At 37.4% G+C, this 65,581-nt stretch overlaps 8 protein-coding genes across 16 annotated transcripts; 3 read left to right on the forward strand and 5 right to left on the reverse strand.

Moving 5' to 3' along the window:
- The first annotated feature begins 1,742 nt into the window (after positions 1 to 1,742).
- LOC115764944 (mothers against decapentaplegic homolog 7) lies at positions 1,743 to 24,806 on the forward strand. 6 transcript variants are annotated; one of them, XM_030708260.1, is made up of 8 exons: positions 1,748 to 2,442; positions 3,412 to 3,626; positions 9,004 to 10,399; positions 17,056 to 17,109; positions 17,167 to 17,301; positions 22,434 to 22,646; positions 22,709 to 22,859; positions 22,921 to 24,806. In XM_030708260.1, exons 3-8 carry the CDS (start codon positions 9,337 to 9,339, stop codon positions 23,087 to 23,089), a joined length of 1,785 nt encoding a protein of 594 aa, XP_030564120.1. In that variant the 5' UTR covers positions 1,748 to 2,442; positions 3,412 to 3,626; positions 9,004 to 9,336; the 3' UTR covers positions 23,090 to 24,806. The 6 variants fall into 6 exon arrangements, with proteins under 6 accessions (XP_030564125.1, XP_030564120.1, XP_030564123.1 ...); XM_030708263.1 differs by having other exon boundaries at positions 1,748 to 2,435; XM_030708262.1 differs by having other exon boundaries at positions 1,748 to 2,291; positions 3,295 to 3,626.
- Positions 24,807 to 26,042: 1,236 nt separating this feature from the next.
- LOC115764872 (guanine nucleotide-binding protein-like 3 homolog) lies at positions 26,043 to 28,777 on the reverse strand. Its single transcript, XM_030708151.1, has 5 exons — positions 28,679 to 28,777; positions 27,734 to 28,619; positions 26,784 to 27,046; positions 26,327 to 26,725; positions 26,043 to 26,268 (listed from the first exon to the last, which is right to left on the reverse strand). Exons 1-5 carry the CDS (start codon positions 28,698 to 28,700, stop codon positions 26,093 to 26,095), a joined length of 1,746 nt encoding a protein of 581 aa, XP_030564011.1. The 5' UTR covers positions 28,701 to 28,777; the 3' UTR covers positions 26,043 to 26,092.
- A 64-nt stretch (positions 28,778 to 28,841) lies between these two features.
- Positions 28,842 to 29,831, forward strand: LOC115764873 (28S ribosomal protein S11, mitochondrial). The gene is made up of 5 exons (XM_030708152.1): positions 28,842 to 29,116; positions 29,181 to 29,311; positions 29,377 to 29,477; positions 29,537 to 29,602; positions 29,672 to 29,831. The coding sequence occupies exons 1-5, from the start codon at positions 28,911 to 28,913 to the stop codon at positions 29,777 to 29,779; spliced, it is 612 nt and encodes a 203-aa protein (XP_030564012.1). The 5' UTR covers positions 28,842 to 28,910; the 3' UTR covers positions 29,780 to 29,831.
- An 874-nt stretch (positions 29,832 to 30,705) lies between these two features.
- On the reverse strand, positions 30,706 to 37,541 carry LOC115764871 (kelch-like ECH-associated protein 1). Of its 2 annotated transcripts, none has more exons than XM_030708149.1 (6): positions 37,517 to 37,541; positions 34,035 to 34,351; positions 33,706 to 33,963; positions 32,958 to 33,640; positions 32,697 to 32,902; positions 30,706 to 32,029 (listed from the first exon to the last, which is right to left on the reverse strand). In XM_030708149.1, the coding sequence occupies exons 2-6, from the start codon at positions 34,341 to 34,343 to the stop codon at positions 31,239 to 31,241; spliced, it is 2,247 nt and encodes a 748-aa protein (XP_030564009.1). In that variant the 5' UTR covers positions 34,344 to 34,351; positions 37,517 to 37,541; the 3' UTR covers positions 30,706 to 31,238. The 2 variants fall into 2 exon arrangements, with proteins under 2 accessions (XP_030564009.1, XP_030564010.1); XM_030708150.1 differs by lacking the exon at positions 37,517 to 37,541 and adding an exon at positions 35,484 to 35,498.
- Positions 37,542 to 37,879: 338 nt separating this feature from the next.
- LOC115764994 (lysophospholipase-like protein 1) lies at positions 37,880 to 38,634 on the forward strand. The gene has a single exon (XM_030708332.1). The coding sequence runs from the start codon at positions 37,924 to 37,926 to the stop codon at positions 38,620 to 38,622; it is 699 nt and encodes a 232-aa protein (XP_030564192.1). The 5' UTR covers positions 37,880 to 37,923; the 3' UTR covers positions 38,623 to 38,634.
- Positions 38,635 to 38,670: 36 nt separating this feature from the next.
- On the reverse strand, positions 38,671 to 39,630 carry LOC115764993 (probable histone-lysine N-methyltransferase set-23). Of its 3 annotated transcripts, none has more exons than XM_030708330.1 (3): positions 39,168 to 39,630; positions 38,907 to 39,008; positions 38,671 to 38,843 (listed from the first exon to the last, which is right to left on the reverse strand). In XM_030708330.1, exons 1-3 carry the CDS (start codon positions 39,589 to 39,591, stop codon positions 38,695 to 38,697), a joined length of 675 nt encoding a protein of 224 aa, XP_030564190.1. In that variant the 5' UTR covers positions 39,592 to 39,630; the 3' UTR covers positions 38,671 to 38,694. The 3 variants fall into 3 exon arrangements, with proteins under 3 accessions (XP_030564190.1, XP_030564191.1, XP_030564189.1); XM_030708331.1 differs by having other exon boundaries at positions 39,441 to 39,629; XM_030708329.1 differs by having other exon boundaries at positions 38,907 to 39,629.
- A 1,304-nt stretch (positions 39,631 to 40,934) lies between these two features.
- On the reverse strand, positions 40,935 to 43,832 carry LOC115764918 (protein midgut expression 1). The gene is made up of 3 exons (XM_030708222.1): positions 43,759 to 43,832; positions 41,230 to 41,430; positions 40,935 to 41,163 (listed from the first exon to the last, which is right to left on the reverse strand). Exons 1-2 carry the CDS (start codon positions 43,791 to 43,793, stop codon positions 41,238 to 41,240), a joined length of 228 nt encoding a protein of 75 aa, XP_030564082.1. The 5' UTR covers positions 43,794 to 43,832; the 3' UTR covers positions 40,935 to 41,163; positions 41,230 to 41,237.
- A 2,419-nt stretch (positions 43,833 to 46,251) lies between these two features.
- On the reverse strand, positions 46,252 to 57,058 carry LOC115765076 (cadherin-86C). Its single transcript, XM_030708452.1, has 11 exons — positions 56,393 to 57,058; positions 55,388 to 55,471; positions 55,211 to 55,336; positions 54,998 to 55,147; positions 54,756 to 54,870; positions 52,435 to 52,627; positions 50,500 to 51,826; positions 50,285 to 50,415; positions 49,565 to 49,655; positions 49,012 to 49,214; positions 46,252 to 48,951 (listed from the first exon to the last, which is right to left on the reverse strand). The coding sequence occupies exons 1-11, from the start codon at positions 57,056 to 57,058 to the stop codon at positions 46,308 to 46,310; spliced, it is 5,730 nt and encodes a 1,909-aa protein (XP_030564312.1). The 3' UTR covers positions 46,252 to 46,307.
- Positions 57,059 to 65,581: the final 8,523 nt, after the last annotated feature.

Genomic DNA, 65,581 nt, shown 5'->3' on the forward strand with positions numbered 1-65,581 from the left:
CTTCAGGACAAATAGTTTTTTATATATAGAGATTTGTTAAATAAATAATTGATAGGGATTCCCGGGAGGCTGGAGTGAGGGAACCTGTGAAATTGCCGGCCTAACCGGCGGCAAAGTCGAGTCGTGGAAAAGCTAATACTATATATAAGTGTTTTTCCTGACTTACTGAACTGTGACCACGCAGTGTCCAAACTGTGAGAGCCCTTTGGGTCAAATGTGAACATTAAGACGAGCCGCTGGAACGGACCTTTGGATTTCTAAAGTTGCATTTTTAAGATCATTTAATTGACAGGATTCTTCAAGCACAACACCAATAAAAATAATTCCCATTTCATGCATAATACTACCTAGTCATGACATGGTCGGTAAATTTTAGTCGTGTTAGATCCACCGTTTTTGTGTCACAAAAGGCAATTTGGCTCTCGCACATCTCTACACCTAACCCCACGGGTGAAATGCATTCTCAATCGTGAAGTCGAAGAGACAGACACGCAACGATTGCGCTGAAGTATATACAGGAATAAGTTGACGATTACGATGCGGTGATGGTCAAACAGGTTCCTGACTGTGGGGCTACTTCTCTGTTGCTCTGCTCTTTAATGGTTTTTTAACAAGTTTGCTTTAGCAGAACTTGTGCGCTGATGATATCTTATTTGTTTTAGGCTCCTAATTGCGCTCATCTCATAAAATACATACGGAATTTAGCAGGAATGCGTCATCGACCACCCAAGTTATTCTACTAACTGCTGGGCCCATGATTGTCAGTGCCAAACAGCAGCAGCATTCACTCGTGAGAGGTTTATTAAGGCTCAGAAGGACATAGATGGAACTGTGATTCTGAGCTTCACCCAATTACACGTTTTTCTAAGCAAGGATAAGCTAATTTGTACCCAAGTCTCAAAATTGATGAAACGGGCGACCTTAGGTAAATTCAATAATTCATCTCAGTACAGAAAGATTTAGTCCTTCAAATCGTAACAGCTGGGAAACTGACGTTTTTACTGTAGTTTTGGGAAATTCCACTTTCGAGCATGGACAAATCCTGGAGAGTATTTGTTGGCAATCGTTTTTTATACACTGGCTGAATCTCATATATTCCGTGGGCGCAGTAGCAGTACATCAAAATAAGGTCTAGTATTTAAGCTGTGGATCCGAAACCTTGACATAACGTTAGCTTCCTGTTTCATAAAGCAGAAAAATATTGTTTGAAACTTCATCTGAAATATTCTGTGGTGAAGTGAGTCAGTATTCTGCCAACATCCTACAGTCGTCTCGCCATCGTCGTCGCAAAACCCTGCGTTCACGACCTGTTATTATCGTAATGACAGCAGCCTATTTGCTTTTATGTTTTCAAGTCGTCCAAACCCAAGACAATTATCTCTGCTGGAGCTGGCCATCAGGCTGTCCGATGTTTCTTTGATCTCTTTTGGCCACTAAGCGTCTGTGTGTGTATGCATGTGTGTATGTATGTGTGCGTCCTTAAAGGGGCGCCACTGGTCCGGCAGACCGGAACGCAGAGACTGCAACTGATATGGCTATTTATCAGTTTTTGTTGAATTCTTTGCTCAGCCCTCCTGAGTACGCAATTCTTAAAACTAAATTATATTATCGGCAAATTTGTTTGATTTTCTGATTTTATTAATAAGGATCTGTTTTATTGAAAATCCATACAAAACGTATTCTTTTATTAGATATAATACATACTAGTTTTAAATCATTAAAGTTAGCTTACAGATACATATGCACATCTGCTTACATGTGTATATAATTTAAATGTTGTGTTCAACTTATTGAATTACCCAGTAAAATTCCAACTACACGAGACTTAAAATTGCGCACAGCCAACTTAACGTGAGTCACAAATTGCGTGCGGCCAACTTCAAGTGGCTTAAATGTGCGGAACATTGTGCTTCTGTATTAGTGCAACGGCTGTAGCTGTGTGCGAGAGTGAGCAGTGGCAAATTCACCACACATCCGACAGATACAAAAACACACATATGCATACTCTCTCAAAACGCAAGAAACTTTCGTAGTGAACGGACGTGGTTTTTCGGTTTCTACACGAACATTTTTTGTTGTGAACGCGGGCGTTACCAACAAATAAATGCAATAAACGTAGACAAACGACAATTGCTTTCACGGCGTCCGCGTTTCCATGCTGTTTTGACATTTCGTTTTATAAATATTTCTTAGTTTTCATAATCGAGTATTGTACAAGTAAAAAGTGAAGTGAAATGTAAAGCGTTTAGTGACAAACAAACGCAATTTCGACGCCGTCAACGTTCATAAATGTAAGCCGTAGCGAGAATTAAATGATGTGGAGGAATAACGGCACCCGAAAAGTGCGATGTAAAAAAATTAACGATAAACAACAATTTAGCTGTACGCAACGTGAATGCAGCATTGAATAACGGTTATAACGCAACTAACCGAATGTAAAACGTAAAGAAGATTGATCAATGCAAACCATAATACGTGTATATAAGCAGACATATGTCTGTATGTATGCATGCATATATATATATATATATATATATATATTGCATGCAAAAACATATAAGAAATATCATATCCTATTTTACGACTTCTGTAAATTTCCAATAAAATATTTTGATTTTATCGTAATTTGGGAGCTTATCAACACTTGAAACTTTAGTTCCTTTATGTTATGTTTAATCTATTTTCTTTTAGTTTCTATGCTTGATTTTCTTTGCATTCTCAACATTCAGTGATTATGCCATTGGGTGTATTTTTTTCTTTTACTTTTGTTTATGCGTATCTATTTGCGTTAAATAATAGTAGCATATGTTTCGTGAGTTCTTTCCAAAAAGGAGTCTGGAAATGATTTAAATACAATTGTAATTTGTGCAAAAATGATATATGGGCAAAACAAAATACAGAGTATTGCGCAGTCGCCTTCAAGTTCTCACAAGGTTTTGCGACCAAACATAAGATTTTCCAATTTATTAAAATTTAAACAAATAAATAAGATCGGATTCAAGCATAAATAAATGCGTTAGGAAAACATTTAAAATATGCGCAAATATTGCTAAAAGCGCATTTTTTGCACGTGGCTAAAAAATAAAGCTGCTTAAATATATGAACAGCAGACATTTGACACCCAAACTTAAATAAGCCTCTCGCAATAACGATTGGCTCTATTATTATTTATTTGTTTAGCAACGACAATTAACTTGGGGCTAAATTTACCACGTACGAATTACATTTCTTCGGAAACGCACACAATTATTTTAGTGTTTATTTATGGATATGAATATGTTTTTGTATGTAAAGTTGTTGTAGGCTGAAAAATACAGCTGACTTGTGAAGAAAGATTGACGGTCGGTCAGTGCTAAACCAAACTAAAAATAATCAATTACCCTTTGTACCTCGTATGTTGACGCGCAACAGTTTCTGTGGATGTGAATCAAGCAAACCCGATATGTTTGCCAATGAGTACGATATATAATATTGCTTATCAATTCCAACATGAATCTTTAAATAGTTGTGATTGAACCCCGCATACATATCAAAAATTGCAATACATCAACATATCACAACATAAGATTGATATATTTTACACAAAAAGGATAATGAGGATGTCATGGATGAACCCTACCAATAAAGTAAGTATGTTCAATATATTTGTTGCTATCTTATTTGTATTGTTACGTATAGTTTGTGTACAATTATATTTTCCGACCGGAATATCACCTCAGATACTTTTGCCTCCGGGTATACAAATTAAAGTGTTAAAAGGAATTATATAAATTGCAAATATTGTGAATACGCATGTCTCTTCGTATAAAATCGTAATTACTAAAGGTATTTAAAGTCATTAATATGAATAGAAAAGGTAACAAAGAAAACAGAAGGGATCTAGGCGGAAGGGATCTTACACTGCGGTTGTAACTTAGCTTCATTCCTTAAAAAGCATCGGTGCTTATAGTCCGATCTACATATGATTTTCAAGGCATAACATGGGCAATGCATAAACGGGGCTCGACCTTTAAGCTTGGGGGAATTGGGGGTGGTATCCAAAAAGCGAATTATTTCAAATCTGTATACAATGCGACAAAAAATTAAGAAAAAATATATAATATTTAAAAACAATACTCGTGATGCACACGAAAAAAAAAACTGATGAAGCCAGGTGTGTTGATGCGTATTATTTTCGATGCACATTTCGTTACTTCCGAAACAAATATTAGTTAAAATTGATTTAAAAGATTAGAAATATAGTTTAGATGGCGACTGGCTAGAACATATGTATGTTCCATGGTTAGTGCTAGAACCCATGATCCCTCGTGCCAGGCTGACACGATCAAACGACAGCTTATCCACGCAGTCTCTTGATGTCACGTTTTTTCATACAAGGTTCTACAACCGTTATCCTATATGTAGGGCAACTGACAAACGAAGAATTTGTGTTGAAATCCACACAGACCCAGCACCCACACATAGAATATATATGCATATATGTGTGTATATCGTCTTGCCTCAATTGCAAAAAAAACTTCTGTTTTTAATTAAAAACTAAAATAACGACTGACAAGGACTACATATTACATTATTTGAGTTGTAAAAATAATGAAAGGAAAATTATAATTATTTGAATTGTAATTTTTTGCTGCTCTTATTTGCCCCAACCTGCAGCTATGTACAGTAAAAACGATATTATCAGGTAAAACTTTCGATGAAGCCCAATCGATGTTTCGTAAGAACTTGAGATAGACAAATATTATGCAATGAATGCAGCTCCCGCTATTAAGTTTGTTAAATAATGTATGTATGTACATACATACATGTATCTCTTTTCTTGACCGTGTTGGGCTACACTTGGCCATGCTCTGGTAAGTCCGTGCGTGTTTAAGAAACGCCCATCTCTAGTAATTTTGCACATAAATATTTGGGGTATTTTACCGGCGTCACTAAACATAAATAGTAGTGGCGCCAAAAGTGTCACATGCATATACATTGTATGTATGTAGGTACATTTGAAAGTATGGTGACATACATATGTATGTACATGTTAGCTGACGACGATAATGTTATGTACATATGTAGGTATTCGTGCACGTACGTCTTGCGTACGCATTACCATGAGTGCATTCATCCGTATGTATTTATGTGCTTATTTATTTTAGACGCAATCTTTTTGGCAATATAAGCGAATATCCTTGTTCCAAATTGTATATGCGGCTGTTATCATAGTTGCATTTATGTATGTACATATGTACTTGTTGAATTTTCAAAAGAATTCGGAAATGTGTTGTTTTTCAGCCACTGACACACACTCGCATGCGCGCTTATACACACACACGTGCGCCCGCACACAACACACACGAAAGACAACACACACTGACACGATGCTCTCTTGTGCACTTGCTTTTGCGCTCTCGCTCTTTTTAATTCACCTCAAATTGTTGATTCTTCAACTTGTCAAACCGGCTGACAAACCGACTGAACGAGCGACCAACCGACCGTCGGTCTATCGTATCGTTGTTGTATTGTTGTTGCTGGCGCTGTCGTTGTTCGTGTCTGTCTGATATAAGTTTATATTGGTGGCGCCATTGCGACGACGCCGCCGCCGACATCGTTACTATTATTTCTTTTATTACGTTTACGTCAGTGGCGCCCACTGTGGCGCCTGTGCCTCATTGCGTCTCGTCTCATCGCGTTGTTGCCCTGACTTTGCCTCTAGCTGGCACGCAAGCAAGTATATTCAATACGCGCGTGTGTGTGTGTGTGTGTATGTATACAACGTTCATTTGTACATGCATGCATACGTATGTATATATACATTTGTATGTTCGTCTGAGCGTGTAGTCGTGCCGTCATGTTGGCGGCGCCACTGTTGCCGTCGCGATAAGGAGCGCAAGAAATGCCAGCGAGCAGCCAGCAACAAAATGGTCGTAGGGGCCACAGTTTTGTATTTGGGTTGTTAACTGCAGCGGCCTTTGTCAGCGTTAGCGGTAGTCGGTGATGCTGCGCTGTCGGAGTCCGCTGTTCTGATGGGCGCATTACTCATGCGCCTTGATTCTCTACTTGTGCGTTGTGTTTGAGCTTTTTAAAGCTTTGATAAGAACTACACACATATTGCATAAGTTTAATATATATACATGTACATTTGTCTGTCCATAGGCATGTGTGTGTATTATAAAATATGTTCGGTGCATCTGCCCATGGAGCATACATGCAAATGTATCTACGTATGCACATACATATGTATATGTACAAACATGTAAACTGCAGTTTTATTTTAATTATATGTATTTTTTTAATACTAAATTTGTTTTTCATTCTATTATTTCGTTTTGTTCATCTCTATATCTATATGGATATAAAACGGTTTTTCCTGATTGACTGACTGACTGATTGGTGATCAACGCACAGCCCAAACCGTAAAAGCTAGGAAGCTGAAATTTTCACTGTAGTTACCTTATGTGATGAGGGTACACGCTCAGACGGGGTTTCGGGAAAATCCACCCGCATGTGTGAAAATGGTTGTATGAAACCTTTTTTTTACCATCCAATCGGCCTCAAACTCATTTTCAAAGAAATTTGTCCAAATTCATTTTGAGGGGTGCTGCACACTTTTCGAAAAATCAATTCCTCCTTGTTTGAAACGCTCAAATTCATTTCCAAAGATCTACATAAAAAGTCATTTGAGACATGTTTCACATTTTTCGCAAAATCTAAACAACTTCCTTGGAAAGTGAATTTCAAAGATTTGTTTGGTGAAGTTTTAGGTTTTGTCCGATTTGCTTCAAACTTATTTGCAAATTTCTAATTGGCGGAAAACGTTAGTATGAAAGTTCTTTGTTTACCGTCCGCTCAGTTTCAATATCATTTTCCAAGCTTTTTGAAAACATTGATTTTATTACATACGTACCACGGGCAGTAAAATAGTAAAAATAGTTGCGTTTTAATGAATATACATACATACATTTATACATATGCCAGCGGGTCTTCCCGGCTTTGTCTTGGACGTATTTAAATCCCATACTAACGATGGGAGCGGGCCTCATTTAATGATTTTGTGCAAATGCACATATGTGACAGGTGAAAGCATTTTCAACCATCAAATGTATATATTCTTGGTCAGTATCAATATCCGTCTCTATCCGTTTCTCTGTCGAACTTTCTCTACCCTTAATAAAAACGTTGCGTTTGGGATAACTTCGGGAACTCATTGACCATTCCCAGCTATGAGCAAGGGCATAGCGTGCCGGACAGGCTATACAATCCACATCGGGTCTGGTATTTCCTATCACTATCTCTTTATCCTATCGGCTTAACCATAAATTTCCTTTCTTTATTAATAACTTCTTTCGTGTTTCCCATTTATTGTTTTTTCCTCAATGATACAGAAAACTAAGATTATTTTTCATTTTTACTTAAGAAAACTATTTTCTCTACGAACACCTTCCTTCTTAGCTGTAGGCTAAATAAAACACCTCCATCGGTCGGTCATGCTATTAGAAAATGGTGTGTTTTAATTATTCTTTTAGCATTTAATTTTCATAATTTGATGTATTAAATAGATAGGAAGATACACGTTTTTGTCGACCATTAGGAAATATAATAAAATAAATAAATACGAGCTAGAGTCGTAATATTTTTAACGTAGTATATATTGTTTAAAACCATCGGTAAATAACCCTGTTTATTTGCCATTGAGTCAACTATATTTTTAATAATTGTCACCAAAGCCATTACATTTTGGATGTAGCCTTTGTGCAACTAAACAAATATTCCATACTATAAAATCTACTGTAGAATTCTATCAAGATCGGCTAAGCACAGAAATTATTAAATAAAACCTGTGGTCATATAAGTAACCCACGTGGCAGATAACGCAGAGCTTACGCATTTTCTGTGTACATGTGCACACAAACATTCATATTCGCGCGATCTTTTACTAATTCTATTAATAGCATTGCAATTGCTATAGTATATGTATATGGATGCCGCTAATTAGTTCAGTAAATGATACTATGACGTTGGAGTGTAGATCGAAGGCAAGTAGATGATGGGGTTGATTGATGGTCGGTTGATGGGGGCGAGCTAGGACCCCAATCAATAAATATTTGGATTTTTAAATAATGCTATCTGTTATATCCTTTACCCACGAGATAGCGAAAGCTGTATCTGGTTGCGTGTGTCTAAATATGCACCCATTTATGAACAAAAATAATAAGAGATTGGAATTGTTTTACTTTTGTATATTCTAAATCCATAACTCGTCTTGCTTACACGAAATCAATAACAATAGATTTTCAACTCGAAGCCTGAAAAAAAACGATGTTTACGTCTGTCAGAAATGAAGTACTTTCTTCATACCTTTTTACATTCCTTTTAAAATGAAAAAGATCCCATAAAGGCCGGGGGTTTGGTAACTACATCCATTTAGGTGCAATACAGGCCCCAAACAATTAATAAATATCGGACTGCAAACAACGAAGTTATTTCAGAATAAAACAGATACTAAATATGTATTTGACTTTATTCCTGCATGTATGAAGCTCGCCAAGGATCATCTTTATACAGTTTATATTTTCCGAGATTGACGCGTTCATGTATTTAGACGGATACAAGTAGACTAACTCAGCCCTTCGACCTGATTAAAATGATACACTGACCAGCATATGTTGTGATTATTTATTTATAGGTTACAAGGGTCGGAAGTACCATCCTTTGCATGTCCCAAAATCATTATTTATTTTGACAACAAAGTAATAAATTCAAAAGTGAATAGAAAAACTATATAAATTGTGTCGCATATGAGCAACTGATTAGCGTGATTTCGGCAACAGTAGAACAGTCAAATACGGGTATATTGACTACAGATTTGAAATTCTTCTTGGTTTCTTGCGTTCAGCAGCACTAGTTACTTTCAAATAGGGTACTGTCTTTCCTTAATTATTTCTTGTTGTTATAGTTACGTTATGTATATAGAAATAATTATAATGATAATTTGTTCTCTTCTTTTTTTTGCAGAGTTCATATCAAAGCAATTGAATCAAGGTCATATCACGGCTTAAAGCCTTATAAGCGATACAGAGGAACTCGAGACTACAGCGATACCCTAGTCAACGTCTAATAAATATATGTATATACATTTATGTACATATATGTTTGTACTAACTCTATAGTTAGTCTAATTAGAAAGAAGTAACAGTAACATAAACCACTCCTAACCCACCGTACATATCACAAACCAATCCAAACCTCCACTAGCCGGGCCTTATGAGTGCGTTCTAATAAAGTTGATTAACTTAAATAATGCACATTCGATAAGATCGATGTTACCAAAAAAATTGATGTCTCTCCATGATATTCCCAAGCGAAAAGAAAAAAGAACTATGGCGTTATGCGTCAAGAAACAATCCGGCTACGTGCGATGCGGATGGGACACCGATACCCACGCAGCAACTACAGCCGCTTCACCCTCCACATCAACGCCACCTTCAAACATGCGCCAGCTGCTGCTGCTGTGCGGATCAGTCTTCGGTGATGCGGCAGCTGAACAGCCCCCCGCCACCATACTGTTCAATACCCTGCTCCATAGACTGCTCAGGCTCTTATCATCTCATCCACTGTCACCAGCATCCAACACTGGACCAGCAGCCACCTTCGTACCGCACAGATGGGGAAGCAGACATGTCCGTGTCCGCCTCGGCGACAGAGGAATCGGACTATTCCTTTATCAAAGATGGATACAGCTACGCAAGCTCTGGCGAAGATATGTTGAGCGACGAAAACGGACCTTGTGGGGTGCTGGTGCCTCCGTGTTCCAATGCACACCCATCGACTCCCGCGGCGACCTTTGCGATGACAGCGGCGAACATGTTTCGCAACTGCTGCGGGGGCGGCGACGCGACAGAATCCAGCAGTGGATTCTTTTCGAAAACGACCCCGCCCGACAACAGATGCCACTTCCTGAGCCGTCAGCACACATCCACTCCCACCTGCCCAATGCTACCCCACTCAACAGCGTTGTCCGCAGGTGGAGCAGTAATGACTGCAACTTTTCGCCACCGTACACCGAATCAGATCTTCAATGCGCTGCTGAAAAAGCTCAAGAACAAGCAGATAGCCGAGCTACTTCAGGCAGTAAAAAGTCGCGTGGACCCACCTCACAAGCGCGACTCGCTTGCGGCCAACCGGGCTCTCATATCCACCTCCCCGAGCTACTTGCAGTGCATTCTGATCAAGTGCACTTCGCCCATGGACGAGCTGCAGCACGTAACCACGTGCCAGCTTTTTTTTTGGTCCGACCTCAGGGATGCCAAAGAGCTAAGGCGCCTGCCCACTTGCCCCAGTGCGCTGGATTCCGTCTACATCTGCTGCAACCCACTGCACTGGTATCGCATACACCTCCCAATCGATACAGGTAAGTCATGTTGGAAAATGCTACATGCATATTTTATTTATAGCTCCAATTGAATTTACATAGTACAATGTAAGTTTCGGCAGCTTGGAGTTTTTTCAGGATATCGTCAGTCGGCACACTATGTTAACCTATTTAATTCCTTAAGCCTAATTTATATCGTATTTTCCATAAGTTTCTTTCGTGAGTCGTGTTGAAAGAATTATATCGAGCTTATAATTTTTCAATACATCCTCGCATTTGAATAATTACGATTTTTAGACTTAGTTTTTTTAAGTGTAACCTGGAAATAGGAAGAGCTTAATACCAAATGTGGTTTGTAGGCTCGTTATAGTAAACACTAATGGAGAATATTTCGTTTCATTTCATTTTTGGATAAATACTAAATACCTATTAATATTGTCTACATGTATATACATAAATTGGCGGGTATTGCCCGGCCTTGTCCGTGAAACATTTTGTGCTACAAATTTTAGATATTATCTTTCAACTTAGTACAGGCCCGTATCAAAAAAGTTCTGATAATGATCTTTGAAAATGAGTTTAAAACCGATAATAAGCCAGCAATTCTGGTTAAGTTTTTTCGCCAAATTTTCACGGTTCATTAAGTTTTTATGAAGAGCTTTGAAAATAATATTGCTGCAAATCGGAAACAACTTAAAATTTCAACAAAAAAATCTTAGAATCGCACTTTTTACTGAGAATACTTTGATTATGCGAAAAATCTGAAAAGTCTTAAATGATTCTTCATATAGATCTTTGGATTTGAAAATAAATTTGAACACATATCATTACCCACCAAATATTTGAACCCCATTTCCAACATGGAGGAAAGGTTTTTTAAAAAGTGCGAAACAACCATCTAATGAATTTTGACAAAAATCTTTAAAAATGTTTTTTAAGCCGATCGGATGGCGACCAGAAACGTTCATACAAAGCTTTGACTTTGCGAAAAATGTCAAACATGTCTCGAATAGTTTTTTATATAAATCCTTCTAATTGAATTTGATCGCGAAACGTCACCACCCAAATCTTGGACCCCATTTCTACCCAGGAGGAGATTCATACAATCTATTTCGCGATTCCCCACTTGCGTGTGGAATTTCCCGAAACCCCGTCTTAACGTGCACTTACATCACATTAGGTAGCTACAGTGAAAACTTCAGCTTTCTAGCTCTTACGGTATGGGCTGTGCGTTGTCAGTCAATCAATCTTTGTCCTGACTGACTGAATGATTGACTGACTGACTGATTGGTTATCAACGCTCAGCCCAAACCGACTACGAGATATGTATTATTAGTCGGAAATACCTTTATGTTCTTCTAAAAGGAAATAAACATATTCATGAAATGTGTGATTCTTGAAAAATATGTAAGTCACTCCATAAAGAACTCGTACACCTTAAGGCAATATTATCATGATCGGATGATGATCAGAATTGATCTCGACCTCAGAGAATATTATAACTAAAACTCTATAGTTTGTTAAGTTAAGTTTTCGTATCCCATACAGGAACAGGTTTGATTGGAGGGTTTCTACTCAATCACGATAAATTAGATCTGATTTGTATTTGCTTTATTTTAATTACTTGTGCTCAATGTGTATAACCTTATCAGATTCGTAGAGCTTAATTCAGTTTGGTAGATACGGAGACATATGCAGACATGCATATACACACATATACATGTATTTTATGCTGTGTAACATAAGCACAATTACTATTAAAACTAAATACTGTTCGTTTTTTGGTAACAACCATTGTACTTTTTGCCTTTAAAGTGCATGTTCAAAAAAATAAATAACGAGCATCTCCCTGATACACGCTGGTAAGGTAAACATGCCTTTGGAAGTATTAAAGCATGGTTCGTGCCGCATTTACCTGCTCGACTGTAAGGCAGCTGCAGCCGCAGCATCAGCATCTCTCGTTTGGGGTCTGTTGTCGGTGAATCAACTTCCCGATACTGACTGGGACAGGTTTCTTTTTTTTCAATGATGGCGCCGAGCCCGTTGAACAAGACGCTAATGTAGTTCCTTCCACATCGGCCAAGGGAGCACAGTTCCTGGAATTGTAGCGAAAGCGCTGCAGCTACATAGATCGGGACATACTAAAGAATTTGAGTATATGTATCTGCTGCTTATCTACACAAAATAGAATGTCCGTTCGCCAGACAGTTCTGACAAAAAAAAAAAACGTTTTTGCAGAAGTTCTACCTCTCTTAATAAACCATGTACTAATGTTTAATGCTTTTAAATGATTGACTGGAGATACTCAGTAGAAACATTGTCATTCCTTATGCAAACCAAAAATAAAATTGTATATTGTATATTAACATATAGTCAAGATATCTAGATTAGAACATTCTTGGTTGATTCTTAAATATATATATATATTTTATTTTTGTGGAAACAATCCAATCAATCAAACAAATGTCGATGGCGGCGAGGCAAGCAAAAATCACTTGCTTTTTTAGACAGTCAGACACGCCACGCCACGCCGCTTCTTTGGGGCGATTAAGGCAATGTTGGAATTTTACTGCTCCCTTCGCCTTTGCCTTCGCCTTGGCTTCGCGTTTTCATTGGGAATCGTTCGTAGAATCGTTCGTTCACGCGGCGGAGGCGGCGTGGCGGCAGCAGCGGCAACAGCGGCCAAACGTAATCAGGTTTAACTGGTACCCGGGCTAACTAAGTCGACGGCGCCGTTGCCGCTTCTAGCACTGCTGACGTCTGCAGCGCCAGCTTCCTCCGCTCCCAGCGGCGAATGCCGCACATCAAACGATTTGTGCGCCAATAAAATGTCCCCCAGTGCTGCTGGCTGATATGCAAACATTATTTATTTTATTTATTTATTTTTATTTAGCCGCGCTGATGTTTGGCCTGGCCTGGCTCAAGTTTGTTGCTGTGTTTATGCCCATAAAATGGGGAAATTGGGTATATATGCTTGTGCAGCTGTGTCTGGTCGGCGCATCAATAGTTGATCCGATAAAGTCAGATCCGTCTGGTTGGCAGTCCAGCCGTTTTTTGTGGACACACTAATTCCAACATTTTAGTCATAATATATGTATTATTGTTTCAATTATTTATTTTTGGAATCATCTTTATGTGTGAGTACAGGGTATCTCTTAGTAGAGCTCTCTCAAACACTTCTACTTGTTTTCTTTTCTGATTTTGTTGTTTTTGTTTCTGTTTCGGGTTGGCTTTGCTTTGGTTTTTGTAGTATGTACGTGCACATGTATGTATGTATGTATGTATGTGCATGTATTCTCGAATACTAATATTGTACTATTTCTGTGAAGCATGATCTCATCGTACAGCTTGTCTTAAACACGCGCATTTCAACCCGTAGTCTTGGTTAGCTCTCCAAACTATTTACAATTAATAGACCATGATCTTTATTTATTGAGCCTTTGTTGTTCAATAAGGACACTACACTTAGGTATGTGGGACGGTAGATAGTAGGCCGGATAGGACCACAATATTATGTTATTGTTAAAAATTCTTTATTGCCTTCATGATATATAAAGCGCTGCCTTTACAATAATATCTTCAACAAGTTATTGACGAAGATTAATAAGCCGGAAATATTGTACTACTAAGGACATATCTTCACCATGCCAATGACATTCGATCTTTAGTTCTCCATGGTAGTTCTAACCGCTGCATTCCCGACTGGACCAGTCCAAGTTGTTAAGTTGAAAATGCATTGCAAAACGCGAGCGAAGAGGGCCGCGATGTCTCTCGCTGTCATAAAAAAAACGTGATTTTGTGACATATCTTGGGATTGTACCCTGTAGCACCCATTGGGTTAGTACTAATAGAAATTTCTGGAAACCTGTTATAAAACAGCTTCTTTTGCCCAACTTTTGTCCAACTTTTGACATTTGAGGCTGAAACTTGCTGATGCCGTCAAAATAATTTAGTTGCGGCACATGCTATTTGATTAATTGAAGCATTTAATACCCATTATGAAAAATATATGGTTTTAAAAGGTATGTTTATAATAATGCAAGAGTTATCCTCAAAATGGCATGCAATGCTTGCAACGTACGATTATAGTTATAAACCATTGGCCATGTCTACCTGTCCTGTTATGTATGAACGCGTCGATCTCAAAGGCAATTTAGGCTAGAGATCTAAAATATTGAGCATAGCTTCTTCCGATTAGATCAATCTTACAATGTTGTACTACGAAGTCTCTGAGATCGAAACCTTTATACAATCGGATAGACGAACGGAAAGACTTTTGCATATGAGTAATGCCTGTATGTTGACGGTTTTTTTCTGGATAAATTATACACAGATAAGGGAAAAGTCACTATCTTGATGCATCCTCGTTCCCCCTAATATGAGAATTGATTTTCAAATGTACAAGCTTGTGCGTTGGTAAGATATTTATACTTTTATATGTGAATGAGAATATGGGAATGCAGATCCCATACATAGTGCGTACAAAATTAAGAAAAAACACAGACGGTGCATAAGGTGCGCAACTACGAGATGTGTTTGGGGGAATTTGTGTGTTTTTGTTTGTGTGTGTATAAAAAGAAGCTTAAATGTCTGTAATGCTGGACATTCATCGGTCTTATAGTGTTAGTGCTTAAATTTATTTAAAGATACAGTACAAATACATAACATATTTACTTTATTAAACATTTTCCATTAAAAAAACAGTTATGCATTCGTTTGTTAGTTTGAGAAGAAATGTATTTAATGGTAATTATTATTAATCAATTTACTAATGCGCAGACGCATAAACCTTTTAGAAAACTACATATATGCATGCTAGAAGACTCAAAGAAGACGTCGGGCAAACGCTAAAAACAACTGAGACTAAAAAAGCAAAAAAATGACTGGATGCACTGGGGAAATTTCTTAAAACAAAATGCAAAAATTAATTTACAAACATACAATAAAAAATATTAATAAATAAATGTATGTCTTTTGATATCTATAATATTAATATGTTGTACTATGTAAGAAATGGGTGCAGTATTCGGTTGTCTAGTCCCTGTATAAGAACGATATAAAGACCTTTTGTTGTTGCAACTGTAGCTTCTGTATGAAAATATGCAAAGTTACACTGGGTTGTCAGATAAGGCTATTAATAAAGCTGCTGGAAATTATTTTGGGGCAAACTATAAGGTTAGTGGTATCGACAACGCTGACGCCTCTACTAGCCAACAGGTATCCAACGTTCCGTGTCTTGATTTAACTCATTTGTAATGGTTTGGTCGACCTGTCTCTGTCACAGGGAGTCGGTAAGTTATAGACCCACCGACTCACTCGGATAGCAGTAGTGACAGCGCAGCACGTTGCCCATTGAAAGGAATATGTTATGTAATGCTGAGGAAACTAGCCCTTGCCTCCATTAGGCCTGATGTTTAAAGTGTACATACACAACATAACTAATTCATTTCCTATTATTTCATTATTATTAAAACTATTTTCATACTTTCAAAATTAAAAAAAAATTGTAATTTTGACTTTAGCGCTAAGCTTACCGCCTCTATAATCAATTTAAACATTTGTGTGTTAACTAGTATTTCATGTCGAGACTTGGTCCGCGGGATTTTAGCTTATGCCGGAAAAATGTTCGCCCCACTTCTGTGCATCGCCTATCCCTCCCGCGATTGCCTATCAAAGCATTTCTAAATGCCCCTTCGATTGGGTTTTGCTGGTATAATGTTGAATTGATTGTGTAATTCGCTCCAACTTCGAAAGAATATAAATATACCGCACCGCTCGAATAGCAAGCTATGCATTCTATGCATTCGCCATACTCCAATCACAATCAACTAAGTGAACGCTTGCTAAGAAATTCATTGCTGCTCTTGTTTCTCATAGTAAATTTCCATTTTATAATTGACCCGTCTCAATTGAACAAAAGAAATCGTTTTTTTTTAATTTATTAAAAAATCATATTTTTTAAGTATCAGTCCAAAATATAAAGCATTTTGTCTTCTTACTGGTTTGAAACCTAATTCTCCATATGACGGGGATAAGACAGTTGAGTTGACAAAAGAAACATTTATGTTATTATTTTAATTTCCCACTTATTTTCCATTTTTGTTGTTCTAAATTTATTGTTATTGTTACTCTGTGAATAATCACATAATTAAATAAAATATACAAATTGACATAAGCTGGTGGAGTTGAACCAACGTCCTCTCCCTGGTAGCCCGACGCTAAGACACCTAAGCCACACAAAATGAAGAACACAATTATATGACTGTGTTGTTTTTGATACTTACCATAAAAAGCATCGAAGGAAGCTTCACTAGTCGTTCAGTTAGGCGATCAGGATATAGATATAGATATAGATATAGATATAGATATAGATATAGATATAGATATAGATATAGATATAGATATAGATATAGATATAGATAGATATAGATATAGATATAGATATAGATATAGATATAGATATAGATATAGATATAGATATAGATATAGATATAGATATAGATATAGATATAGATATAGATATAGATATAGATATAGATATAGATATAGATATAGATATAGATATAGATATAGATATAGATATAGATATAGGGTACCTGCTCTACGCGTGGTCCCCCCGAATAGAAAATAAATATACATAACATCTGTGTATATCTAGCAGGATATTAAAAACTTTTTTTCATTTGCACTTTCAGAATCCGCACTCCCGCCGTATCATCGATCAAAAATGTTGAGACTAAGAGATAAAGGTATGTAAATGTGCTTCTATCTAGGGTACTGAACTGATCAGAGTTCCACAATCCTAGATACTGAGGAAAGCTCTCAAAACAACGAAAGGCTGTCAGTGGCAGCGTGGGGCGTGCAGGGCAACAATAACACCAAACAAATGGAATCGCAGTTGTATGTCCCGAGAATCGAGTCTTTTACCACAGATGGAAAAGGTGAGTTTGTAGCCATGCCGCAGTCGGAACGTGGCCTCTTCTGGCTCTTTTCCTTATCTTTGGAGCGGCTTTATTAAGCATTCAGCGATATAGCAAGCACCTCTCTTTCTTTAGGTGCTCATTTTTGTATGTATGTGCATTGAAAACATACAGATGTATGTGTGTATATACACACAACACACATATGTATATATTTGTGTTTATGTACAATGTGTGTATACATGTTTCTGCATGTGTGAAGAGAATGTGTGAGAGCTACGGCAGCGGTCGCGTGCGTGTGTTTGAGCACGCCGGCACGGGCCGAGCCAGGCAGTCAAGTTGTTCGTGGCGCCAGTTTGCCGCGTCAGGTCGTCACTTTCTATATTGATATTAACTTTTAAACGAAAACAGCAAAAACAACACGAATATAAATAATGAGCGCAAAACAAATACAAATAGTGCGAGGCGAATGCGAATAAGTGTGGCGGCAGTGACGACGTCGGCGTCGACTTCGAGAGCGATGGCAGCAGCAGAAATCTTGGTCGCTTGCTTACGACAGCTTTGTGGAGCAGCGCGGGTTGCGGGAGTGTCAATGGCTTGGCTATGGCTGGTTATCGCCACCACCAGCTGCACAGCGGGAGGGTGATCGGAGGTAGTGGCGTTATGACAATGATATCATTCATGGCGCTGCCGCTAACGCCTTCGTGGAACTGGACAGTTTCTTGTTCTCTCTTTTTCTATACTCGGTTTAAATGGGTAAATAGTTACGTGAAAATGTATGTAACAGGCAGAAGGGTGCATCTTGGTCCCCATAAAGAATGTACATATTGTTAATCAGGAACACGAGCTGAGTCAGTCCACCCATGTCCATCTGTATGAGCGTATAGAACTCGGAAGAAAAACCAATCGGCTAAGAATTCTAAAAATATGTATGTATTTTTAATGAATGCTCGTATATTTCGTAGAACGAGTTTATTATTTTAGTCGAGATCTCCAATTTTGAAAGCTAGAGCCTTGTCCTTTGGTATTGACACGCATTTCGCTACCATATCTATGGCCTGAAAACTTCATAACAAGTTTATATACATCCCGGCTAGAGCGATGCCTTGTTAAGGGATAAAAGTTGCCGAACTGATTTTCCGGCGAATGATCCGATCCGACAATCAGTCGAAAAATGAGTTGTTGTATGAAACTATTTTGTGGTTTTCAAGATACATTTACTAAATTATTACGACCTTCACAATTTGCCACAAATCTCATATCTGAAAATCAGTAAGCCAAATGTCTGAAAGAGTATTTAATGTTCAACGAGTCAGTATTTTTCGTTCTAAAAATATTTAGGAATTCAGATGTTCGTAAATATCTGTGGACATATTTATGTATGACCTATACTGCATGCGTTATTAGAACGGTGCGGAAAATTATAACAACGTTATCTATGTTGTTATACCCTTGCAGAGGGTATTATAATTTTGTCGTGAAATGTGTAATGCATAGAAGGAGCCATCTCCGACCTCATAAAGTATATATATTCTTGATCAGCATTACCAGCCGAGTCGATAGAGCCATGTCCGTCTGTCTGTTTCTATGCGAACTAGTCTCTCAGTTTTAAAGCTATCTCAATGAAACTTTGCAGAAGTCCCTCTTTCTGTTGCACTCAGCACATATGTCAAAACCAACTGGATTGGACCACTATATCATATAGCTGCAATAGGTCGAAAACTAGGTTTTCGTTTAAAAACCTTTTTTGTTTATCAAGATATCTTGCCTAAACTCGGCATTAACTATTTTCCCTGTGCTTCTTAGATACGGGCAAAGCGCTAAAAGCATTATGAAAAGGTTGGGTCTGCAAGGGTATTAGATCTTCGGCGTGCCGCATTTATGCAGCGCTTCCTCTTGCCTTACACTATGCGAAATTTATTCTTGAATAGCTTTGATGTTTAGAAATCGATCTTTAAGAAACTTGTGTGTACACTAATCGCACTTATAAGAATATACAGTTAAATATGTGTAAGCATAATACACTCTACACATAAAGTATCGTGTATGTCGCCCTTATGAGTATCTAGCTTTTGTACTTTCGATCAGAGATGTCGCGTTCTGCCTGTTACATTCATTTGCTCAAAAGCATTATTAATTTGTTCCCATTTTCAAAGAGGTTCAAAGTATATATACCTGTATAGATGCGTATGGTAAGACAAATATGTACCCGTGATTATTTATGTACATGTTTAACATGTATTTACTTACAATACCGACATGTGTGGTCACTAACCAATTTACACTGCGCGCACACACACACACACATAGATAGATTTTAAAACATTCTAAATTTAAAGATGATGTAGTAGCTCGTCGATGCGCACTTCTGTTTGTAATTATGTATTTATGTGTAGCTACGTGAATGTACATACCGACGCATGCAGATTGACTGAAAAATACAAAACAACGCCTAGCCGGCGCTATGAATCCCAAAGAGTCAAATACGAGATCCCGAAAATACCGCTCCTCGATGGCGGTTGCCCGAGCAGGCGGCATCGGCGCCAGAGCCGATTGCAGCGCCCCACCGAGTCCGTGCACTCCCGTCTCGCCATCATAGCTGAGTTGCAAAAGCTATACAGCGTATGCCGTACATTACATTTGATTATTTGTACACAACATACACACTTTAGTATGCACATTAATAGCATTCTATAGTACAGTGTGCATATCTACTTGTTCAGATACATACATATGTACAAATGTGCAGTTGCACGCATGCATCTTTATAAGAAGATAGTGTACACGTGTATTATTGAGTAGTTATTCCATTATTCTTGTTTATTGTTATTTGATTTCATATCAAATCATGGAAAATAGAAAGAAATGCCCTCTTCGGCACGCCGAAAATTAAACACACTTGTAGAATTCATATTATTTCGATAAGACTTATATGTGAGGAGCCTGGTGAAACCAAAAATGTCGAGTTTGGTCAGATATCTTGATTAATAAAAAAGGGTTTTTCATAAAAGAAACTACTTCAGCCCATCCGATCATTCCCATAACATCTATATGACGTTTGTCGTTTAGTCGTTTGATTCGACGACTTCCGATATTTGAACTGTTTGTAAAGAAAGACGGACCTAGGCTTAATTTCATGTCAAGGGTGTGTTTGGTTCAGATACATAAAAAATCGTATTTCTTTTTATACATGGAATCTATTGATCCCATGGATAAAAAGAGTATAATGGTTTTGTGTAAATGTATACAATAGCCAGAAGAAAGCTTCTCCGATCCCAGGAGCCTTAAAATGTGAAGTAGTTTTGTCCTAGTTTAAGTGATGAGCGCGTTTATTTCGATCGAAAACTTTCCCAGTTTGTATACAATCGATACAAATCAATATAGAGCTTATCTCGTGACATTTAGTTTCACGTATAGCATACGAAGAGTTAAATTCCAACAGATTGAATTAGTTTTTTTTAAATTGTAGATAGTAGAAGTGGGCTTTTGCATAGCACAATTTTATGATTGTTTTTTGTTTTTATGTTTCTTATATGAACTTTGACCGCCGCTTTTCTCCACTTGTTTTCCAATCCGTACTAACTTAAAAACCGTTATATCGAAAGTTATATTTTATATAGCTGTTTAATATTTATATAGAAGTCCAACGATTAAAGTAGCTAATGTTGCTGCATCCGCCCAGTTTCCAAAAGGGTGCTCAATCTTAGACGTACCGAAGATAGCCGACTCCTCGTGCTATACACCTGGTCATTCAAACGCTTACTCAATGACAGATTGTCGAATAAGTAACAAATTAAAAACTATCGTGTTATTAGTTGGTTAAAATGCTTCTTTAGACGATAAACAGATGTTAAAATAATATAAAAAATATAAATATTGCTTGAACAACTTCATGGTCTACACCAAATACAACAAATACTGGTTTCGTCAATACAGTTAATGCAGCTTACTTAATATGTATTTTCTTTATTGAGAAATGCCTAGAATTTGGTCGCTATGCTCGTTGTGCTTTTAGCCAGCCGTATTATAGGCATCCGCAAGCCAAAAGGCACCGGCGGCACGTTTACGTAACGATGTGGCGCCAAAATTATTGCCATTAAAAGACTATATAAATAACTGCATTGGTATCTGTGGATGAGATTGATCGAGTGATGAGATTGAGGCACGGTTGAATTCGAATCGTATACGAGAGCCTTTGCCGCTCGATTAGATCTGCATGCGCTCTGCATGATAAAATGTAAAATTTTACATTATCATTTCACCCTTGTTCAAAAATTGGCCAAGTTGTATGAAACGCAATTAGTTCGGATTGTTTGGTTTAGTTAAATATGACGTAAGAACAGGTTAGATTGGTGTGCTCGCGATTAAAAAACCTTGCAACCTATATATCAGATGTTCGGTATATTTATTTTTATTTGGAATATTACTTGTTCGCATAGAAATATGACAATAGGACTGAGCTGTGTCGACTCAGCTGTTGATGTAGCTCAAGAATATACTTTATTAGGTCGGAGATGTCTCGTTCTATTCGTTACAAATTTCATGACAAAATTATCTTATCTCTACAAATGGTAAACTAACAACATTTTTACAACCGTTTTCCGGCAATTTAGCATAGTTGCAGGTGAAACTTTCAAAATCTGTAAAATACCTATTATTTAAGTTTTTATGTCGGGCCTTACAAATTTAATTAGAAATTGCTCAAAAAAAAAACGCAACTGTGAAACACCACTCAAATAAAATGAAACAAGGCACTTTGACGATGATTTTAAGGTCTATTGGATGGTAAATAACAAATTTTCACACAACCCTTTTTTGTTCTTTATCCACATCTTGCATCCTGTCTTAGCCTGCAGTTTTGGCTGTAAACACAAGTCAGTGAGTCAGGCCAAAGGTTTTATATACAGAGATGTGTCAAACATACCCTATCTGTGTGGCCATAGTCGAACCAAATAAATTAAAACCAAATTTGGTTCAACTTGATTTTTGATTGATTGATTTAATATTTTAAGTAAATTCCATATATATGCCTCTATATTCGAATGCACACCCTATAAAACTCGGCAGGGCTTTTCAATGTTTACAAATCTCATAAAATGCCTTTTATTCTCTAGATAGAGAACTAACAAAAAGTTATGCTCTATCAATTTTAGATCGAAACGCCACCAACTGGGTATGGTGTCAGATTGCCTATTGGGAACTGGCCCAGCGCGTTGGTGATCTGTTTCACGCCAGGAAGTCAGCAGTCAATATATACGCTGATGGACCAGTCGACTGCGCCGGAGAGAGCATGTGTTTGCGTGAATTGAGTGGGAAGAGGAGACCGCTGGATACTGTGCAAAGCACGCGTCAAAAGGTTGGTCTAGGTAAGTACCAATAGTGGGTAATTAACTAAATATGCAAATATAACTGAAATTTGATGTTATAGGCTTAACTCTAAGTCTGGAGTATGGTGACGTGTGGATCTATAATCGCAGTAATGTGCCGTTATTCGTGGACTCGCCAACGCTGGCCGAACGCTTGGACCGGGTTTGCAAAGTGATGCCTGGCTATTGTCTCAAGGCCTTCGAAACACAAAAGTAAATTATTTTGGTAGATGCGTTGTTTAATACAATCATTATTAACTTATATCCCATTTAGCAGGGCTCAATGGCTGGCTGAAAAGCAGTCGCAGCAGACCCATCTGGGACCCATCGACCGATTTAGCATGAAGATCAGCTTTGCCAAGGGCTGGGGTAACATGTACAGGCGGCAGGACGTTATGGGCTGCCCCTGCTGGCTTGAAGTTCACTTTAACCATCTGCGGTGACAGTTTCAGCTTCCGGTGGGCACCAATTGCTTTACGGCAGCGGCAGCGCTATGTTTAACTGGGATAGTCTGCACTAATCCAATGTGCTGTAGGCCACATGTGCTCCACCGGTTGCGACAGCTCCTTCAAATAGTTCAAAAACGGATTTCGGGACTACGCAGTAAAGCAAGTATACTGAGACTACAAGCAATTGTTACAAAGAGTTTTAAATTGCGCCAACTGGACTAGCAAACAACTAATAAGTTGGGGCAACAATGGACTGCAAATTATATACTTTTAAAAGTTTAACTCAATTATGGAAAATGTTTTAATAAATGCTATATCGAAATTAACTTATGGATAAAGCATGCGCAGCAACGGAGTTAGAAGTGTTAAATTCAAATAGTAATTGATTGTTAAACATAGCTAAAAATAAAATCCTGTGATTCACTGTATATGTACATTTGCATATGTATGAAGTATGTATGAATTACAATCTAAAATATGTAGGAACGTAGCAAACTATAACTCGTTAAGAGTAACAATTTCTGATTTATGTACAAATACTTAATTCATGTACATATGTTAGTATGCATAGTCTATACATGTCGCTCATTCACTTGAAGACTGTCATAAGTCACAAAATGCGACTATCATGTATATATTGTACAAAATTCTTATTTATATCTTGTATACTCTTCAATTGAGAAGATGTTTATTTAAAATGTTTTCTGCAAGGCGGTACTCAATGGAAAATATTTAACGTATTTTCTGAAAAATCGTATATTTGTTTAAGTTTTGACAGTAGTCAAGTAAATGAGTGATATGTTCTTAACAATGAATGAAAGGAATGAAATACAGAGGTGCACATTTCAATAATAGCGGAAGATATACATACAGGCATTTGACCATCACAATAGTAATGGCTTATGATGGTTTTCGCATTCACATCATTTTTTTTAGTGGGAACTCAAAATACAAATTATCTTTTTTTTTTATTTTTTTGATAATATTCTAACGTAACCCTCAGGCATAAATAGACTATTAGCCATTTAGTAATTTTTTGAATCAAAATATTTTGCTCAAGCATTTTTATGTTGATGTCTTAAACAATTGCTTAACTTTCGCTGAATTTTGTAAATGTTATAATTCGCGTTTTAGTTTTCATCGAGCCCTTAACACCATACTCAGTTGCCTTTCAATGTGACGGAAACGCAAATTTGAGCACGCGTAAGGCATTTTATACTACACATTCTTAAAATAAATTCTTTATTTGGTTTTTGTCATGTTCAATTAAAATTTCGCCCACTGTAGATAATGTTGCGGTCCCAATTCCCCCACAAAACCATGAGCCTTCAGTAAGTGTCTGCACATACATACATACATATGTATACATGTACATTTTAATTCCAAAAATATATTATTGTAATACCTATACGCCCTTTTATGAAAACATAAGTACATACGAGTTAATAGTAAAAAACTAATTTTAAAAACTGCTTGGACTTCAGTCATTTTGAATTTATCATATATACATTCATACATGCTTATATATGTATCCTTGTATATACTTCAGTATCTTCGAAATGATCAAATATTTAAGCATCGTTAATAGTTGTAGTTTTACTGTTATGTTTTAAGAAATATTTTGTAATAAAATTTCAATATATTTACAGATTTTGATTTTTCACTGTCATCTTTGTATTTGCTATCCACTCAATGTTACTCAATGCCATAATTAATATTAAAAGAGTTTGTAATTCATTTTATTTTAATATATTATTTATATAATTTACTATTTCAATATTTAAGTGCTTAAAGATAGCTTCTTTTAGCACAGTCACAAATATTAAAATTATGAAAAAAAAAGTTGCATATTTTTTCTTACAACTCGATAACAATTATTATTAGTTTAAAAACCACCGTTTAAGATTTACAATTATATTGAACGGTTTTAGGGAAACAATCTAAGCTTGTATGTATTATACTACAGGGTGTTTCTAGCCGCAACAAGTACTTATACCATAAACCACGTTAAGACGGGGTTTCGGAAAATTACAGCCGCAAGTGAGGAAAAAACGCGCAAAACGTTTATATGAAACTTCGTTGTTTACCATCCGATCGGCCACAAACAATTGTTTAAACATTTTTGTCAAAATTAATCTGATGGAAAATCCCTCCATATCCAAGGATCTATATAAAAATTCATTTGAGGCGAATTTCACATTTTTCGTAAAATCAAAGCTTCTTCGTGGGAAAGTGCGTTTCAAAGTTTTTTTTTGTGAATTTTAAGTTTTATCCGATTTGCATCAAACTTATTTTCCAAGCTCTACATAAGAATATAATGAACACGCGTTGAAGCGATTTGGATAATTCCACTTACAACAGTGGTAAATTGGCGGAAAACGTTTGTATGAAACAAACATATGCAAATACTAATTTAAGTAACAAAATTAGTTTTTTCGGCATCCAAACCCACTGCAGGGAATAACTACACATCCGTAATTTTCAAAATATCAAGCTGCATAATAGCATTTTGTTGTATGGCGTTAATCATCTTAGTGTTTATGTTGTCTTTGGTTAAACGTAGTAAGCAGTAGCTTCCAAAGGTTTTCTACAACGCTGACGTTAGGCTGCCTAGAAAGTAATGGATATTCGGCAGTATGTTCCAGATATTTTTCGCCATTATTAAAACTACTCTTGCATCAAGCATTAAATGTATGTTTAAGTACATTTATGACAGCACTCACTACCCAAGTGATACAATTTTAAAGTCATTGTAAGACTGATTTAATCGGTAATCACACTGTGAAAAAAATATCCTACTTTAACTTTAATTTCTTAATTGCAGTTGGGTCAGCTTTGTATCATGATGGAATATTGAATTGAAAAATAACACAGTGGATCAAAAAGGGTTTCAATGCATTTGTATAAAAAGTGCTAATAACGAAATCGAAATGTTGATTTGATCAAATTCAGTAAATATAAATTTTTTATTGTTGTAAACACGTTTTTATAGTTTAATCATTCAAAAACATAATCCTGGTCGAAGTCGCATTTATCAGCATTAGTTGATGACGAACCTAAACTAAAGCTGTCCAAAACGTCGGTTATTTTCGAAATTTTCTTCTCGTTCCGAACATTTTGCTTTTTCTTCTTTTTCTGGAGCTCCTTAATGTTTTTGTTAAGGGATTGATTCTCTGGAAAAAATATTATTTATTATATAGATGACAAGTAAAATAGTGTTTAAAGATATACCCTCTAGAAGCAACACAGGATCTGGTTTATCCTTCTTATTGTCGTCCAATTTTCTCTTGCGACCCTTTAACTGCGTTTCACTTTCTGTTATTTCTGCGGCAGCAATCTGCGTTTCTTCAGGCGTCGACCTCAACTCAAGTGGACCTGTCGACGTTATCTCCATAACATCATCCGATTTCTCAGGACATTGGTTCAGTAAGTCAGTCTCCATAGACTCAAAGTTATGTACGTCAAATTCTCGCGCCTCTGAATGTACAATCGAAGCACTTATATGTACATTTGTATTATCGATTATTTCAGGCGGTTGAGTACAGTATTTGATTTTTCCGGTGTTCCAGTCGTTCAGCACACTACGCGCAGCGGACACAACATCTGGAACGCCCTTTTTTAAAAATTTTCCTGAAAATCAGAACGACATATAATAAATAATGACAATTAACTAAATAAATTGACTGACCCATTCTGGCTGCCTTCTTTGCGAAGAATTCTTCAAAGGTGTCATAGCTGGTAATATCGTACATTTTACAGAAATAATCTTTGCTGGCCCTTTTCAAAACGCTCTCTGCTATGCTAAAAGGATCCTTAACGTCGCCTACACGCTGAGCGTTCTTTAACACGGCGTGCGCGTTTTCGTTTCCCTCGCTGGCAATACTGGTAAAAACAATGCCAGGACAATCAATAAGCTTGATCTTTGAATCAAGCTCAACTTCTTGCATAGCCCTGAAAATAAATAGAAAGTTAGTAACAACTTAATCGGCAATTATGTTTGATATTAACAGTTAGTTAATCATATGTAGTCAATAATTTATCAGCATTTGTCGTTGTTTAGCTGTGAAGATACTTCGTGTAAAAAATGCACTCAATATTTCATGAAATAAACAGAGAGTTTAAAGTTAATCTTTGCATTTGTAGTTGGGGGAGTCATTGATTCTATTTATGTCCAGGCTGCAAACTTACTTTGGACCACACCCTTTCGAATCTAGAATTCCATATTGTTTATCATGAGCCAAACTAAACCAAACCAATTGTTTCAAAATTAAAATTTTTTTAAATTACCCAGCCCCAATGCATAACTTGAGCCCAACATATTCAATAGATTTTGGGTAAGGATTACATTTTTACGTAACTTTTAGGTAATGCAAATTCTATGTATATGGTCTGCAATATATTCAATAAAACGTTTAATTATAAATTGGAAATGTTATTTTGCTGCTACTGAAAATATAGAACCGCAGTTAAACCCCCAGGAGTTTCGTTTTTTTCCTGAATACGAAGTGAAAAGAGAATTTGTATATGGAAGAGAAATAGATAAATAGATTTCTAATTTCAGTGCATAAAATACAGGGCCTATATAAAAATCTTATAGAGAGTATTTTTCTAAGTAATTGCATATTAATCAAAACTTACTTAGTCACTCCAGGAGTGCTTCCAACCATGCATGAACGTCCTCGAGTTAGCGAGTTTATAATAGAGCTCTTGCCCACATTGGGTATGCCAACAACTCCAACGCGTATTGATGTTTTGATGCCCTTATTGCGACAGTAGTTGGCCAGCATAGACATGAGCAACTCAGCTCCAATGCACACCGAACCCTGCATTGCTTTTTCGCTCTTCATGTCGCGTAGTTTCCTTCGTCCCAACTTTGACGCCTGATCTTGCGTGGAGGCTTTAAACGCTGTAACGGGCATGCTGCGCCGAAAGAATTTAATCCAATTGTTAAGATTTTCCCTTGGAACAAGGTCGGCTTTATTCAGAATGAGTACCAGCCGCTTGTTACCAGGCGCAGCGCGCACTGCTCGCTCTACTTCATTGCAACGCGTGCCCAACGGATCCCGTGCATCGACCACTTCCAGAACAACGTCTGCATTCTCAATTACCTTACGAAATTCTTTAAAGTACTGCTTCAGAGATTGTTCCTTGGTGGTGGCGTTCTTGTATTTCTTCTCACTGGAATCAGCAGCATTATTTTCATGCATTATGCCGTGCACAGTGCTCCGCATGTCGGCATTTTCAACCATCGACTCCAGCGACTTGAATTTGTTCTGGTCGCGTTCTGCTTTATAGATTTCCCGGCGGGTTTGCCGCTCATGCTCCTGGCGTTTCTTTGCTTCCTCCACCTCTTTAAGTATGTCATCTTTAAACGGGCATATGTTTGGTATCTGTATCAGTTTTTGCTTTTTACTGCCTTTCTTAGGATTCTTTTTGGCCTCGCGACGTTCCTTTCGGTTGTGTTCGCGTACTTTTTTGTCAATTTTGTGCTTGAGCTTGCCAGTTAAACGCTTTGATTTTTTTGCTAAAAGTGTATTATATTAATATTTTTCTAGTTTTCAACAAACCAAGTGGGACACTAACTCTTTAATCGTTTAAGAGCCATTTTTTAATAATTTCCAGCCTTACTATTGCATCTAAGCACGTGTAAATAAATGTGCTTCTTCTATGCACGCATTCAGTGACCATTCACAAAATCCACAATTACAAAATGTATTAACCAACACTGTAAACTATTTATTAGCGCTGCCAGATAGTTCAGTGTCGTGATGTAATTATACAAAATACCATTGTTGATAATTTATATTCCTTAAATATGTTTATGAAAACCACGGTTTTGGCTGGAATACATTTTTTAAAGAAATGTACAGCAAATGCAGTATCACCAAGAAGCTCGTATATACACACTAGTGCATTTTTAAGAAAATCGGAGGACCGCAAAGAAATGTTGGCCTCCATGCCGGCAAAAGACGAAGGCACCATTGGCGAAAAGTCTGTTGATATTGACACGCTTCTTAACCGGTAAGTGCAGGCACAATAATTGACCTAATTCAATGTAATAAATAATATCTATTTATATCAACAGAAGGGCGAAGTCCTTTCCTGACGCTGGCACCGCCACGCAGCTTTTCAACGGTATTCCCTTTAACGAATTGCCCATCTGTAACATACGCGTGTCGCCTAACAACACAATCATTTCAGTAACGGACTACAAAGGCTAGTTTTGGGATTAATTTCGGCAAAGGCTTAAAAGAGTAATAATTATTATTTATTTGTTCTAGGTGTGCCAAGACTTATTCGATCTTGCGGAGTCGAAGGTTTCAAAAATACCAGAAAAGGGACAAACATAGCAGCACAAGCAACAGCTGTTAGCATAAGCGGGGTAAGATGCAATTTTTTAGCGGTTTCTAATTGTGTGATAATATTTATGCACAACTTCAGAAAGCGGTTGAACTTGGCTGGAAGACAATTAGAGTGAAAGTTCGTGGACTTGGCCCAGGCAGAATGGTAAAATTAGATTACGCTTATAACATACAATTATGTTTATAACATATGTTTAAATGTTTATTGTTACAGTCTGCCATCAAAGGCTTGCAAATGGGCGGCTTAAATATTGTTTCTATTACTGATAACACACCTGTATCCTGGAATCCGCCGCGCCCTAGAAAACAACGTAGTCTTTAATTGAATAGAACCACTATTGAAAATAGACAATATAAACAATATAAAAATAAAATGATTGCTAGCTTGGTCTATTTTATATAATACCCTGAACTCATACAAATTGAGTAGACAGTCTTCACTGTTTTGTGCAAATGTACATAGAGTAAATGAAAGCATTTCCAGCCCACTTATGAAATGAAATTTTGATCGTATGTGCTTCTAAATCAGTTTGTTTGCAATCATTGAAAATTTTCCTTTTTCAGACATCGATATCGAAATCATGTTTTACGAGAACATTTGTTACGTCTTAAGAGCTAGCTTCTCGTTTAGTTTTTAAAATCAAGTATATTGTTTCCCATTCCGCAAATAAGTACATTTTCATTGGAACCAATTTTAGCATAAAAGAACAAGTTGACGGGCACATCTGCAGGTAGTAATTTAGAACTATACTGACTCGATCGAATTCTTCACTTCAGTGCCACGAGCGCCACGGTCGGCGGCGGTAACCTAATCCGTTGCCCTTACCGCAAGAGCAAGAGCAGCGTTATCACTTATGCTGAGTCGGCTTGCCGGCTGTAATTTTGTAGCTTATGCCACAGCTAGTTTGTGGTTTTAGTGTTAGTTCTGTACGAGTACCTTAAGTCTACACTCGACCTATCACTAACATGGGTCCGGAGTTTATCGTAAAAAATAATATTTCATTGCTGAGCCACAAGGCCAGTGTTCTATGCAAGTAAAGTGGAACATCGGCTCACGCTACGATATGCTTTTTTTCTTTCATTTTTATTTAATTATGTAAATTTTTTTTTATACCCGAACTCATTAAAAATGGTCAAAAGGGGTATAATGTTTGTGCAAATGTATGTAAATGGCAGAAGGAATCATCCCCGACCCCATTAAGTATATGTATTCTTAATCAGCATCAACAGCCGAGTCGGTATAGCCATATCCGTCTGTCTGTCCGTACGTCCATCCGCATGTATGAATGCAAGGATATCAGAACCTGTAAGAGTTAGACCTAATTTTCTTCAGAAACTACTGTCGAATGCCTAAATAATGTTTATCTAATATAATAATCTATTTTGTTTATGAATAATATTAAAATTGTAGGTGTTATCTATAATATGCTTACCAACTATAGTGGTACAATTTTCAAATGCAAAAGTACGTACATTCCGTTTATATTTATCCTACTTAATTTAAGCGTTGATATAATGACGTGCAACTAGAGTGTACTAAGACAACTTAAGGCTATGAAAGGCTTTATATTACATTGCATATCCTCGAAAGCATACACACAATCACCTTAGAAACGTTTTTAAATAACATTTTTTGAACTATAAATTGTCGTATGTATGTACAAATGGTTGGCTGGAATGGTTATTGATATGGAATAGAAAGTAAACGTAAATGGAGGATTATTGGATTTACAAAATGGAACTTTTTGGATTCAAAGTACGTTTGGCGGTTCAAATAATTGTCATGATGCTGTTGTGAACTTTTTATATCGCCATTCGAAACTCTTAAGTATTATGTTTTGCATGGCTATACACATAGGGATTAATATGCAACGTCGTCGGGAATTGATTTGATTACTAGGCACGTCGTGTGCTATAGGCATAGAGAACAATGAATGGCAACTGTTAAGATCCTGGTCCGCAAGGATTTTATCAAATCGTCTTATATCTTGCCATCGCCTTGACTTTTTTATATTTTGTTTAGCAGCATATTTAATGCTGCGTAATGTCGTCATAGGATCGTCTATTGCTTTAATGTCCGACTCGCAGTTGTGACAGCCTCTTGCACCATAAGACGCATGAAACTGCATATTGGATGTAATGCCGCAAAAGTCTGAGCTTCTGCCTCCACAAGGATTTTGAGGCGATTCGGTATGCTTTTCATCATTGCTGTCATCCCTCCTTGGCATCACACTTTCTTCGTAGTCCATGAAACTAGTGGCACAGGAAGGCTGATATATAACCGCGGAAGCGTGGCCAGATCGACCAGAGTTTAATGGTGTACCCTGTTCCCATGTGTTTGTGCGTGGATCATAGACTTCAACGATAGAAAGAAAATTGTTGCCGTCAAACCCTCCAATAGCGTACAGCTTGCCATCAAGTGTTGTAAGCGAAAGAGCACTCCGTGCAATTTGTATTGGCGCTACCATATCCCAGGTCTCGTTCTCAGTATCGTATCGTTCTACAGTAGCAAGTTGCCGTGTGCCATCAAAGCCCCCCACGACGTATATGAAGTGATTAATGGCTGCGACACCTAAAATTAAAACATATGGTATTGCATTACAAACTGAAATAATTTAAGAACAAGAAGCTCTAGTCGGGAGCTCCCGACTTATAATAATAACAATAATAATAATTATTATTATAATAATAATAACAATAATAATAATAATTACTATAATAATATTAATAATAATAAAAATAAATATAGTTGGCATTTTCCTAGGTCACGCATCGCGAGTTTCCCTGCCCCACTCGTCCCGCGTAGGCAAAGTAATAATAAAACATACATATATCTCATAGAAGAGATTAGCCGACGTTAACGAATTTACCATACTCGCGCCCAGAACCAAGTGGCATGTCTACTGAGATCTTATCATATCGGACGTTCCTAATACATTTAACGGCCCTGTTGCGGCCCAATCAACAAAGTTAGTAAACAGGTCGCGTCGCTCATATTTATTATCGTTTATATAAATTCTTTTGCCTCAATTAAACCAAAGATACAACTACTTCTTCATACTTGCAGGGCGAATTTTTCAAATCCCCGTCTTAGTACTCACTTTCGACCCTTAACGAACTTTTAGTACAAAAATGAGCTACATATGTAGCAAAAATGGATTTGGCTGGACAATGATCAGAGTACAGTCAGCCAGTCAGGACAAACTCTTTGATATATGTAAATAAGGTAAAGATTTTACCTGCTCCGCTACGGCCAGTATTGAGGGACGGCAAATAGCTCCATTCATTGTTTTCCGGATGATAACACTCTACACTGGCCAAACGCTCGTTGCCATCAAAGCCACCAATGGCGTACAGAAGACGATTAACAACTACAACACCAACGCCCAATCGTTTTGAATGCATTGGCTGGACGAGCGTCCAGCGATCTTGGTCTGGGTCATAGCTACATATAAAACGGATTAATTGTAAACTCATTATGTATGTTGTAGAGTACCTACTACTCCACTGTATTGTGGTATTCCATTCCTGCTGATCCACCCACAGCGTACATTAACTCGTCCATGACTGCTACGCCGACACGATGACGCGGTACGGACATTGGCGAACAGGGCCGCCACGTTTCGCTTATAGCACTATATCGATCTACCCAGTCGGAATCGTATGAAGAGCCAATGTTGTTATTGCGGCCGCCCACTGCATAGAACTTTCCTTTGAGAAATGCAGCGCCCAGACCGGAACGTGGAATGCGCAGATTTGGTAAAGTAGTCCAAGTCTTGTCATCGACATTATATGCCTCCAGTATGTCCAATGAATGTCGGAAAAAACCGCCAGCGACGAATATCATACGCGTTGTATTTGGCGTGCGCTCTTTGACGCCTGGGCATTTGTGCAATGTTAAGTCTTTAAAGATCTTGGCTAGATATTCGCGGCAAGCAGGAACCTTCCTCAGTACATCACAGTTTTTCATTTGCTCCTTAAGAAAGTTGGGCGTAAGAAACTGGCAGCGAACAGCGCCAAGAATGTGTTCCATCTTGCAATGCCGATTGTCCTCATCGTACTTCACCCATTTCAGAACGGCATTGTATACCTCCCGTTCTTCCTGTACGTTCAGCTCGTCCCGCCTGATAAGTGCTATCAGTTGATATGCAGACAACTGTAAAAACTCTTCCTCCTGGCACACCTACGATACGATCAAAGCACGGAGGCTAATAAAGGTAAGAACAACATTCAACATTCTCAACATACTTGCATAAAGTGACGTTCAATAAAGTAGTTTGCTTTCTTCTGTAGCTCACTGCAACTATGCTGCTCGGCAAAATTAGCAATGCCTATAGCGTTAGTTGGATCTAACTGGCGCTCCAGGAAAGCACAGCAGGCATCAATAACATTTTGCACTTGGAACATTGTCGCTGCAGGCAAAAGCTGGCAGACAGTTACTTCTGTGACACGTATCTGTCCAGTGTACATAAAGTAAAGAATCCGGGCCATTGCCGTGGGACACACCTACCAAAATGAGTTATGCTGTTCATATATTATAGCAACAATTTGGATCTATAAAGCTAGACTTTACTTACCCCCTGAAGTTGCACGCGCGACATCTCAGACTCCTTCAGTCCGCCAGTAAACATGGCCTTGAAGTACGGTGATGCAGCAGAAAGAACCACCTTGTGGGCAGGAAAGAGCTCCTTCTTCACTTCAAGCACAACGTCTGTTAGCATGCCGTGTGAACGCATCATGAACATCATTTTAAGTGCTTCCTTGGCGTAGTTCGACATGCAGAAAGTCATGTCATCATCTGTTGCATCGTGGTCATCTATGGCACGCGCAGTATCGAAACGCCCGCATGGCGTGGAGAGGGAACAGCTGTCTGAATTTTCGTTCATCTCTAAGTCTATATGAAAATACATATATTAAAAAAAAAAAAAACATTTTAATTCTGCATGTTAGAATAAAATGGGTGAAATTTGAATAACCTTCCATTGATTTCATTAAATATACAATAACTCTCTTTTCTGCAGGCTTGACTGCATCTTAGTAAACCTCGTTAATGGGATATTTCAAATCAAACAGACAGCGCAGACCTAAGAAATGTCTGCTCGAGAGTGGCCGACTATGGAATATTCTCATACCCAATGTTAAATAAATATATTCAGGTAATACTATTGGGAAATAAATAAAAGTTCACCAGTTAAGATGACGGGTAGTCCATTTCATTCACTTCTGGCTAGCAAATCGAGAAAACGCTGGCCTGTAGCCAAATTTTTCAAATTATAAAATTCGATTCACTCGACTAAAATGTTTTTTCTTCGTTGCTTTGTGAACTTGATTATTTATAGGAGTTGCGCCGTCTTGTCGATTTATAAAATTAGGCGATAAGGCTCGCCAACACTGAAAGGTGTGTCCAAAGTCCAATCACTATACGAATAAACAAGTAAGAGTGGTCTAATCGGGAGTTACCGACTAGGAGATTCCTTGATTTCGGCGCCGAACCGCCGTCAAAATATTCTTCCTTCTACAGACATACAATGACATGTGACACCACTTGCTGAGCAGTCTATGCTATAGCTGCGATGCTTTTTCCATTAGCGCCAATTTATGATCGTCACAAATATTGTATTATATGATTCTAAAGAAATACCAAGTTTCTTTATAGATGTTTTTTTTTGGGTTCGGGGAGAGTTATCCAAAAAGTGAAATATTCTGGATCTGCGTATCTTAAGAGAACCGGGGGATATGTTCAAAAACAGGATTTCAACCCGGTTCTGGTCGAGATCATGGAACTGCGAGCCTAGTTTTTTTATAAATATTGGTTTTCCTCAATGAACTAATGCGGCATTTACTCTCATATAAACTGCGCAGCAAGAGGCGTGCGTGTATGTGTGTGCAAATTAATGGATTTTTGTTGTTGTGTGTACATGTGTATTGAAATAAGCGGGAATGTTTGCTCCGACAGCCGGCGCGTGGTCAGGGTATCTCCTAGTCGGACTCTTTCGACAATAGCACTCCTACTTGTTATTACATACCGTACTTCTAAATGGGATAAGAACATTCTCCTGTATTGTGGGTTGCCTTTTTCCGCGCCTTTTTCAAATGGAATCTTTGAACGTACAAACTATAAAGATCAGCTCACTGAGCTTGTACCTTCAACATGGACTGATTGTGCGTACGCCGGATTTCAACTGAACCAATTTGCTTTGTCATTGCCTCACTAAAAATCCACACAAAACAGGTAGCGTTAGCGTCGAATCGTCGCTATGAAATAAGTGGTCTAGACGGGAATGCCCAACTACGGTATACCCTGTGTCTGTATCTGCCTCCAGACTGCTTTGGCCCACACAAGAGCACTTACTTGCTATAGAAATACCTTTTTATTAAATGTTCAATCGTTAAATTGTCAGGGGTATAATAGAATTCAAATTTTATTATTCTCAAATATATATCTCAAAATGCACATTTTAAATAATAAAATAGTGGAGGAAACTATCTAAAGTGAAATATTTGTATGTGTGCATACTAAGCGAGATCTGGAGTTTCTTTGCACAACTTTTCATCATATGCTTAAAGAAACGGATACCAAATTCACAATTTTATGTCCTTGCTTTTACAGTTATCGATGCGTTTCTACACACGGACATGGCTAAATCGAATAGAATATGTGCATTATATACTTTTTGTGTTCGGAATCTCTTTGCTTAATTTGCATTTTTTAAACATTGGTATTACTTTAATTTACTTCTTTTTTTTAACAATTTTCAGTAGGTATAGGGTATAAAAAGGTGTCATGTGGTGTAGTAAAAAAGTGCAGTGTCATGCTATAAATACGAAAACTCAGCGCCTAACTGAAATAGCAAATAAGGGTGACTGTATTTTTTGCTTACATGCCCGTCCACCTGTGCCTTCTATTACTTCCGAGACTTTAAGAACTAGGTGCTTTATGTAATGACTGAATGTAGTCTTCTGACCTAGGCTAGGATGCCTCCTATGTCTATGTCTAGTTCAAATTAAGATAGTTATAGCGGATCTAAGTCTCCAAGGTGTTATCAGATAAGTCAAAGAAAATGGATGGAAATTGTTCTACTGATATTTAAAGTTATCACTTAAGTCAGATAAATAATGTGAACAATTTAGCATCCTAGCTACCTTACGGTGCTTTGATCACCAATCATCAATCAGTCAGTTGCCACAAACATTTTAAAATATATGTAAGTCTGAATATACATAGATAACGTTCATAAATTTCGTTACGTGCATAAATATACTTGTATATGTTTTTATATGCATGCATACATGTGCGTACACAATTGGAAATGTGTGGGTAAAGTGACGTGCTTTTTGAATGACTCTGCATAAAAACGTGCCTATCTTGAGCGCAAGGAGTTCCCTTCACGGTTTTTTTGTTTTATCAAGTTTGCGATAATCACAAAGGCAAAGCGTAAGTGAGAGAGAGAAGGAGAAATATTGTCAAATCATGATGAGAAGGCACAATTGCACACATGTTCATATGCACACATACATGTATAGTATCTTCAAATACGTACATGAGTATGTGCATATAAACAAATGCTCGATATATAGAAGTATTCGGCAGTAGTAAGAGCGAAAGAACTTTTGATTTATTATTATAAAGGCATGTTGATATGTAAATGCACATGTTTATGTACATTATACATTCAATTGTTTGCATGTTCAACCAACAACTTGTTGATTTTCGGGATGGAACTGCCGTGTTATAATAAAGTACGCGTAGTTGCATATACATACGAATGTCAGCGAATATTTATCAAGATTTGAACATTTTGTGTATGTAACTTATTATATGCTTTGAAAAGAAAATATTATTATTGAGTGTATACACAAATGGTAAGACAATAGTGTGTGTACCAACAGCTGATAAGTTAAGCAGCGCGATGTATGTAGGTATTTTTTCAATCTTAGTTTTTAGAGTGTCAATGGATGAAGACCACTTTCATTTATAGCAATTAGTTTGAATAAAATCTAGCACAAACATGCATATCATTTTTGTATTTATTTGCAGTTCATTCATTAATAATACTACCGTTTGTTATTATTATTTCGTAGCACTCACAACTGCAAACGGGAACAACTATCAACTAAAGCGCTCGCAGTGTTGCCATAAATTTTAAAATACCATTATGGGTATTCCAATAAAACATTTGTAATTTTTTGTATTTGCCATTAATCTAATATGCAATGAACTCTAAGCTTATGCTTAAGTTAGCCAGTATTATGAGAACATATACAATTTATAGTGTGGTCTTATTAAGTTAATTTTAAGTGCAAATTGTTATCGACATCAATGGCAGAGAAGATGGTATTTTCAGTATATTTATGTCGACAAAGAGCATGCTCGTATTTTGTACTCTTGGTCATACTGATTTTTTGTGACCGCTTTGCAGCTTACGTGACATTGCTTATCTATCGCAACAAAATAAAATATCTAAAATGTCAACATCGACGATACGAAAATACAGTGCGTCTGTTATTTTTTTTCACGGCTCTGGTGATACTGGACAAAATTTACTAGAATGGGTCCGTTTTCTACTAGGCCGAGATTTTAACCTAGCGCATGTAAAAATTATATATCCCACTGCTCCAATGCAAAAGTACACTCCGTTAAATGGACAGCTTTCCAATGTGTGGTTCGATCGACGATCAGTAAATATTGCAGCGCTGGAAAGTAAGAAGAGCATGTCCCAATGTTATGATATTGTACACCAACTCATCCAGAATGAAATAGACCACGGCATCCCGTTGAATCGCATAATTGTCGGTGGCTTTTCAATGGGTGGCGCTTTGGCCTTGCATACATGTTACCACCTAAATACGGGTGTAGCTGGTGTATTTGCACACTCGTCGTTCCTTAATCGTAAATCTGTGGTCTATGAATCCCTGGAAAATCAAAATGCTCCAAAAAGCACGCTTCCTGAACTTCTTATGTTCCACGGAGAGCGCGATACACTAGTTCCACTTGAATGGGGGCTAGAGACATTTGAATCATTACAAAAACTGGGCATAGTAGGCACATTCACCCCCTTAAAAAACACATTGCACGAGCTAAAGAAACGCTCGCTGCTCGATTTGGAGGAATGGATATTGAAAAAGTTGCCGCCTTTAAGTATAGACATTTCTAATAAACTTTAAATGACTCACAAACTATTTGCGTTTATTAAAAATGAGCAGTTTTTAAACCAAGTTTGTATTCATACTTATTTTCTAAATGCGAGTATTTGGAATAACACCGATGCAATAAGGAGCACCACACAGACATGGCTTTCCATTAGACATTCCTTCGCGATGCTCTTCCCCCGCATAGTGGAAGCATAATTCCTCATTGGCATAAATATCGTGTTTTGCAAAGATTCCTACAAGCATTTCATACAAAAATAAGCATGTTTTACTTTTTATAGTCCAAGCTAATCGCTTACCAACTTTTGGTATGGGACAGTTTGTTCGCACGGGTAAGATCTCACAGTTTGGCTGACAACTGTGGTTTAGATAACGACCGATATTTCCACGCTGAGCTGGATCTACAATAGTTAGTAACAATTGCTTTTGCACTAGATAATGACTTTGAGGTGATACATGCTCATTAAGACATAATATGTAGTTCACAAGGCAATTTTTGTCAATGTGTTCCAGTCGCCGCTGAGCCTCTGAAAGAGTTAACAGCTCGCCTGCATACTCACAGATAAAAGCCCCACAAGGAATATCAGCGGTAGTGCGCAAACCTTTTGACTTATACAATGGCGATTCAAACACTTCTAGATTTTTGCGTGGTCCATACTGCACTCGTCTGTTTGTGCATAGGGTAATCGGGCATTCACATAGGTCATTGCATTCGATAATAGATGGAAATTGTTTATCTGCACTTGATAATAAAACTAATTCGCCTTTCGCGCGAGTGTATTTAATGCCGTCCCCGTGACAGCACAAAACAATGTTACTACAGTTATCCGTACATGTACATGATAATGTCAGCTGAGAATTGTAATCATCCTTCAGGCGACTGTATTCTGGGCTTCCATCATCAGGCATGAGTACATTTTCCAAAATATATTCTACATTCCCATTGTGGTCGTAATCATCATCAATTTCAACGTGTGCTGGCATCGAACTTTAAAGCTATTTGTCTCATCAATATGTTATTAGCATGCAATACTAGAGATTCGAGATATTGACTTAACATCGATGCATCGCATTTAATCGATGTTTTGCGTACGATTCATCGAATCTATTCGATTTTTGCTTAAATCAAATTTTAGCTGTGTTGTTTTGATTGTTGCATTTTCAGTCTCGTGGGACGACAGTTATGCTATGCACACTAAATATAGTTCCGCACAAAAGTGCTTAAGATTAGGTGATCTAACATCTTGTGTCAACGCTAAAAAATTGTAAGTATTCGATTTAAGCGATATATACATCGATATAAAAAGACGAGCTCTATCGATGTTAAAATTGAAAAGCTAAAAATTGATACTACAAGTTCAAACTTAACTTACTTTTGAGCGGTTGAACTGAGTGGACCCTTAGAGTTGAAAGTTGACGATGTGAATTGTAGATATACAGAAAGTAAGAAGACTGCGGACTTAACCAATGTAAAATATTTAGAGTTTAAATTTATAATAATAAGGGTGCAATGGTTGCGCTAGCTTTTGTACCGGTTGCAGTCGCAAAGGTATCAACGCAGCAAAATACCGACGGAGGACGTCATTACAGATTTCCAACTAACAGCCATTACGCTTTTTGACGTCATCGATACCTCTTCGCTTCAGATGGCCAGTAAAGACAGCTGCGCAACTAATTCGCCAACTAGTACCTGTGGGACCTGATGCAGATTGGGGGATATGAATGAGGGAGTCCACCTGGACAGGCTCACCTGGCGCAAGCAAATACAAGCCAAGACGCATTTAAAATGTTGGGCAAGTAACCTCCACCGACGCTCGCTCTCTCAAGATTGACTTTCCTGATTATCCTGTATAACTCTGAGCTAGAACTAACTTGTGGTTTTCAGCTATGTGGTAATGTAAGCAAGAGCAAGATACTCATTAAAAAATGGTATACTGGGCTTGCACAAATCTAGGTAATAAGTACGAGAACACATGCCGACGCCATAACGTATATACATATATTCTTAGTGAACATCAATAGCCGAGTCTGGTCTGAACGCCAAATTCTGAGGTTGTTAGAGCTGGAGAAATTTGATACATAGGTCTTCCTTGTGCCCATGCTTTATAATTTATACAAATCAAAGTTTTTTTTATTTCCATATAATCCATAAAGATCGATATAAAAATGCTGTGTTTTTTGGTATGTAGGGTCTCTCTTAGTATACACAGATTTAGAATGTTTCAATGTTTATAAGAGTCATTTGTGGAGAACTAACCTGGGTATTTGCATACATTTGGTTAATAATAATATATTCTTTTTATTTGTATAGTTATGAATTGAAATAAATACATTTTTGGAGATTCAAAGGATCATTTTATAAAATATATAAGCACATATATAAATATTTATCAAACCCTATGTTATGTTTGTACGGAACGCTTAAAATGCAAAACTTGCCCAGCTATTTCAATGTTTTGTTTGAACAGCATTTGTAGGTCAGCATGGTAGTTAATTTGAATGGAAACACATCCGGTAAAGGCTAGTTTAATCAAGGCTTCTTTCAAGTTATCGGCCCTGAAACGTAAAAGAGTATTTAAATGTGTTTATTTATATATAGAAACAATAATTGTTTTTAGCTACCTGTTGTATTATTGATTTAAGCCACTTTTCAATTTATCGATAGTATTTTTAAATCTATCGTGAATATCATTTTTAATTTTGCTGACATCGTCCTCTTGCTCGTGGTAGTAAAAAAAGTAGACTAGTAAGCCGACAATAACAAACACAACAAAGAACGCACTGATTATAGATACGAGCATGCTAAGTGCGCAACTGAAGCAGCTGAAAATAAACAGTTTTGGAGTTAGACTAGCTAAATATATATATATAAATAAATAAATGTGTACATGTATGAAAGTTTTTGTTTACAATCCGAACAGCCTCAGACCACTCTTTCAAAGAACTTTCTACTCCAAGAAAAGATATTTGAGACATGTCTAAACTTTTTGCAACATGCAGGCCTTTTCGATGTTTTAGGTTTCGTCCAATCGCCTTTAAACTGATTTTCTAAGATCTAAATTGTTTTTTTTTTTTGAGTTTCAATAATCTCATCACGAAATATAAATATATAAATTTTAAAGGAAAATTAAAAGTGCGAGCTTAAACTTAAAAACGTAATTCATCATTTTAGATAATAGTTCAATGGTGTTATGATAAGAAAGGAGAATAGTAAAGCATGGTATTGATGAGTTTTGTAAAGATATCCATAAAACAAAACTTCGATTTTTGACGAGCATCGTAAGGCTCGTGGTTACTGAGTGAGAAAAGCATAAAAAATGTTTGTTTTTATTTCCATCGAACTGTCCTCACTTCTCGCCCAACTGACCGAGGAGCTCAGTTGTATAACGTAAGTCGTACAAGTCGGGAAGGATTAAGTTATATGCTAATGTGGTTTGATCCGGCCGCCCCGACATATTTACTACTAGAAAAAAAAAAAAAAAACAAGGACTAACAAGAGACCTTCATTAAGAATATGTATATTTTATGGTGCTCCTTGGTATATGGGCGACTATGATATATAAAGACTTAATCATGAACGCCTAATCGGGCTGGATCTTCCACATATTGTCATAAATTAAGTTAAAAGAACAAACTATAATTTAATATGTATATTAGTTGAACTCATTGGAGCTCAAACATTCCTGTTAAGTTTTATAATGTTTTAGTTGCTAAGCAACTTGTTTATTGTCCTAAGACAGATTACAAATACAGCCCAAATTAATAAGAAAAAAATAGGTTATGGAGTCGAAGATGTCAACTTATATGCGTTATTCGTTTCGTGATAATATTACAATATTCTCTGCAAGGGTAAAGTAATGAAAATATATGAAAAGGCAATTTAGGTTAAGCCCCTAAGTTAATTTCCAACCCTTGTTGTCACGAGTTATTTAGTTTCTGCGTGCTTATGCAAAAATGTCAAGTTTCCGCCCAGCTGTCGGCTAACTGAAAGATATCCTTGATGAGCTCTATAGTGGGGGTAGCACAAGTAGTAAAACATCGTTATACTGTCGCGCCTGAGTGGAGCCGGGACTTGCTGGAGCCGGGCAAATACGCATTTCAAATAGAGATACACAACAAAATTACAGGCAAACATGCGTTCATGTATGTATGTATATAAGTTAGCTGTAGAAAATAAGGGTGACATGAGTATGAGCATAGTATGATGATGAGTATAGTTTAAATATATACAGTTTATAATTACTTGCCTACATATATAATATTATATTGGCATGGACCGCATTCAGAATGTATGCCTTATGCTTTTCAATTTGAAAACATTTCCATGTGTGTACATAGCTATACATTTCTATGCTCATTCACTGTACATACAGCAAGTATATTATGTAAAATATTAGCAGTTATTAGAGACAGACTTTACAGTATGGACGCTTACAAAGAATTATAATATAAAGAAACTAAACAACGAGGATCCGGTTCCGATCTCCAGACTAGTACTATTTATATTATCATTACATACATATTTAAAGGTTGATATTTTTTAGCAGAATAATAAAAACAAGTTCTCCTGCCCATAGCGCCCGCCCGGAAAATATTGTGTACGCTAAACTGTTATAACAAATAATAGAGCTTCCTTCTATATATATACATATATTGCTGTTTTCTCGCACACTATGGGCAATTCATTCTTGAAGGACTTCGTGGCTTATTGTCCGATCTTTTTGACATTTTCTGGGATTAAATATGACGTCTAACATTAGTTTCCGCACGGCAAGGCATATCTAAATGACTTTAAAAGCGTAAAGCTGCTGCACCTCTCAAATACTGGAGATGCTCACTAGCGGTACATTCTTAGGTGTACTTATGCATATATATATGTATATATGTACATACATAAGCACAAACATAAACATAAAAATTAACATATTACACGCACATGTACACAAATCTCTATCTACATATGCGTGTACTTTTTATATGTAAATATATACTTACGCATGTGCACATGTATATATATGTACTCTTACACTTATAAATATATTTACTTTTAAGTACGCAAAGTATTCGTTTATGTACGTACATATATGTAGAAACGTGTATACAAAGGCAATGCCAAGAGCAAAAACTTGCTGTTTATTCATTTAAACTTACCAGCATGCGACGTTTCCGGCCAGACATTTACACATTTTGAGTTTGTTATTTAACGTTTGCTGTAATATAATTAAATTATTAAATTGCTGGTATTATTTTGAGAGAAACATTTCAACTGTATCGCTGAGTTTGTGCACTGACTTATGTAGCTACACACAACTTACCACGCCTGAAGTTGTGGAGAAACTGAAAACGAAAACTGTCTGGCAGCTACTCGTCGGCAAACTGCGTTCTGTGAGAGGCAGAGTATACAAACATACATTCACACACATACATACAATATAGAGAGAGAAATGGTACGGTTTACTGATCTAAAGCATAGTAAAATAATATAAGGTGGTATTATGCGATAGCAGTTTTCAGTTGCTCAGAATGAAAGTGAGAGAGCAAAATTAATTATTTGCTTTGCTCTAATATTTGTTTTGCTTGTGTGAGTTCAAAAACATAAGAAAGAATGAACAGTACTTTTAATAAGGAAACAAATAATAAATGGAAAGTTGCGTCATTTAGCGGTTTGTATATTTTAATTTTAAAAAAGTTATATAATATGTAAGGTCAAGTAAAATTGCAATTGTAAGATTGTAATAAATGGAGTTAATTTTACGTCGCTTTAAGTCAACAAAAAAGTACATATGTATGTATGTATGTACATATGTAGATAACATACAGAATGCCGGCACTGCAGCGGTTGTTAATTGACTGCTCTGTGGTGAATATGGCTGCAGCAATACAATTTTCAACCGATTACGCTCAAAATGTACGCGCATATTTAAAAATACATTTTTTAAAGAATCACAATTACATTCACAAAATGTTTTTCATTCCCGTCCCCGACCCCATAAGGTACATATTTTCTTGGTCAGTATTTTCCAGCTTCGTTTTTTTAGAAACATCACATCATCCCATTCGGCGCTTTAGATTGCTTATATGTCCTCCAACGCGTTTGGAAACAGGTGGATTGGGTCATTAAACAAGTCATGTTCTTCGGTTTCAACAGAAGGATATCTTCGGGGTCGATGTCGATGTTTGTTTCATAGCTGTCCTCGGTTTTTACATTATCTGCGACAACGATTCTACTAAAATCGTCAACGAATGAATTTATCGATCCTTTTATAAAGAACTATATCATATTTTCTATACTACATTTTCCATAGTTGCGGCTGTAAATTGTCGGTTTTAAGATTGTTCGACAATACTAGCGGCCTATGGTCAGTTTTTATCATGAAAGTCCTTCCATGTACATAAAGCTCATTTTCTGTGGTACTGTAGTTTAGATTAGATTAGCTATTATATTATTATTACATCGCTTGTAAACTGTAATTTTATCTTATTTTTTGCATCCTTATAATCTTCATAATATTTTTTGATATCTTTATACTCTGTACCTATGAAAAATGGCTAAAAAGAGTATAATGTTTTTGTAAAAATGTATGTAACAGTATATATATTCTTGATCAGTATCAACAGCCGAGTTTGTTTCCGATAGTCGATAACTTACTTCATTTCCAAGCAATCGATAATAAGCGATATCAAAATACTACTTTTTGAGCAAATTGGATAAATAAGAAGAGCTAGAGTCACCATAAGTGATATGTTTACTCTAGAATAATATATCAAGTATCTTTAATTTTATACCTATCGCCACCTCCCCTCTACTACCTTAAAGTTGTAAATCAAGTTGATAACCCAACTTGTATTGCCCACCAATTTAAGCTACAATTTTAATGCAATTTACTTTTTGAGAATACCCAAATATTATTAAGATCGGTAAAGAAACACGCAAAAGTTATGTGTTTTGACTGTCTACGTGTTTGTGGCAGCTAGCGCAAATTGCAAAAATTTCTGTATACATATACAAACGCACTCATGCGCATCTGCTTCGAATTCTATCAACAGCATTCCAATTGCGATTGTATTGTTTTCTGTGTTGATATTTTAATTCGTTTTTTATTTTTCAATAGAACTCAATTATTGTGTGTGGAAGTTAAGTAGAGGCGGTGGCGAGTTCCGAGTTCGAATCCCTCAAAGGCAACTTTTTTTTATATTTATCTTTATTACTACCAACGAGCGCGTAGCGCGAGCTGCTTTGAATCCCTACCAAAGGTTATATTTGTTAGGCTATATTGCTAACCAATAAATAACCACATATAGTACAAAAATAGGAACAAAATAAGATAATAAAATTTTAGAGTTAAGTTGACAAAGATAAACCGCCTAAATAATACTATTAACATTTTAAATTTAATTATTAGCAAAAAACTCTTGACATTACATTGTGGTCTTTATGCATAAGACAACTAATAAAAAAGTTGTCGCTCGGTGTAATTAATGTATTTAGATGTTATTCGTAGAGTAAAACAAATTGCAAATTCCTCACGTCCGACCTTATGAATAAATAATACATAATATAAATAGTATGAAAGTATATTTTTAAGGCGCGTAGTGGCTTGCGATAAATCGTAAAACGATTTGTTGCTTCAAAGATAAAAAGCCTTGGAGGCTATCACATACATATATTGATTACTTTTAAATGTTTCATAAAGTTAGCATTATGAATATTGTGGAGACTCTCCACCTGATGGCATTTTCTTAACGCGGCTAACATCGTCATATGCAATTGAGAAAACACTTTTCTTTTTGGCTATTGGATTTCTACGGCCCATACTATTCATTAGAGAGTTCATGGCAATGCCCGAGTCGTGGTCATCTTCCAGAGTAGATGCATTCAGCTGCTTTTGAGCATGAGAAGGGAGGTGTACAGTATTTTGATCTTCTATATAAAGATTTATTTTTGATTTTGTTAGCTTTACTTCGTTCTCTTTTATGGGCGACGGTTTCGGCTTGTGCCTCTGAGATAGTTGATCTTTTTCCGTTGATGTCGCATGGGGCGGAGTTTCCGGATACATATAGTGTGGCAACTTGGTGGGAGGAGGTGGCACGTCCGGAGCGTTTTCACGTTCGAAACGATGTTCAGAGTGCTGTAAGAGCGGATGGTTGGTATCAGTCTCTGTTTTGGGCTTGTGTTGCTTATTTAAATCTCTATCCTCTTTGAGCAGCCGACTGCCTTTTGGTGGAGATCTTCGAGGTGCGGGTTCCGGTTTAAATATCCCTTCGGCATCATTTTGTGCTTGATCCTCCGACTTTGAGTGCATTCGCGTTTTCGACACACGTTTCTCTGGAGCAACATTTTTCTTTTTGGCTGACAACTGCGATTTGGACGACTCCGTAGAAGTTCGCCCGCTTAAAGAGGGCTTCTTCCTACTGTAATACCATTCCATATATTTGGGCACATTTCGTGCAGTTGTTTCATTGTGACCGGCTAATTCTGTTTCACTTTGATAAAAGCGATCATTTAAGGAACGTTTCAAACCACTCATTTCATTTGAATTAGTAACGCGGTTTCTCTCATTTCCGCTTATATGCATTTCAGACTTTGAAATTGAAGCTCGGTTATGCGGTGGCTCCGAAGATGTTTGCTTTCGGGAAATATGGCTGCGCTTAGAACTGTCTCTGCGTGAAAGTCTCGGCCTAGCCTCGGGTTGGATTTCTCGTGACTCCGATGGCGAAGTGTTTATGGATTTACTTTGGTTTGAATTCTTAATTTGTAGTTCATTAAGCTCTGGGTCTCTTGACTTTTTAGCGTAAACATTTTGTTGATGCACACAGCCAGATGAGTTTTCATTTGTCCTAATTACAATTTCATTATCATCCGAATCAATTGAGTATTCAGTATCGTTTTCGTCATCCAAGTTGTCATAGAACTGTTGAGCTGTTCTATGCTCTCGTGGACTTCCGAATTCATCTAGAGAGTCCGATATTTCCATAAGTATCTCTCGGCTTAGTGCTTCTGATTTGTGCTTTCTATTAGATTCATTGTGCTCGTCAACCTCAATCCTTCGATTTTCATTGCTCAACTGCTTACGCAAAATACTTGTTTTTGTTTCGCGAAGTGGCTTTTTAGGTGGTACACGTCTCATTTTCTCGTATATTTCTTCTTCCTCCTTTATAGGAGTGCGGATTTTGTGCTTCACCTCTTCAACCAAAACAATTCTATTTCGAGGTTGTGAGTTGCCGCGTAGCCTTAAACGCCTTTTGGGGTGATGACGCTTTATCCAATAGACGCCTTCGGGGCTATTTGGTGGACTGAAACGCACATATTTGTATTCATCCTCTGACATCGAATCGTCATTTTCACTACGTGCTCGGCGGCGAGTGGAGCCCACTTTGTAATGTGAATTTAATTGATTTCCAATGGAGCCATGAGCCGGTTCAGTTTGAGTACCAGCATCGCAGTCGGTTTGTGTTCCTATAGCCATTGATTGGCCCGGAAGACTTTGTGTTTCTAAAATTATTTCCTGCCGGGTGTATCTAGTTTCTAGTTTTTCCTTTTCAAGCAATATTTGTCGCAAAAGCGCATTCTGTTGCTTAAGCGAGTGCTCCAGCTCATGTGTAAGAGATTGATTTGATAAAACGGGTTGAAGCTGGGATATATCCTCAGCACCCTGAACAGACTGGGTATGTATAACTTTTACTTCGGGTTCCGTTTGGGAGTAGACAACACTATTTGGTCCCGATTTACCCAAGGGAAAAGTATCGCCCTTAAGTGTTGATCCTTGTTGTATTTCGTTTGGCATTGACTGAATATATGTTGCACCTGGGACAATATGATAGTGTTCACGTATTATCTGCTTTCCATCGGGCTGCTCTTCAATAAATCTTCTCATTAAAATCTCCTTACCCGTGTTGTCCACCATTAATAATTGTGGATGAGAAAGATTTATTGATGACTTCACTGGAACATTTACGTAGATATTGTCGTCATCCAATACAGTATCGTCTCGAGTTTTATCTCTTGTCATTAGCTGTAAAATCTCGACATTTCCGTCTTTTATAAAAAGTTCGCGCTTATTCTTGAGACTATTTTGTGCAGTGTTAAAGTCGACGTCGCTTCCACGGTCTATTTCGTGCCTTCGTATAGAATCATCGTCTATTTGTCGAGCTTCCGAGTCGTAGTTTTTCAAGCGACCATTATCCTGAGGTCTGTTTTCTTTGCCACGAGAAAAGTTTTCTTTTATTTCAACTAGGTGGTGATCATCCATTACGTCTTCAATATAAACGTCACGATCGTTTATTAAATTAGTTCTAGAGTCATGGAAACTATGATGCGGGTCGTCTTTGGTTGTGTGGCTATTTCTATAAGAAATTATACTTTGGTAATTCCATTAAAATAATATATAAGATATAGGTTAGTACTTAATGCGGACGCGTCTTTGTTGATATTCCGCGGATTCTGCGCGCCGAACTGCATCGCGATCGCTATTAATAATAGACTGTTGCGTTTCTATGTTTTCAGGCTGTTCACGTCCATCGCGGAATTCCCAGCGGGTAGGCTTTGTTCGTGTATTTGATGGTTTATCCGCTGACCAAGCCTCCCGTCTTCCCATCCACTCGGCGACCTGTAATTTAATGGTTATTTAAGTATATAGAGTCACTTTGCTTATACCTTGCATTTTAAAGAAAGACTTTTAAATGCTATCAACTTCAATCGTTTAATAAAAAAGTGGGTAAGATGGAAAATATAAATATAAGCAGTGATAATGTAATGTGATTGCAGAACCATAGTGAATTATAACTAGGAGTTGTTAAGTGTTACATTTTGGGAATTTATGGTGTAAGTAAGAATGGAAATATTGTTGGAAACTAAAGTATAAGTTTACTAACGAAATTGCCACTTTGCAAGCGTGTTTGATGCTTTCTACATTTCGAAATTCTAAGTACTGTGTTATTTGAAATCGATCAAATCTACCTGAACAGATTTTGTTTGTTTTCCATTTGCCATTTCTCTATGCACTAGATGTACATCGTCTTCAGTTTTACTGATATTAACTATTCTTTTGCTACAAGAGAAGAATAAACAATTAAATATGAGATGAGTAATGTGTCTTAGGATAATGATATGAACTTTAAAGAGGTATTGTCTTCCTCACTACATTGAATTCTGTACTTAGTCTTTGGTACGATACTGAGTGAATATTTTTAGGAATTGTATGCATTTGTTAAGCGATTAGCTTGCTTGTTTAAGTCTTAATATAAAAGGTTTACGTTTAAGTTGAAATTATCACCTGAGCGGAAGTTTTATGGGTGACATGAATCAAAGACACAAAATATTTATTTTGTGGGCTTGACATTGTCGGCGTGTATTTAACCTATACGTTGAATTATATGCGGTTGTTGTTTTTAAAATTATTTTATATTAGGCATACCATAGGCAAAACATTTAAAAATGTATAAAATCTATGTTTAACTTTGTGGCTTGATTTAGAATTTATTGCACACAACTTTAAATGTCGATTGTGTTAGGTAGTTTATAAAGCGATTTGGGCATTTTTCGTATAGCTTTCAACGGTATCCTCTCCAGTGTCGAACTAAATACCGAGACTAAGTTACCGATCCAAGAAGCAAGGGATGAAAATATAGAATGTCTTGTATTGCTCTAGGTGAGCACGATTTTGCCTATGTTACTTACGTAGTTGCATTATATAGAGGGCACCACGAGCATATACAGCAAAGCAGTAAGATCAAGATCGTAAGGGCAACCAACGTGGCCAGTAGTATAAGAAGCCAAAATAAAACTTTATTTTCAGCCTTATACTGCGTCTGTAGGGGAGTGAGATTCTATTAACGCACACTAGTCAATAATCGTTCCATAATATGATTTGGTTTCTAATTACGATAACTTACGGCTGTTTCGGCTGTGTCTTGTGGCATGATTGCGTAAGAGTTATTATGCTGCGAGAGCCGCTGTTGTATTTGCGAGATATCAACTACTGATGCCCTGTCATAGAGCACAGTTGCGGTGACCACACTCCGCTCCTTGATGTTTGGATTACCGTCGAGTATGTCTTTTGCACCAGGCTCATCGGGTCTGAGGGGTCGAATTTCGTGAATAAAAACCTTGCCTCCAGTTATTGCAGATAGCGTTTCCTCTGTTTGGCGCTTGTCCAGCTTAAGTCCTGGTATTACAAATGTCACAATGCGCTTTCTGCTCTCTGGTGGATAGATGCGTATTGTCGTGGTCGAAAAACGCACTGGCACTCCTAGATCGTAGGCTCTAGCGGTCAGAATAAATAAATCGCCCTCATCGTCGGATAGTGGCATGGTATGTACATCTCGGCGTCTTCGCTGGGTGATATGCTTTTTCGAGCGAAGATGGATCTTTTCTCGGACTGTTAGCTCGCCCGTCAGCTTATTCAAAACAAAATTATTTTCATAGTTGCCATTGATTAGTTCATATCGCACTTCATTATTTGGCGCTGTAGCATCCTTGTCAGTGGCATGTATGACAGCGCTGGTCGTAAAACCCAGTAGGTCGGTTGCCAGTATAAACTCGTATAAATCCTTGTCAAAGATGGGTGCCTCATCGTTTACGTCAATCAGCTTGATTATGAGCGGAACTTGTACTCGATTGCCAATACCATCCATGTCCCGAGCCTCCACATACAAGTGATACTCAGGCATTATTTCGCGATCAAAACCGTGGGTATTGGTTGCAACTGTGATTAATCCATTTTCCGCATCCAGATTGAGAGAGGTATTTAGATATCCCAAAATGGCAGTATAGCGCACCTTTCCACCCAAACCCGAATCCAAGTCTCCTGCATGAACCTGCACGACTTTTGTGCCCACTGTCATGTTTTCTGGGAGTTCCACCGTGTAGCTCGGCTGATCGAAAACCGGCGTATTGTCGTTAACGTCGTTGATATATACAGTGACTTTCACCATTGCCGAAAGATTAGTAGCTGGTCCCAGCTCCTGTGCGAGTATATTAAACTGAACCGATTGCCTTTGCTCGTAATCCAACCAAGAATTGTCCCTTACTCTGATGAGAAACGATGCGCTACGCTCGGCTACATTTGGTGTGATCTCAAAAGTACCGTTATTATTTAGTAATGTCAGTGAGAAGACTCCATTTTTGCCAGTATCGTCGTCATACACTCGTGGTATATATGGATCCACGAACGATAGCGCTGTACCTTGCAGGGCATTTTCATCCACCCTCGAGACGTAACTACAAGTACAGGGAGGATGATCAAGATATGAGAAAGATATAAGTAATACAAATGAACACATAAAAACATCAAATTTACTTGTATTCCCATTTATACCTAGATCCTTGAACATATTTTGAATAAAATTATACGACTATTGGTATTTTAAAGATGCATGATACAAATTTTTCGGCTGTGAAAGGAATCAATTCTGACCCTATAATGTATGTATCAACTTGGCCAGCATCAACAGTCGAGTCGTTTTAGCCAAGTGTATGAATGCGTCTATAGGAAACCATGAGCTACAGATTTTAAATTTTGAACATACATAGGACCTTTGTCAGTTTTGGAGATAGACCCTGGTATATACAGTATATACAGGGACAGAAAATTTCACTTTTGATACATCCCCTCGTTCACTACAAAAATAGAGAAGAGGCATTTGTACTTGGTGGATCGGATAATGAGCACCGAAGTAAATCACAGAGACATTTCCCACACTGTGGTGGTGCGTTCGTGTGTATATGTCTGACTTTGTGCTTGGCGCGGGGTGCATCTTAGGGTATCTCCTGGCCAGGCGCACCCGACTAGAGCACTCTTTCCTACTATATCTGTTTTTGTTACTTACTAATCGTTCTCGAAGTAAGGAGGTGAGTTGGTACGGTCCGGCAGAAAGAACGCTAATTGCACTGTGGAAGCCATTGCTGGAGGTTCGTCACGACCAACTTTAACTTCTTCCGCAATTACGGTGAGCAAAACGGGATCGCCCACATGTGTGATTGCCACAATATCTTCCAGTGGTCGCATCAAAAAAATTTCACCTGGAAAGATATAGAATTTACGTGGAAATTAAAATAATAGTTTTAAGGAAGCTTCAATCGTTTTTCACGATTGCATTTTTTTAAACCATTGTTGAGGGTCTTTTTTTTGTCATGAAGTACATAACTCATAAAAGCGACATCCCCGACCCGATTTTTGCTCCCTACATATGTAATGTCCTATAAACATCAGAACACTATATTATTTAGCTGACATTGCACCGATCGGTCGAAAATTAAGTTGTATAATGAACAAATTTTCGGACCAAACTTTGCATTTATTAGTTTCACAATGTCTCTTCCATATGAGCCAAATCTCATCAATATAACACAAGGGTAATCGTTGGCTTTCCAAAGTTAGACATTATTACTTGTCTAAAGTCAAATTCAATATACGTGTAGTAATTGTAATCTTCTTTAATTAAAGGAAAGAGTATGGATTATTACATTTTGGCAAAACATACAAATTATGTCTTGCAATAAATAAGAATACTGTTTTTATACTTTGTGATTATTTTAGAAGAGCCCCTTATGGCTAAAGTCCCAAGAGCGCAGAAGAACTTAAGCCTGACAGCCCTGAGAAGAAATTAGTATTAGTACAGCAAAAAAACAGACAATTTCTGTATTAACTGACTAGGTCGATGTGAGTTGCCAGCGATTATGCCCACTTTTTGCTTGGTTTCGAATTGCTTTGCAAAAAACAAAGGAAACAGAAAGTAATCACACGATGCCTTGAGAATATTTATTGCTTTTTGTATTCGCCTCATTTTCTTCATGTATTTATGTATATCGAAGTTATCTATATAGTTATATAAATGAGCTTGTCCTGACTGACTGAATAAACCGAGACAAACGCACAGTCCAAGTCCAATTTTTACTCAAGCTTTCTAATGGGTCGAAACTAATCGTATGACGTCATAATATAGCAATCGGGGTACGTTTGTTTTCTATTTATATGTATAGAAGGGGTTCAAGGTATATGTGGATCTTCCTTAAACCATATATTCACAATAGTATTTATTTTTGCGCGTCCCGAAGAAAGCCAGGAGGGCGTTTAGGGTGTTTGCTAGCCGGTTCAGCTCGACTAGAGCCATATTATTACTTGTAATGAAATACAATATGTGCAGATGCATTCTATGAAACTAAATTCTTATGTGTTTGCCGAAATGCGTTTTGCCTCATCGAGAATTCTGCCAATTTTTGCAAAAACAAAGACTGCCCCAAACGTAAGCCAACAAATACACACGTATACAGATCCGGTTGCACAAAGGCCGGCTAAAGAAACTCCTCAGCCTGGCCCAGAGTCATTGCCATCAAACTGGTAATGAACCAGACAAGCACGATACAAGGAAGCTTAAGCGCAATCATTGCGGCTTGATTGTGACGTTGAGCAGCTAAGGGCAAAGTCGTTGCTGAGAGCTAGAACTTGGTCACAACGTACATTGAAGATGAGCTTTGCCATCTAACGAGTCTAACGACGGACCGGATTGAAGTTTACCCGTTCGATTGCTGGTAGTTATGTTAATATCTTTTTTATGTTGTTGCATTGTTGTTTTTATATGCTCTGCATACAAAATCGTTAAAAAGAATAGCACAGTTTTTTACAATTGCATACAACTGGCAGCAATAGGCATTTTTAATATATATATATCTTTGTACTTAACGCATTCATTTGCAGAGCCTAAGCACAGCTGTATATGTAGTATGTATATAGACTAGAAATATAAAATATGCCACCATTGAAAATGGCTAAATGGGTATACCGTTTTCTCGCACTGGCTCTAAAATATTCAGTTTTTGATGACTCCTTGCTCTCTACAAATTAAATGCAATATACAAGCAGTTGGGTGCCATATTTGGGTTCAAATAATTTCATAATGACTTATGCAAGACTGCAATTCCCATAGTGCGTGGCAAGGCAAAGAAGAGGCATATCCGCTGTATAAAATGTTTGCGTTTGTTTAGATATATATGTGTTTTTGTGTATTTACAGAAGGTTCAAAGGTCGGTATAGGCTACACGGTGCTTTCTATTCGAGATCTCCAGATTGGAGCACTCTTGTTAAATATTTGGGATAGGGTAAGTTGCTTAGTTTGGTTTTATTTGTATTGTAATTTTACATCGCACTTACCGCTTGTGTCGTTGATATCAAAAAATGAAGTAAAGGGATTGTTTTCAGAAACTAAACCATATCGTACTTCCCGTGGGTTCCCCTTATCACCGTCCTCCGCATGAACTTGCAATATCTTAGAAATACGATATATTAGAATACAGTTTATCGTATTATTATTAACAGAATTGAATATCGTTACAAATAATTAGCCTAACTTTTGTCTTCGACTAAGATAATTAATTGCATAATATATAAATCACCTTATCACCAGGAAGAATACCGGGCTGTAATTTTGTAACTGGCGGAGCCATAGTAAACACAGGCGGCTGATCTTGTACATCTTGTACAATAACAACAATTTCTATTCCTGCAATATTTCGTCCATCTTGACCAGGCTCGGCATATGCATCCTAAGGGGAAAAATAATTTATTGTTACACATCACAAGCTTCCGCATAACCCTAATAGACGTACATTAGCAAGAATTGTTAAGTGGTACATAGCTTGCTTCTCGAAATCCAAAGGTCCTAAAAGGAAAACTGTTCCTTCCGTTGTCTCAGCTGATATAATTTTTTGTCTTATAGCAAATAAAGGCGAACCCTGAAGTTACAAAATTTTTATATGTTTTTTTATGTTCTCAATATTACTCACCCATAACTCGAGGTAGACTGGCTTTTGAAAGAGTGGGTTTTTCCGGGCAATTACATAATCTAGTTCCGTGCCTCGCTTTGCATCCTTTAAGAGTATTAAAATTGGGAAACTGTTATCATATATCAAATATATACAGCTAACTCTGTTTTTACACGGTTTTGATTTAGCACGGTTTGAAAATACAAAAACTTAAGCACGATTTTAAATCTTTTGGGCTTACATTTTTTTTGCTAAATTTAATTTTCTGAAATATGTTCATATCACAAATTTAGGTAAACTCCCTTTTTGTGCATACAGGCAAATTTACTTGTCAAAGTAATTAAAATCTGAACTAACATATGAAGCTTAGATTTTAACTATGCTTGTGTAAATACACATTATATATGTTATTTAATAAAATAAACGTGAATACTTGTTTTTAAAAAATCCTTTCACTTATTTAAAAAGGTTTTAGAGATAAGGAACCAATCACCTATTTTTGCATACAATCAATGTTTTTTTTTACACAGTATTTTGTACGTTTAAATGTGTGTAAATACAAAAAACCAAAACAATAGTTCTAGTAGGGAGCTCCCGATTAGGGAATACCCTGAAGCATCTTCTATCAACAACAAATGTAGCATTTTATTATTTTCGCACCATAATAAGATATAGCTGCTAACTTATTTGTTTAAAAATATATCTTGGAAACATGAAAAGAATCGAATTAAGGAAACAAGCTCGTAGTGCACGGGCACTACGGCCTAAGTTGAAAACTGTAAGTCTCTAGCTCTCATAGGTTCTGAGATCAGTCGTTCATACATACGGATTGATGAACATGGCTTGATTGACTCGGCTAGTTTTGCAGATCAATAATATACATACAGCTTATGTATTCAGAGATGCTTGCTTCTGGCTGTTACATACATTTGCACAAAACTATTTTACACCTTTTACTCATTTTCAATGTGTTTATATATATGTATATAAATTTAAGGACAATGGATATTTAAGAGGTTTACTCACCTCAGGTATCATGATGATGCCCGGCTTATGTGGAAATATGAGGTCATGGGGCGTACTAAAGTTGGTTGCTGTAATTGAACACAACTGCGTGGCCGTCCCACCATTTGTGTCCTTAACCGAGACTTGAAAGTCGTAGAAGCGGCCTGGCTCAAGGCGTCGTTGCAATACAATATTAGCTTGACAGACAGAATTGTACTTGGTGCATGGAAGCGATTCCACCTTGACAGTGGAAGAGGATACATCGCCCATAAACTCAAAGGTCAATGGATAGTCGAACTCCTCGTCAGTTGCACGCAATCTGTAGATTACAGAGCCGACCTGTGCGTCTGCCGGCACCAGTACTAGTTTCATGCGTGTAGAGGGGTCGAATTTGGGATCCACTCCGTGAACGTGATGTAGACACAGAATTCCAATTAGGATGCTGATTGTCAGCAATCGATAGGCGGTCATTGCGCTCAACCATGGGCCAAATTGCAAAGTTGGTCGACACTGACGTTGTTGATGGTAAAGCTGGGAGGTAGGTGGTTGATGATAGTAGCATTCTTCTTGCCTTCGCTTGCTCGCATCTGAATTCGTGTTGCTTGCGGCGGTTCTCAAGCCGCGGTGCGGCTCATGTGTTCGGTTGTATCTTTTTCTGCAGAAAATGTTGCTACTGCTGGAAGCCATTGCTATTATAAAAAACAGAGATATATTATGTTAAATGTATTCTTTGTTCACTTTTCTAGTTCACTTAATTGCAGTGAATGCACATTTGAATAATGTAATTTTAAACATATATATCAAACAGTAAATATCCATAGATCCGTTTTCCAAAGTAAAAAAATCTACATTAAATCAACCTGCAGTTATACCAATAATGTCTTCGTACATTCTTTGGTAACAAAACTGACTAACTCACAGAAGGGCAACAAAAGATTATTGCCAAACATGTTTACTAAAACATAAGTTATAAATAAATAACAACTACAATTTTTAGCTCCAGTAGTCTTCGTACACTTAAACTTACTTAAGAATTATTTTTAAAAACAAAATAAAAAGAAAATTATTCAACATTTATATTTGGTAGGGTTATTTTGCACGGATAAAACAAGTTTTGGGTGTAAGATGGTCAATTTTCGGTTTTCCACTTTTCTTTCAACTCCTCTAATAGCTTGGACTTCGTTCTACTGTTATGATTCCTGATTATCTTTTCCAACATCTGCCAACAATTCTCGATGGGATTTGAATCAGGACTCTGGTTTGAGGTCTTGAGTAAGTGTGGCCTATTTAATACAAAATACATTCGCGTAATATAAAAGATATTCTTAGGATCATTGTCTTGTTGAAAATAAAATGAATTCGATACTCCCAATTTTTCCACGCTTTGCCTAAACATTTTTTTATACCCTGAACCCATTAAAAATGGGTATAAGGGTATATTGTATTTGTGCGAAATCCAAAAGTATGTAACAGGCAGAAGGAAGCATCTCCGACCCCATAAAGTATATATATTCTTGATCAGCATCAATAGCCGAGTCGATCTAGCCATATCCGTCTGGCTGTCCGTCCGGCCGTCCGTATGTATGAACGCAAGGATCTCAGAACCTATAAGAGCTAGCGAGCTGAAATTTAGATGTAGGTGCTCCTAGTTCACGCGCAGATCGAGTTTGTTTCCGATAATCAATAACTTGCACCGTTTCCAAGCAATCGATAAAAATCGATATCGGTATCCTGCTTTTTGGGCAATTTTGGTAAATAATAAGAGCAAGAGTCACCAAACTTGACATATAGCTTCTAAAATAGAATATATATGCACTTGATGTTGGAAGAAGAGGGTTCAGGGTATCCCCTAGTCGGGAGCTCCCGACTAGAACCTCGTACTTGTTAGAATTGTAATTGCGGTTGTACTGTATGCTGTGCTGTGTGTATGTGCTGCTATTTTAGTTGTCTTTTTTTCGTTAAGCCCATATTCTTGGTATGCCTGTGAAGTAAGTAAGCTGAAGAAAATTCTCATTCTGAACGAGAAAGTACGTCTATGTTCACATTTTTGTAGATTTTCCTTAAGGCCTTGCAGATACATACATATTTACATACACAACATACTCTCACTACTCAGTGAAACTTGTAAATGAGTCTGATGAAAATATCTTGGAAAACAGAAAACTAGAGCTATGTATGTACTTACATATGAATTTAATATATACGTGCGATTTTTATAAGATTTAGCTCACAAATATATAAGCAGCATAGTTTTACTTGTAAGATCCAGGTTTAGTCAAGATATCTTGATATACAAAGAAAATTTCCATACAAGAACCTACTATTCGACCGATCGTTCAGATAGACCCTCTTTCTCGTCAACTATATCATTGAGGAATTTCTAGGAGTTATGATAGTTGGCTCCATAAGCTCATATAGCTGAAAATTAGGTTGTTGCATAGAAAACTTATTTGTTTTTCAAGATATCTCAACCATACTCGGCATAAACTAGTTTCCCTGTGCTTGTTAGATACGAAAAAAACACTTAGAGCATTATGAAAAAGTTTTCTGCTTATTTTATTATATCCTGAAAAGCGCAGAATTGTTCTGTGCACGTGAATGTTACGTGATAATTTTGTGTAACCGATAAAAATCGATATAGAATTCCTGTATTTTGAGTATATCTCGGCTTTTAAGAGTTAGAGACACCAAATTTGGTAAGTAGACTCTCGTATAGTATACACAGATCCAAAATATTTTACACTTAGGTTGCAATATTTATACCCTTGAAATTTTATTAAGATCTAACAAGAAACACGGAAGCAAACCACGAGCATTTCCCATACTGTGGGAATAAGAAAAAAGCAAGGGTGCGTGAGTATGTCTGATTTTATGCATGTGTAGAAGGAGCTAAAATGTTTGTCGGTAACTCGCTGGGAGGTTCAGGGAATCTCCTAGTGGGTTACTCCTGACAAGAGCCCTCAGACTTGTTTTAATGAACGTAATAACGTTATTATAATAATAATATGACTTTCTGTCATAGATCTTGTGAACTAGACAACATTTTTTTGGGTCGTGGTAATAAAAAACTATCTTCAAAAAAATTAAACCTTTTGGCATGTTACCGAAATTGTTGGATTGAATACTGAAATATTTCCTAATTCAATATGCAATTAAATGAATCACCTACCAAATGTTTTGGATCGGAAGTAATGTAAACTGGTTCTATTTGTTGACACCAAATTCAAATCAAAGTCAAGCCATGTACTGTGGACCATGTTTCACATCTGGGGATTACAAATTTTGCTTGAGATTGCTGAGGCAATTGGCCCTCAACTCTAAAGCACTACGCTACCACTCCGCAATTGGGAAATGGCCGACTGCATCTACAGCCGCAGCATCTCCATTTGCGTCTTGTTTTATGCTGCTCAAACTTCAAACTCAAACTTATTGCCAATCCGGTTTTGTCCGTCGGATCAACCGTCTGGCTTGTATGCTAGTTGCATTCGCGAATTTCCAGTTTGTGCAGCTGCACTGCGCGGTACCGTCGTGTCCTTAGTTGCAGCTAGCTACATGCGGCTGACCAGTTATGTCAGTCGATTTGGATAGAGTCGAGTTGAGGCGAGGCGAACCAGCTTGGCCACCCTCGCACCCTCGAATTTGGAGCTGCGTCGTTTGAATTTACGGCAAAGTATGTTGCAATATTATGTTTTGCCCGCATTTGGCTTAGACAGGCTCCAGTGTTATATACACCGTAGTGTGAGTCTGCATTTGTAAGTAAAGCGCCAGTCTCAGTCTTAGTCTCATTCCCAGTTCCAGTCCATGTTTCTGGTCCCTGCCTGCAACTTTTTCCCGTTTACTGGTTTTAAGGCGACCGCCGTATTGCGCAACAATTGTAGCACACAATATTTGTGCCAATTGGTTAAATTTCTCTTAACACACATACGAATCGGAAATACCAGCCGGACCGAATGATATCGGTATAATTTTCCTAACGCCAGAAAGCCTGGGACCTCAAATATTTCTGTCAATTCTTAAAGCTTTGATTTCCATCATAAACTCATTAGCAAAAGGAGAACCGAATTTTATTGATATACATATGTACATATATATATATATATATACGTATGTACTTTCAATTGATTAGTAACATTTTTTTGTCTTGTCCATATGTAAGTTTTTCATTTTATAGTCAAGGCTGAGGGATTATGCAAAAATTATAAATGAGGTCAACACGAATTTGTATATACCTATGAAAATGAGTTTAAAGTTGATAGGGTGATAAACGAAAATATTAAATAGTTTTGCAACATTTTGATGCCCTGACTACACGAAAATCTTTTTGGTAGATATCATCGAAAACTGGCTCCTTTTCCATGAAATGAACTAATTCGATATCGACATGATGTTATTTGAGCGTATCTCCGAGTTTATAGGAGCTAGGGACAGAATGTTTGTATATTTAAGTATATAAATGGCCCACAAATTTCAAGGGATCGGACAATAAACACCGAAGTTAGCCACGAAACAATTCCCATGTTGAGGGGCTAAGAGAAGAAGAAGCGCAGCCGCAGCAAACGGCGTGCGTGCGTTTGTCTTTATATTTATGTCTTCATATATATACATGTAAAGAAGGCAACAAAAAAGGTTTGTGACGGCAGATCGTCGCAGGGTTCAGGGAAACTCCTAGTCGGACACTCCCGCCCAAAACAGTCACATGTTATTATTATTATTATTACCCTTAAAAAAATATGATATTAGAATTCCTTTTTGATTTTGTGAAAAGCTATTATAATCGCCTAGACCTGCCAAAAAGATCCATGAGTTTTCCCTTAAAATTTTTTCCATTAAAATATTTTATTGAAATTATTAAACATTATTTAATCATTTTAAAATTTGAATAATTCCTCTATAATATAATATATATATTTTCATATTCATGTAACTAAAATTACTTGATAAAGCTGGTCGAATGTGTTGTTTCGTTCACAGCAACTATGACTTCCGTATAGGGTATGTAAACTTCGACCCGATCGCGCCGGGTTCCACGGTACGATTAATGTCCTTTCTTGTTCGTAGTAAGTCTGGCCTGCTTCGCGACCGCGACAAAAATCGTGAGTTCACTTTGCAGCAAAACAAGATTTTGGGCGTTGTTCAATTTTTAGGCTGACTTCGCGGTCTACATGCGGAAAATGCAGCAGCTTCGTGAGCTGCGCAACTTTTGGCTGTTTTCGGATTGCAGCTTTGGCCGGCTGTGGTTGCATTCAACTAGAATGAAAATTTGTGTTGCAAATAAAGTTGAACCCGATGGCAAACTAATCTGCTTCACGACAATGCCAGTCATATAACCAGCAAGCCATGCCTGGCAGGCAGGCAACTAGCCAGCGACGCAGACTCGTAATCAACTTTTATTTAACCGCGCTCATACTTGCTTACCCCGCTCCCGTGATATGACCGTCCTTCAGCATGCTAGATGCCTGGCCATGTTTTCCTGCCTTCACTATTAAAGGGGATTGTTGGGCGCAGTCCGTCTTTGGATTTTGTCTATCCGACTTTCAGTGCGTCTGGGCACTCGTCAGTGGGCTTATGCCCGTCTACTTTTTCAGAGTGTGTATCTGCATATTTATGTGCATATTTATGGCGTACATGTGTGCTTAGACTTTTTATTGGTGCAGCTGCGGGAGTGGTTTGGGTGTGTCTGGGTCTTCAAATTTGGAGTATCAGGCTATGGGATATCCTATATTATGTTCATACTAAATGTTATATTGCTCTTGTGGAAATTTCTCAACTAAGGTATGCTCGATAGCCAGCCTTAGCCCTAGAATACAGTTTATCTTGAATGTTTATTGAAGATCTACAAGCTGTGCCTTTGGGAGATTAAATATTAAATCTTCCTCCTTTTGTCTTAGACAGTTTCGAATTTTGTAATATGAAAAATATATTTTATATACCAGCAAATATTCCCCGGCCTTGCATGTGGCAAGTTTTGGGGACATAACATAAGTTTTTTACCCAGTATCCATTCATACAAAATTTAAATCTACCTTATTTAAACGACAATTTGAAAATATGTTTCAAGTCCATTGACAACAAAAACCTAATATGAACAGTTTCCCGTGTTAGTCTTGCTGTGGGAAACTTGAAGCCGAAAAATAAACTTTCGTTTATTAAGCCTTTGATCCACAAATTCCATCCAAGATCGGTGAATTTTGTCAAAAACGTATCACATAAATTCTCACAAACATCTTCGAAAATGAGCTTAAGGTCAATTCGATTGTAAACCAAAAAGTTTCAAATTTTCCGCCTATTTACCACAGATGCGGTTGAAATCTCCAAAACAGCTCAATCACGTATTCATTAATTTAAGACGTTGAAAATGTGTTTCAATCCGATCGGGCAGAACCGAAATCTTCACCCTTTGTCCTGCAGTTTCCATAAAGGAATCCTGCATGTTTTGATACTTTTGAATAGGGTATTTGGCATGTCAAACTTTTAGAAGGAAAAATAAGAAGTTGGTACGAAAATGAATGATTTTTTTTAAATCAGACCTGATCGAGAAAATAGAGACTAGAGACTAGAGACTAGAGACTAGAGACTAGAGACTAGAGACTAGAGACTAGAGACTAGAGACTAGAGACTAGAGACTAGAGACTAGAGACTAGAGACTAGAGACTAGAGACTAGAGACTAGAGACTAGAGACTAGAGACTAGAGACTAGAGACTAGAGACTAGAGACTAGAGACTAGAGACTAGAGACTAGAGACTAGAGACTAGAGACTAGAGACTAGAGACTAGAGACTAGAGACTAGAGACTAGAGACTAGAGACTAGAGACTAGAGACTAGAGACTAGAGACTAGAGACTAGAGACTAGAGACTAGAGACTAGAGACTAGAGACTAGAGACTAGAGACTAGAGACTAGAGACTAGAGACTAGAGACTAGAGACTAGAGACTAGAGACTAGAGACTAGAGACTAGAGACTAGAGACTAGAGACTAGAGACTAGAGACTAGAGACTAGAGACTAGAGACTAGAGACTAGAGACTAGAGACTAGAGACTAGAGACTAGAGACTAGAGACTAGAGACTAGAGACTAGAGACTAGAGACTAGAGACTAGAGACTAGAGACTAGAGACTAGAGACTAGAGACTAGAGACTAGAGACTAGAGACTAGAGACTAGAGACTAGAGACTAGAGACTAGAGACTAGAGACTAGAGACTAGAGACTAGAGACTAGAGACTAGAGACTAGAGACTAGAGACTAGAGACTAGAGACTAGAGACTAGAGACTAGAGACTAGAGACTAGAGACTAGAGACTAGAGACTAGAGACTAGAGACTAGAGACTAGAGACTAGAGACTAGAGACTAGAGACTAGAGACTAGAGACTAGAGACTAGACTAGAGACTAGAGACTAGAGACTAGAGACTAGAGACTAGAGACTAGAGACTAGAGACTAGAGACTAGAGACTAGAGACTAGAGACTAGAGACTATGCTGATATACCCTCTACAAGGGTATAAAAATATATAACTGAAACGCATGGTAGTGTATATTTACGTTGATGATTGTCTTTTGTTTTCTCTTGGACGGATCATCCAACTGCACCGTCTACCGATTTCTAATTACAATCGAAGTGGAAGAGATAAAATATATTTCTCTCCTTACTGGGCCTTCATAATTAACAACGCCTAACAAAGACTCCAAGTTGAGCTGCGTTTTACGGTCGATTGTAAATGAAAAGCACAAACAATACGCAAAATATGCACGTTGGCCTGTGGGGCCATTCACGGGGGCTGGGCAAGGGCCAGAAAGTCACTTGATTCGTTGCGGTGCCAATGCCGACGTCGGCTTCATCTTCCCAGTCATGATAAGCATTAAAAGACTTCGGCGTCATCACCTGCGCCTTCTACCCTTCGTCAAAACCTACGAGTGCGTTTTGGCCCCTTCCTTTTTATACCCTGAATCCACCGAAAATGGGTAAAAAGGGTATAATGGTTTTGTAAAAATCTAGAGAACAGTACAGCGGGCTAAGTAAGTATATCTGTTAGTGTGACTTAGATAAATTTCCATCTCGGAAATTACAAAAGCTCGATTTAAAATTTCAAACATTTGTGTACCTTACTAATTCTCTGAAAATTTCATATTGATGGGTCTATAAGCACCCCAGATAATTATCTTTATTCATTGATTCATTTTAATTAATTAATATTAATATTTCAATATAATTAATAAAATTTGTAGGTGCATGTGTTCGTTTGTGACGGAATCTTGGCACTGTATTTACGGAAACTGCTGGTGCGGTACTCCCAAACAGAGCACTCGTATTTGTTACGAGTTATGGCTTTGAGCAAATACGAAAAACAGGCAGAAGGAAGTATCTCCGAGCTCATAAAGCACATATTTTCTCCTTAGTTTCTTCTTTATCTTTATCTGTCCGTCTATATGAATTGGCCAATCTTGACAACATTACAAGATCGAGTCTTCAAGTTTGAAATGTATTATCTCAAGTAAGAGAAATTGTAAAAATGTTTTCTGATGATGCATAAATTTCCTTTAAAGCGCAAGTATCGAATAAAATTTGTTTAGAATCACATTGGAGATTATAAGAGCAAAATTTCAGTATGTACATACAGGTTGGGAGGGTCGTGTTTCTCTCATTCCACATATTTTGATGTCATAAATAAGCTGCGAAGATTGAGGCAAATGTTTTTCAGTATGTAGGTATTACGGCAAGTTTGACTTGCTTCGGAGCTTCGGAGCTGGGTCCAGGCTATCTCCTAGTCGGGCACTCACGACTAGATTACTCTTACTTCTGGGTTTGTCATGTTGTTTTGCTTTGTTACTGTTTTACGATTCGATTCTGTGCATAGGAGGATGCATGCCGAATGGCCACCATGCCGCCGAGTTGTATTGAAATGCAGAAAAAAAGTAAATAAAAGTCTCACAAATGAATGCAATAACAATAACAGCACAAGCATCAACTAGACTTATAAAAATGTGCGTGGGACTGCCAGCGGCAATGGCGACGAGACCCGACACAGAGGGCCAGCTGAATAGCCTTAACAAGACTCACAGGCAGCTTGTTGTTGAGGATGCCGATCCGCGACTGCAAGGGAGCTAAAGCTGCCGACGTCGAGGTGCAAAATATTCAAATTCAATCTCAACTTTATTGATATCGCTGCTTTCTTTGGCTGGTTATGGTAAACATGAAAATAATTGATTTAATTTATG

This window comes from Drosophila novamexicana, unplaced genomic scaffold, assembly GCF_003285875.2.
Source record: "Drosophila novamexicana strain 15010-1031.04,08,12 unplaced genomic scaffold, DnovRS2.1 tig00000877-arrow-arrow-pilon, whole genome shotgun sequence".
NCBI lineage: Eukaryota > Metazoa > Arthropoda > Insecta > Diptera > Drosophilidae > Drosophila > Drosophila novamexicana.

Coding starts and splice junctions, on each gene's coding strand:
- LOC115764944 (XM_030708260.1), top strand. CDS start 9,337: ATGATATTCCCAAGCGAAAAGAAAAAAGAACTATGGCGTTATGCGTCA. Junction 10,400..17,055: donor ACACCTCCCAATCGATACAG/GTAAGTCATGTT, acceptor TTGCACTTTCAG/AATCCGCACTCCCGCCGTAT. Junction 17,302..22,433: donor TTTTACCACAGATGGAAAAG/GTGAGTTTGTAG, acceptor TATCAATTTTAG/ATCGAAACGCCACCAACTGG.
- LOC115764872 (XM_030708151.1), bottom strand. CDS start 28,700: ATGGCTCTTAAACGATTAAAGA. Junction 28,620..28,678: donor GGCTCTTAAACGATTAAAGA/GTTAGTGTCCCA, acceptor ATACACTTTTAG/CAAAAAAATCAAAGCGTTTA. Junction 26,269..26,326: donor TCCTGTGTTGCTTCTAGAGG/GTATATCTTTAA, acceptor TATTTTTTCCAG/AGAATCAATCCCTTAACAAA.
- LOC115764873 (XM_030708152.1), top strand. CDS start 28,911: ATGTTTATGAAAACCACGGTTTTGGCTGGAATACATTTTTTAAAGAAA. Junction 29,478..29,536: donor CAGCTGTTAGCATAAGCGGG/GTAAGATGCAAT, acceptor GCACAACTTCAG/AAAGCGGTTGAACTTGGCTG. Junction 29,603..29,671: donor GACTTGGCCCAGGCAGAATG/GTAAAATTAGAT, acceptor TTATTGTTACAG/TCTGCCATCAAAGGCTTGCA.
- LOC115764871 (XM_030708149.1), bottom strand. CDS start 34,343: ATGAACGAAAATTCAGACAGCTGTTCCCTCTCCACGCCATGCGGGCGT. Junction 33,964..34,034: donor CGCGCGTGCAACTTCAGGGG/GTAAGTAAAGTC, acceptor TCATTTTGGTAG/GTGTGTCCCACGGCAATGGC. Junction 32,030..32,696: donor TACTGGCCGTAGCGGAGCAG/GTAAAATCTTTA, acceptor TTTTAATTTTAG/GTGTCGCAGCCATTAATCAC.
- LOC115764994 (XM_030708332.1), top strand. CDS start 37,924: ATGTCAACATCGACGATACGAAAATACAGTGCGTCTGTTATTTTTTTT.
- LOC115764993 (XM_030708329.1), bottom strand. CDS start 39,591: ATGCCAGCACACGTTGAAATTGATGATGATTACGACCACAATGGGAAT. Junction 38,844..38,906: donor CTGTCCCATACCAAAAGTTG/GTAAGCGATTAG, acceptor AAATGCTTGTAG/GAATCTTTGCAAAACACGAT.
- LOC115764918 (XM_030708222.1), bottom strand. CDS start 43,793: ATGTGTAAATGTCTGGCCGGAAACGTCGCATGCTG. Junction 41,431..43,758: donor GCCGGAAACGTCGCATGCTG/GTAAGTTTAAAT, acceptor GTTTATTTTCAG/CTGCTTCAGTTGCGCACTTA.
- LOC115765076 (XM_030708452.1), bottom strand. CDS start 57,058: ATGGCTTCCAGCAGTAGCAACATTTTCTGCAGAAAAAGATACAACCGA. Junction 52,628..54,755: donor TGATATCAACGACACAAGCG/GTAAGTGCGATG, acceptor ATATCTTTCCAG/GTGAAATTTTTTTGATGCGA. Junction 51,827..52,434: donor CCTTACTTCGAGAACGATTA/GTAAGTAACAAA, acceptor CTGTACTTGTAG/TTACGTCTCGAGGGTGGATG.